This window comes from Dipteris shenzhenensis, chromosome 33 (genome assembly GCF_047967505.1).
Source record: "Dipteris shenzhenensis isolate YYH24624 ecotype China chromosome 33, Dip_SZ_1.0, whole genome shotgun sequence".
In the NCBI taxonomy this organism is placed as follows: domain Eukaryota; kingdom Viridiplantae; phylum Streptophyta; class Polypodiopsida; order Gleicheniales; family Dipteridaceae; genus Dipteris; species Dipteris shenzhenensis.
In genome coordinates, this window is record NC_141628.1 from 4626339 (window position 1) to 4688691 (window position 62353).

At 41.2% G+C, this 62353-nt stretch overlaps 1 protein-coding gene across 1 annotated transcript; it reads right to left on the reverse strand.

Moving 5' to 3' along the window:
* Positions 1–22560: 22560 nt before the first annotated feature.
* On the reverse strand, positions 22561–37662 carry LOC147879565 (uncharacterized). Its single transcript, XM_087371560.1, has 9 exons — positions 37388–37662; positions 33699–33770; positions 28551–28640; positions 28383–28425; positions 24478–24584; positions 24022–24117; positions 23725–23915; positions 23275–23344; positions 22561–23119 (listed from the first exon to the last, which is right to left on the reverse strand). Exons 1-9 carry the CDS (start codon positions 37496–37498, stop codon positions 22967–22969), a joined length of 933 nt encoding a protein of 310 aa, XP_087227686.1. The 5' UTR covers positions 37499–37662; the 3' UTR covers positions 22561–22966.
* Between the last annotated feature and the right edge of the window lie 24691 nt (positions 37663–62353).

A 62353-nucleotide genomic window follows, 5' to 3' on the forward strand; every position in this document is an offset into this window, starting at 1 on the left:
TTTCTAGGAGCTCTTTACCATATAGCTTGTTCTTATCCCTACAGATCATTTTGGGTGGTTTAAACACCTCATCATATGTAGGTGTAAAACTTACCCCTGAGATCGGAGGAACAGAAACTTGAGATTTATCTTGCAAAGAGAGACGCTCCTTGTTCTCTTTGAAGGACACATCCTTTGATTCATCTCCCATAGGCATTTTTCCTATATAAAAAACATACATGCCATATATTCAGCCCCCTCTCTCATATCTAAATGCAAAAACATACATGCCATAAATTCAGCCACCCCTTTTACATCCAAATGCAAAAACATAAATGCTAGAAATTCAGCCACCTTCTTTCTCTAAGTGGATAACATACGTGCCATAAAGTCAGCCACATGCATTCTCCAAATGGATCTACACACATGCCATAAATTAAACCCCCTTCTCCCATAAATTCAGCAACCTCCCTTACATCCAAATGCATAAAGATACATGCCATAAATTCAGCCTCTTGCTCCCATAAATTCAGCCCCCTCCCTTACATCCAAAGGCAAAAACATACATGATATAAATTCAGCCACCTAGATTCTCCAAGTGCATAACATACATGCTATAAATTCATCTGCCACCTTTTTTCTCCAAATGCATAACATACATGCTTACAAAATCAGCCCGTTCTTTCTCTAAATGTAGTGAATACATGCCATGCATTCATCAACCACGCAGCACCTTCTCTATATGTTCAACCCCTTCTTTCTCCAAATGCATAACATAAATCCAACAAAAAAATGACATACCTTTAATTGAACTAACCATGGAATCCAAGAGTCCAAGGAAACTTGCATCTTCACTCATCATTTTCTTTAGTAGCGCCGCCATGTCCATGTTGTTGCTAGCCATCTTGATCATGCACAACATAAGCATAAAAGAGTTTAGTTATTGTTAGTATGAAATAAAAACACACAAAATAGAAATAGATGTAAAAGGAAATCAAATACAAATACGTACCAAATTTGTTTTCTAATTCCTTGAATGATGTTAACTTCATGTATCCTAGCTACATGCCTAAGATTGCCACATGATAGGAACTATCTTGGCTTTGCCTTGAACTACCATGTTCTTTGTCTTGATAACTTTCCACGTCTCATTGACAGACACACAAAACCACCAATCCTTCCATTCGTTGTCTTCCATTGAGACCTTCCATCTCTTTTTCTCTGCGTGAACCAGCTTTAGCCATGCTACTTTAACTTGTTTTAGCGTGTGATCCACATCTCTGACAACGGCATACTTGAGATCATTTGGTGAACATATTGTATCTGCAAGACAAGACTTCAATAAAACAATATCATTCTCCTCTAGCCAAGGAGGAATACATCCAATGCAACCAGGCTGGATTAAACGTGTTCTCAATCCTAAATCTTTTGTCTCATATGCAATGATACCACCTCCATGCTATAGAGGAATAAACTTATGAAATAAAGAACTAATTGGCCTTATACAATTCCAGGTGTATGGCAAATATGCATTTTGTAGGACACTCATGCCAGTGGTGCCATCAACATCTAATCTTTCATACCCTCTTTCAACAACAATGCGTTGCCTATAGTAGTGTGCTCCAAAGAATAGTTGCATGTCACCATTATGCTGAAAGGAAAAAAACGATGCTATACACGCTTTTCAGTGTCCCACACTAGAGACTAATGTTGCATCCTCTTTAGACTTTACGATAACCTTATCTTCAATCTTATAAACCTCACCCTTAAACATAATTTTCTTATATTCTGTTACTCTCTCAATCCCGAATTGGAGATTTTGCTCTACATAGCTTCTTTTCTCACTTGTTGCGTATCTAACTTTTGGCTTCTTTCTTGCTATTACAATACCCTTTTGGCCAATGACTCTTTGGCAAGGGTAGCCTTTCACATGTAATGTAGCTAAACTCCATAAATGTTTCGCTTTTTCAATGGATGATACATGTATCAATCCTAATGAATGCCATTGAGGACAACCATAACATCCATGTTTGTCCACTAAATATCCATCTGGGACTGAAAGAACTCCATGAAACTCTTTCAACATCCTTTGATGAGGAAACAACCTATCAGCATCTTCTTGAATATGTAGAAAGACCCATGTGAAAAATCTCCTTCGATGATAGTTTGCATATGAGATCTCATTGTCCTTATTGTTTGTTTTGATGCTAGCATATGTTGAGACCATATGCTCATATATGTAGCACCAAAACCCATCGTGGCTGCCATGTCGCAAAATATCATCAAGAAATTCTCCGAAACCTGCAACATGCTCTAATGGAGCTGAGTTTCTTCCAATCCACTCTTCTGATCTTACTCTCCAAGAAGCAAGCAATACCCTCAGAGTGTTTATGTCTTCTTGAGACCAGCCATTACTTCTAGTATAGTTATAAAAGGCATGAGCAATATCTATGATCAAGAGACCCAAATCATAGAATTTCTTAGAAATACCTTGGACTTCACTCAGGACATAGGGAAGACACCATTGTATGAACTTTTGTGTTTCCTCTACCTTGTAACTCTCAAAATACTTGCTAGGAAACCTTGGCCATCGACCATATCGGATGGAATAAGGTGTGGCCAATGTCATTCTATGAGTTGCTTCATCGATTTCTTTCTTCACTCTATTATCGATATCTCTCATTAAAGAGCTCATGTACTTTGAGAACATATTCAATGCTAGTATGTGCATACAATCGTACACAAGATCAAGAGATAAGTCGAACCCATAAAGATCATATAATCTCCATAGACATGATCTACCTGAAAGACCAGCCTCTTTAAGAATGTCTTCACGTTGCATTTGAGTGCTTGCTTGCTCTGCAAGAAGCAAGTCTCTCAACATATCTTTTGTGGACCTCTTGGCTGGAGCATATCTAAATTGGAATCTATTTTGGTCATAAAGGTATCGACTCGATCCTTCACATTCTAAAGTAGCTATAGGTTTGTCTCTATGACAAAAAGCTTGGCCACCATCTTTAAAAGCTCCAATCTTACATTGAGCTGGATGGTCACCGGTCACCATCATAAGCATAGCACGTGCTTTGAAGGTTTGGGAAAAAGAGCTATCATGCCCAAAAATTAAAGGCATTGGATAATTGAAATCTATATCAATTGCATCTATGAACAAACTTTCTAATTCATCTATCAAAGGTTTCATAAAAACATGAAAGAGTTTGCTTGAGCTTTCTATAATTTTTTTGCAACTAAATGGAATGAACAAGACTGGTATTGCTCCAATTATGGACTTCTTTCCACAATTGAGAACCTTTATCTCGACAACGCCACAATTCTTTTGGGTTGTTCTTGATGTCTGGAACCCATCCCAGTGCAATAAGAGAGCAAAATTGCGTGGATCTCCCTGTATATGTAAACAGAGACACATTTAGAGTACAACATTACATGGAATTCTCAAACATAAATTAATTAGAGACCACACATAGTATATATGTAAAAAATTTACCTTACAGAGTCTTTGTGGACCTTGTATCAAAGCTCGACAACCCTTGCAAACAAATTTGTAAATTTTCTCACGTTCTTTCCAACCCTCCAAAAGTGCTTCTGATTTAAGTGAAGATGGCCATGCTGTATAAGCTTGTTTGCAATACCCCTTCTCACATAGCAATGGCAACTCAAACTCCGATTCTGGATCCCAAAAACTCTTTAACACTTGTACATTTACTGCCATCCCAGAACTCATCAATTCTAATATTTTCATTAGAATTGTTTCGATACCAACCATTTGTCTTTATTTCGCCACATTTCCAATAATTCATGGCATAAAGATCTACTTTTAGTAAGTAGTTTCAATTGTTCACCGATCGAAATGTAGTCAAAACATAACATTTCCTTTCTAGGCACTACACATTTCTCACACTTCTCACATGTTAAATAGTCACGCTTTAATTTTCTCTTTCCAGTGACATTTCTATTGCATTGGCATTCAACAGTGTTACCACTATAAGCGTCCTCTTTGCTTGGTAGATAGAGTATTGGAGCATGTATGGAATCCTCTTTTCCTTGACATATTCTATATCTCTTTGACATATTTCAACATAGTAGTTAATTGCTCCCAACATGTGGGAACAGTTATTCCATTTAGACTTCCATCCCATGTTTCTGGAAGTTGGACCAATAGTTTACTCAAACTCGATCTTTTTGCGCCTTCATGTGTTGTAGACCTAGGACCACTCATATCTCCAAATAGAATTTTAAGCATACTATCTTGAAATTCCATTGAAGCTTGATGTCCATCCCAAAGAGCTTGTAACTCAACCAATCTTTGTATGATTTTATCAGCGAGAGATAAATGGCTATCCTCTCCTAAAGCATCCATGTTATTCTCTCCATCATCCAACCTATCCTACTCATGCATATCAGTAAATTCATCGTTCCCTTCCATCTGATGCATAGGCTCATTGTTCTCCTCTTCTTCAGGTCCACAAGAGCTAAAGTGTGGAGCATGCAAACCAAGATTCTCTGCAATAGTTTCAAATCCCTCATCAACTTGCATATGCCTTGCATAAGTTGATGGAGCGACCAAGCGGCCACCATGGCAATAAGTTTCACATCTACACCATACCCGCCTCCGTCGATTAGATGATTCAATGAGTTCTTCATTCACTACAGTATCATTGTCAATAGAGTTCTCCTCATTCACATTCCTCAAAATTGATGCGTGTAAGTTTCCAATGGAGTCTTGTTGCAAATGCACATAATACATCCTTCGGCTCACATCTTGATAGCCAAGAGGTGAATGCCTACACCTATAATTGCATCTACATCTCCGTAGGCTACCATCTGTTGCCATCTGGAATAAGGCACATGAAATCATAAATAAAACACCCTAGAGAACAAACACTTACATAAGCTCAACAAAGTCCACCATCACAAGCATAGAGACATAGCATTTATAAACATGTATAAACACATTTAAAATAAACACACATAGTAGGGTCCTAAGTATGGGCAACTAGTGCCAGTCGTATAGACGACCTCCCAATAGATATCATCAAAGCAGCCTCACCCATGGTAAAACCGTAGGTAAGCCATTGTAGGCCATGCAAATGCACACCCTAGCAACGACTCCATGGATAAAGAAGGACTATACCCGTGAGATTTTGTCACTTCTGGTACTTAGCTCCCACACATAGGACCATAGATACGTGTCTAGCATAGCATAAGTGCATAGTATATCATAACATAAAAATGAAATTGCCATACCATAAGCAAATAAAAGAATTATTGCCATACCATATAGACAAGGCATAAACCCACTAAACTAAAGAAGCACAAACAATGGCATTCACATAGGCACAAACAATAACATAGACATATAGAAACACCAATACAAACATAGGCATAGACTATAGAAACACCAATAGAAACATAGGCATAGACTAAACAATAGATAGCATAGAAGCATGTAGAAACATAGGCTTGCATAAACATAGGCATTCATCAATGGCAAAGAAGGCATTCACATAAAGCATAGAAATAGGCATTAAGCATAAAGAAGGCATCCATAAACTTTCAAAGAGTACATCCATAAAGCATAAAGCATAAAACATGCATATAGAATTAGGCATATAGGCATTCACATAGGCATATAGACATATAGAAGCATAGACATAGGCATACATAAACATAGATGCATAGAGATAGACATTCACATAAAGCATTCATTAAATAGGCATAGAAGCATAGACTAAAGAAGCATAGGCAAATAGGCATTCACATAAAGCATAAACTTAATAGGCATAGAGGCATAGACTAAACAAGCATAGACTAATGGGCATATAGACATAGAAGCATAGACTAATAGGCATTCACATAGGCATATAGACATATAGAAGCATAGACTAAAGAAGCATAGGCAAATAGGCATTCACATAAAGCATAGAGATAGGCATTCACATAAAGCATAAACTTAATATCAATGATGTCTTTTTTGTAACAGAATTTCAAAAAAGAGGTAGCCAACATGACCACAGCTTGCTGTGGGTGAACAATGCTCCAATTTATGATTCATCATCGAACAAAGTTGCACAACTTATTGATGAATGCCTAGTTTGCCAAAAGATTAAGAATTACAAAGGAAAGTATCAAGGATTGTTAATGCCATTATCAATTCTAGATGGTCCTTGGGACAACTTCATATGGATTTTATCACTGGGTTTCCCAAGACTGCAGCAAGATATGACATGATTTGGACTATTGTTGATCGCTTTAGCAAGCAATCCTATTTCATTCCATGCAAGGAAACCTTGATTGCTTTGCAAGCTGCACAATTATTTCTCAAGGTTGTGTTTGTTAATCATGGTTTGTCCAAAGTGATAGTTTCTGATAGAGACTCTAAGTTCTATAGCAACTTTTGGACTGCATTGTTTGAGAACTTAGGTACTAAGCTAGACTTCACCACACCTTTTCACCCTGAGTCCAATGGCTTAGAATAAGTGACCAATAACACCATCAATGACATGTTGCATGCTTATGCTTTGACCGAACCAAGTAAATGGGACAAATTTATACATATCTTACAATTTGCTTACAATAACACAAAGCACAGTGCAATAGGTAAGTCACCTTTTCAGTTAGTTTATGGTAAGACCCTTCCAACTCCTTTGACCTGTTTGAAGCACAATGTGGAAGCACAACAGACCATTTCACAGGATTTCACGTCTATCCTAGAGACCATTAGAAAGAACATTGAACATGCATAGGCTGTTTACATTGCAAGGGCAAACAAGGGGCAAACAAGGGTAGGAAAAGGGTAGTCTTTAAGCCATGTGACATTATCATGCTTAGAATTGAGAAGCATAGACTCAAGAGTGTTGAGAGAAACCATATCATTAAACTAGTACCGAGATACTATGAACATTTTAGAATTCTTGAAAAGATCAATGACAATGCCTATCGACTTGAACTCCGAGGACATTGGAAAATTCAAAACTCTTTTCATGTGCATTTGCTTAAACCCTTTAAGGGATCTTTTCTGTCAAGACCTATCCTAGATGAAGCCCCTTTATTAGAGCGAGACATTTAAATCATGGAACCCAATCATATCATTGACTGTCACATGACCAAGACGACCCATAGAGGCAATGGATATCCTACTTACCTTGTGAATTTTGAGGATCACCCAATTGAAGATGCTAAATGGTTTCCCACAAGATTCTTCCATGAATATCCTAACATTTAGTCTACTTATCTCGCAAGCAATTGAGGTCAATTGCTAATCCAAGCAAGAGGGATGCAATGATAATTGAATTAATGACATTATTTTAGATTAAATTGAGCTCGTGCAAACTGAGTGCGTGCCAATTGAGGGGAGGGTTCAAACACATGTATGAAACACAAATTGACTACGAATTGTGATCTCTCGCAAATTGACTATGCACTAACTGAGGGCATGGTTCAAACCACACAAGCTAGCCACATGCTAGTGCAGACGCAAGCAATTGAGTGCTAAAATGTGTATCTTTAAATGTTGTCATTAATATTTTGATGTGTTTTTAATTTTTGAGCAAATGATGATTAAAAATGATTTTGAAAGATGGGATTTTGCGTGCGTGACTCAGCGCACTTTGAACGGCTCAGTTCTGAGTTATTTTGATAAAGATATTGCAAGACTAGCTTTTTGTGCGGGAACTATCTCTTACTGATAAACATTTACTATTAAATCTCAAATTTTGTAATACTAGATTTAAAAGCTATATTTTGATGTTTTTCTTTTGTGATGTCGAGATGCTTGGTCTATTTCTATGATACAAGCATTACTTGGAAGCATTCATTGTTTTTGCTCCTATTGTAAGGTGAAGAGAAGGTAATACATAAACACATGTGAGAGGAGGAGCACTCTCACATGGGGGGAGATTGCACCCAGTGGCGGGTTTGGTATTTTGTGTTTTCACAATATTTTATGCCATGAATCAAGTTGTGTTTTGTGCTCACTTGTTTCGTTTGTTTTGCAGGCCCTCCAATGTATTTCCCGTCATATATGCCTCCAAGGTGAGATCCAATTGGTGAAGCTAAATGAAATCATTCATCATGGGTGATTGGCAGAGATCTCTCCTTATCTATTTCTTTCACTTGGTCCAATGCGGTAACATAGAGTGGTTTTGAAAGGAAGTTCCAGGAATGGTGAAATAGTCATCCATAGCTTCAAGCCAAACCTTAGCATCTTTTCAACCTTAAGGCCTTCTTCATTGCAGGATGGAGGTTGCATTTGCTTGTCCAAGATATTACACTTCTGTGTAGCATCATGTAGAGGCATTGATAGGATTCTTCAACTGGCCTAAGAATCTGATTCTGAGACATAAGTTTGTCAAATGATTTTAGTAAAATGAGCAAAGCATAACTAAAATCAATCATCAAACGCTATGCCAATCCTTGAGTAAAACGACACATGAAAGTTGCAAAATGAACACTTCATGAGATTCAAATCATAGTCGACTCATATTAAAGGAAAAGGGACCTCAGATATATAGACATGAGATGAAATGGTACATCATCATAATAGTGAGTGGTAAAAATGTACAAGGAAAGTCGATTGAAGGATCATATGTTGTACTGATTAGTTGGGGAGTGGGTATGATCATCTGATGGAGAAACCAAACGTAGTGTAGATGTAGTGAAGTTGAGATATCAAATGGCTTTGGCATCTCGAAGATCAATGAAACTAGGATGGAATGGTCCTTAGTAGAGAACTCGATTAGGGGACAAGAGGTTTATCAGTAAGGTATACCCATATTGGCTCTGGTAGCAAACCTATCTTCGATATTGTGAAGTCTTGAGAGGCTTAAGAGTGCCAAAGAAAATAAAGATAGATACAACGAGGAGTGCCTTAGCAAGGAGAACTTCTCCGAGAGGTGATACACTATGTTGGAGTATATAAATTAATAGTGGATGCCTCCAGTGAATCCCCAAAGGTGATAAAAGAGATGATCACCATGCCATCCCCTACGTGGAAGTGTGCATTGTACAACTAGTACATATGAAGCCTAAAATAAATCATATGTACATATATAGCTCCAAAAACTCATAGAGTTGGGATCCACCAGTGATCTAAGAACGTTGTTGGGACCTCATCCAAAAGTAAAGCTCAAGAGTGAAAAACACTTGCAAATAATATTGGACATAACTTACCTAAAAAGAGTAAGTTCATTGTTCATGCATCCACGTAAACTATCTTCTCCATCTTAGTGTTCTTGAAGAATAAAGACTGAGGCTCAGCATTTATGTTAATATACCAGATATGGCTGATATGATGGATTCTCGGGAGCTTCTTTTCAAATCCCTCAATCAACACTCCATTACAGGGTGCTAGGGATACAGTCAGAGGGGTCCTTGTATAGGATGAGACCCCCTTGTTTTTCCCCAACGCAATAACGCACACACAATCCTTGCAAGAGAGGGAAACTCAGCTTTTCCTTTACAATAGAGAGTAGAGAGAGGAGAGCCAAAGCCAAGGATCAATCGCTAAACGTGAAGCCCAAAATTCTGGAGAAATACGCAGTAATTTTTATTGTTTGTTTTTATTCTGGGTCCGCGTGCATTGTTGGGACCCCCCCCCAAGCCAAGAAATCTTTTTTTTTTTTAATGCACTGTCGAGACCCCCCTTTACTTTTAAGAAGCATTCCTTTTTTTAAAAATGGGTATCCCCCTCTTGACCTTTTAAATGTTGTCTTCTTTTTAATCCAAGTTGAGGGAATTCCCGCAATGAAAGTCCTACGTCGGGCCCGCACTCGCACACGGGGTCCAATTTTGACGTGGAAAGCTTGATAAAAAATCGTGCGAAAAATCCAGGGTCCCGCACAGTGTGCCCACATGCCAAAAATAAATTTACACCTCAAATCTTAAAAATTATGAGCCCTGTAAAAACCCATAAAAGTGGTATTTGATCTTCGAATCGGATTTTGATCACAAAACACTTGCACATGCCTAATGTTTCACACATTGTCCACCTTCCCAAATCTTCTCTGACCCTGCTAGCCCTATCCAGGGGTTTGCAGGTTTGCACATTTTAAACATCTCGAACATTTCCCTTGCCAAAATGCGATACTAGAGAGTGTCACTTTGACAACCATCAGTGAGTAACTTGGCATATTTTGTGAACTGAAATGGCGAGAGGCCATGAAGGTGGAGCTTGATTCCATTGAGAAGAAGCGGACTTGGGAGTTGGTCCCTCAACCAAAGAACAGAAAGTTACAGCGATGCATGATCTCCCATACGTTCTTGTACTGCAATGTGTGGGCTGGGTATTACAAATTCTAGTGGAACCACAACTTTAAGGCCATACACCAATTGAAAAGGTGTATTTCCTGTACTGACCTTAAGTGTGGTTCGATATGCCCATAAGGCTGCATTTAGTTTCTCTACCCAATCAGAACGCTTCGATTCTACTACCTTGGTGAGGACAATGCATAATATTTTGTTGGTGGATTCAGCTTGTCCATTCCCTTGGGGGTAGTAAGGTGTGCTCCTTCTGTGGATCACCATAAAGCCAAACAAGAATTCTTGGATGAACTCATTGATAAAATGTGTGCCTCTATCTGACACAACTTCAATGGGACATCCAAATTGGGTAATCACATTATCGTACAAGAACCTTGTTGTGCTTCTAGCATCTGCCTTTCTAACTGCTTTAGCTTTAGCTCATTTGGTAAAGTAATCAGTGGCCACAATGATGTAGCATGCCTATGTTACCTTTGCTACTAGATGGATGGGACCCACAAAATCAATCCCCCATTTTTCAATGGTTTTCATGCAACAACTGTTGTTAGGGGATTGAAATCCTTGTGTTGTGGTTTAGTGATCCATTGGCATACATCACAGCTTTTGATATATTCATAGGCATTTGTAGTAGGCCCCATTCTTCATATAGCTCTCTTGCTAGAATGTTTACTCTAGCTCTGCTGTCCACTATTGCAGGGTATTGGCCAAAGGCTTTATGCTCCAACGGGATGGTTACATTTTTTATGTCATCCCTAGCACCAAATTTTACTAAAATAAAGTTTTCCTCTTCTTCAGGTGGGGGGAAGTATTGTGAAGATTTGATCCATCCCTTGAAACTCTCCCACATTGTAGGAAAATTTATTAGCAAGGTCCCAATTGGCATCATGATGGGGCAAGCTTATCATTACCCACTGGAAGTTGTTGGGATCAATCACTGTGTCATTGTTGGGTGATGATGGTGCTCTGACCTCTGCTGTTGCCATCCTGTCTATCTCAAATTTTTCTTGCTCCTGTTGTACCCATTTCTTCAAGGCTTGGTAACGAGCATTCTCAGTTTTGGCATTGGGGTATGCTTCCTTAGCTCCTTGGGTGGCACTTTTTGTGGATGTGCCAGGCATGGTCTCACGGAGTTGTGGGATTGGCATGGCTTATTTTGCCAGAGGGCTCTTTGCTTTTTGAGCAGAAAGGAGCTGCTTCTTTCTATTGTCTTGTTATGATCAAGACTGGCTATGATGCCACACTGGGATGTCCCACACTTATCATCCCTAGAGGCACATCAGGTTTTACTTCCATGGTTGGTTGAGGCTTTGTTCTTAGTGTGGGCAGTCCATGCAGACATGCCCAACTCCGCATTCCCTACACACAAGTTGGAATGTAATGGGGTTACCCTTGTCTGGGAATTCTGCTATGCAGTGGTTTTCTCCACAACCGAAACACTTGATGGGTGTTTGATATGTGGTGGGCCTTACTTGATTTGCATACACCGGGATGAGTCCCATAGGGTCTCCTGTTTCATACTCATAGTGAGGTTTCAACTCTTCAGGTTGGAGTTGTTGCACCTAAATTACTAGAGTAAGATTGGGAGCCCGAGGATATTGCGGAGGATTGGGATTCCTCATTAGTTGAGGCACTTGTGTTCTCACTAGGAGTGGGTTGAGACGTGGCACTTGTGTTCTCACCGGGAGTGGGTTGAGACATGGCACCTGTGCATTAGGTGCCAGTGTCAGTTGCCTGTACACTAGAATTGGTGGCTATTGGTATTGTTGGGGCTGGGGTTGTTCTACCTTCATATTATAGAAACAGGTATTTACATCATGCCTTGCAACATTGCAAATGGGACACCATAACCATGGGGGCTAAGCCACTTCGAGTGGGTTGAGTTTGTTCCTCAGGATTGGGCATTCATTAGCTGTATGATTGGCCATACAATGTGGGCACCAAATATTTTCTCTCCGTGGGTACTGTGGTGGCTAAGAGACGTGCAGCTTTTGCTTGACGGCTTGCATCATTTTATCTTTTACTCTTAGGGCCATGGCTTCCACTCTGTCCTCGGTGGTGCGATTTTTTTTGGAAGTGCTTCCCTTCTTCGAAGATTTCTTATCGCCATGACTTGATTTATAGCCATCACTGTTGCTGTGAGAATCTATCATGACGTCCTCAATGTCAATTGCAGCTTCATGAGCATTGCTGAAATGTGCATAGTTTGCTAACTTTTTTCATGTCCTTGTTTGCAAATGGATTTTTTCAGGCCAGAGATAAACCATGCTATGAGGTACTTGTCGTTCGGATGAGGATCACACTTTGCTATTAATCTTTTCATTCTTCCTGAGTATGTTCTGGCCTTTTCTTTCTTGCGTATTGCTATATTGCCTAGTTGTAATGTGGGGTCATCTTACAGCCTTTCTGTTTGGAATCTTCTTCTGAGCTGCTCCCATGTGGCTCTTTCCTCTACGAGAAGGTTGAGGTACCATTCCGAAGCCTCATCGATTAGGGCCATTTGGAACCAGGCGGCTTTGGTTTCATTTGGCTGATCGCCTCCAACACAACATGTGGCATCGAAGAGTTGAAGGAACTTGGCGGGATCCCATCATCCATTGTACTTTGGCATTTCCAATTTACCAAAGTGTCATCTGCCATTGTTGTTGTGGTTGTGGTTGCATTGTTCACCAAAGTAATCTGCAGGATGCATATCATCATTACATATTTCTTCTTCAACCTTTAGGTCCTCCATGTTGCTTATCGATGGTGAGAGGTTGAATTCTTGGAGAGCGTCGAGGGCCGAAGAGAACTCGCAAAAGTATGCACGTGCTAGTCTTCATCCAGATTTGAGGTGCATACACAATGCTTAATTGTATCTTTCAAGTGAGTGCATTTGACTTTGAAATCCGTAATTGATTTCGAGCTTCGTAGCCTGATAATGGTAAATAATATGCAATCAACGGGTCGAAATCAGTGCCTACATAATGGCGACTACCGAGATTGAAAATGATGGTAAAAAGACTTGAAAATTATTTTTTGAGATTGGACTTTGCGTGCGTGAATCTTGGCGTTAGACTGGGTGTGATTTGGTCTTCAAACGACCAAGATACGTGCCCCTGAAGAAGGGAAAAAAATGTGAGGGGGGTTAGAGATGCTTTAGTGTATTAGGGACCGTCATGTTAATAATGTGCCTAGAATTGTCCCATGTGAGTGGGGAAATGTGCCAATGCAAACGGATTGTCGATCAGAGGTCACGCTTGAAACTTATGAGCGAAATAGTGCGAAAAAAGGCCCACATGGGGGCGCAAATGGACGAGTTTTTTGGATATCTAAATGGTGTGTAATGGGCTGGAAAAATTCCCTGTAGCACGGTGTTTCCATGTGTGAAGCCGTGGCTCAATCGGGGTGCAATTTGGATCCTAGATGAGCAAGTTATGAACCTTTAAATTTGAGTCAATTTTAGGCCTTTTTCGAGGGTCTTGAGTCCTAACTGGGTGTGAATGTACTTAAAGTCATAACTAAGGAAGACTAACTGAGCTAACCCAGTTGACTTGACTAAACTAGTCCAGTTAGTGTAGCTATTAGTTAGACACGAATCTAACTAGTTAGTTTAGTTAACCTAATTGATTTTTTATTACTCTAACCTAACCGTGGGCCTAACTAACTGTAGTTAGTTGGACTAGCTATAGTGACCTAACCTAAAAGTAACTTAACCTAACCTAACTAATATAACTAGGGTTAGTGAATGATATGGTTAGGGTAAGGCTTAGGTTAGAGTTTTTTTTTTTTTTTTTGGGGGGGGAGAGGGGGGGGAACTGGGGGGGTGGCGGCCCAAGGCCTAGCACAAGGTAGCACGGTAGAGGCAACGGTGCGGCATGATGCCTGATGGCATTCGCGCATGCGGTGTGGTGCTTGGTGGTGGCCACATGGTGCAATGCCTAGAGCAACAGTGTGCCCTAAGGGTCAGCGCCCGAGGTGCATAGCACCCTAATAGCGTGTGGTGCGTAGCACTCTAGGCACACAGCGTGAGACACTAGTGTGACGCTCGAGGCCAAGGCACACTGCTCAAAGCACTGGCACGACCGACGACGACGAGGCGCTCAGAGGAGCGTGCAATTGTGGCATGACTCTCAAAGTGTTGACCGGTCGATGGCATAGTGTCCGGAGAGTGTGCAGTCAAGGCCCGTGGCTCGAGGCAGGCGAAGCAAGAACTGGCATTTGAGGCTCGAGGCGTGCGAGCCGAGGGGAGGTGGTGGTGGGGGGGTGGGTGGAGGTGGTGGCGGGGGGTGGAGGGTGGTGGAGGTGTGGGGGGGGGGGGGAAGGGTGGGGTGGTGGGGGGGGCCGGGTGGTGGAGGGGGAGGAGGTGGAGGTGGAAGGGGGGGGGGAGGTGGGGGGTTTTGGAGGTGGTGGCGGGGTGGTGGAGGTGGAGGGGGGGGGGGGTGGTGGAGCAGGAGGAGGTGGAGGGGGGAAGGGTGGGAGGTGGTAGTGGGGGGGGGGGGGAGGTGGGTTGGAGAGGGGGGGTGGGAGGTGCTGGTGGAGGGAAGGAAGGGGGTGGAGGGGTTGGTGGAGGTGGAGGGGGGTAAGGGGAGGTGGAGGAGGAAAAGGGGAGTGTAAGGAGATGTGGGGTGTAGAGAGAGGTAGCGAGATGGTGGAGTGGAGGGTGATGGGGGTGTAGAGAGTGATAGAGGGATGGTGGAGTGGAGGTGGAGGGGGAAAGGATGATTATCTTGAGTGGCAGAGATGGGGGATGGATGGAAAAAGTGGAGGTGGTGGGGAGGAAGATGATGGGAGGTGGAGATGGGGGGTGACGGAAAAAGTGGTGGTGGTGGTGGTGGAAATGGTGTACGGAAGTTGGAGGATGGAATATAGAGATAGACAGAAAATATGGAGGCTTAACGGAATTTGGAGAAGGAAGTGTCTTGCAAAAGTGTGGGGAAAGAAGTGAGGGGCGTGCTTTTATAGGATGTGGGGGGGGGGAGGTGCAAAAGGATAATGTTGACTTACAAAATCATAGTAATACACTAAACACCCAAAATTAACCCTTAATACCCCAAAGAGTGGGAGCTTCATTCCATTGAGAGATATTTATACATGTTGGTCTTTACACAATCCGTAGGTACCTCCGTGGTGGGACCTCTTTTGTAGGAGACCTTTTGGAAAAGAGTCCCTCACTTTTGGGGGGAACCTTTTGGGTCTCTACACAAAGTGGGGGGACCTCAAAAAGTGTAGGCTTTTAGTCTTTCTCTCTCTAGATTTATTATTTCTCTCTCTAGATCCTAATTTTGCAAGTATGATTGGACCTTTTCTAAAGAGAATTTTGGCTATCCTCATTTTTTAAGACTCATCATACAATCTTTCACGCTCAAGATATTGCGAGCAAATCTTTGCTGCTACTCTACACACATAATGCTCTCATCGTTGTTGTCCTATACTTCACTCTGGCCCTTGTTGCCACAGGGTTAACATGAGCCTAAAGGACTAGAGACGCTTGACAATGTTAGCCACTTCCTACAAAATTCTAGCCGAGGTTGTGGCTTTGAGACTCAAATGGGTAGTACCCATACTAGTAGAACAAGAACAACACGGGTTCATTCAAGACAGGGATGCATTTGAAAATGTCCTCAATCTTGCATTATCTTCAAACTATGCTCTCAACAAACTGGGCAGGGCAGTGGCTGTTGCTGAACATAGGCCTTCAGAATGCCTAGACAAGGTAAGATGGGATTTCATAGACATTCCTTGCCACTATTAGAGCTCTTTTTTCCAATGCTACAGCAGCTGCTCCTATCATGGAGAATGGCATGCAGTAGGTCATTTTGACTTGAAGAGATATATCAAACAAGGGTTCCCTTTACCACTTCTTTTTGCAATCAGAACAAAGTCCCTCCTATGTGTTGTAAGGCATAGGGTTGCTTCTTCTTCAATAGAGGGTGCTAGGTTACCATCTGGTCAACAATGGGTTATGCAAATGTTTGCTGACAATGCAAACTCACTGGTCATAGTAGAAGAGTCGGTCATGGATGATGTTATGATAGTGATAAACTTAATTTGCATGGCTTAGAGTTTGGCGTGCAATGTATCCAAACGCAATGCAATATGGCTGAGAAGAAGTGACAGACAAGAATAGGTCAACAATACGAGTTCACATGGATTCAGCCAAGTCGAGTGTTTAGGCACCTAGGAGCTACCTTAGGACTAATCCATTTCTCAAAGATTTAAAATGCAAAAGCTAAGTAAATGGAGCTTGGAATGGAATGCGCAACTCATTATCCTGCAACATGGGCTAGCTGCCTCCTTGGTTTATGTAGGTAGCCTTTGGTGCCTCAACAAGTCTAATTGTTCTAAGATGGAAAGAGAACTCGGCATATTTTTATGGATGGAAGAACAAGAGGAGCAAGGAGAATGCATTATGTGCCCTGGGAAGGTTTAGTTGCCAAAAAATAGAATAGAGGACTGGGTATTCCCTCTCTCAGCACTAAATCGGCTTCACTGGTAAGTAAATGGATGTTTAAGCGTCCTTTCTCTAAAGCGTCATGGGCATAACATGCCCGATGGTTTTTAGAGCACAGGCTGGGGAAAGGGGTTGAAAAATGGGCTAGAACAAGAAATCGTTTCCATTGAAGATAAAAGAACTCTGATCTCTTGGCATGTCTCATCTCAAGCTTGGAAAAGAATTGTTTTCAAAATGCAGTGGAAAGGAAGGTCTGGATTGAGGAGAGATGCAAGCCTTTGGTGGAACTCAACCATGGCAGCAGAGGGAGAACCCCTTGCTATGCGGAATCTAACTCTAATGAGGAAAATGAACAATTGCAAATGGTCAAACCTATGGGATGACAACAAGGCAACATGGTCTACGAGGGAGCAAAATCAAGAGGAAATTCAGTTAACAACTCAACTGAGATTGTTGATAGAAATATGGCAAGAAATAGAGAGAATTAGCCTTCCAATACTGCTAACAACCCTAGAGAATGCTAGGCTAGATGGACTATAAAAGTAAGAAATTCTCAAAAAGTCTGGGCCACTCACTGCTACCATATACTTATAATGGATTCCAAGCCTTTTTTGAGATGCCCTCAGATTTGGGGATGTATGAAAGCACCTAGGCTATAGAGGAAGAGATGTTGCAGGATATGGAACGAATGGTGCTTCCCCAAGTGTAGATTTTTCAATGTGGAAAATTCTCATGCAATGGCTACCAGTTAGGGCCAAAATAGGAAGATTCTTGGATATTTGCACAGTTTTCTCGTTGTGCAGAGGCTCAATATTAATAGTAGCTACAAACCAAGGCCTCTAAAATAGTCCTTTGAGTCAAATTTGGTTTAGGTTGTTTTCTATTTCCTGCTTGAGTTATCTTGTCGTCATGTTGGCCTATCATGCGCTCTTGAATGAGCCTTGCTTGCTTTTGCTTGGTCATGACATATTTGCTAAAGGATCAAAGACAAACCTTTGATAGTGATTCTCATGTACCACGATAAATGTGACTTTTTCTTTTGTTCATACAAGTGGCATGACATGCAGCATATACAAAAATCATTAATTGTTCGAACGTGTTCAACATTGAGACATGCCTTTGTTAGCTCCATTTATCAACAAAATCTCGAGCTAGAATTATTTCACTTGATTTTGCATATGCTTTTTTGTTTTAGAGGACATGAGCTAACAAGAAAATCTCGGGCTAGAACTATTTCACTTGATTTTGCAGGTGCTTTTCGTTTTTGAGGACATATTTGGCTTTTAAAGCCATTTCTCCGATATGAATGAGGTTTCAGAAGGGTTTTTTTCTTCCAAGTTCCACTCATCCCTCTCTCTCTCTCTTTAACACCCCCTTTCGAAGGCCTTCCACAGCCCCATTTGGGCTCATTCGAGCACTGATTCAGGCATTGTTTCAAAGCCTCTTCGATGACCTTCCTCCCAAGCTTCTCCATCGACATTTTCAATGATTCTGAGGTGATTCTCAGCTGCTCATTACAACAAGATAACCAGAGTTAGTTTTCAAAATGGGAAAAGGGGAGAAAGACAAAGACAAAATCAAGGAAGAAGACAGAAACCAATAGATACAATTAAAGCTCGAGGATTTGAATAAGCACTTCAACCGGAGTGGACTCGGAGTGGATAGCAAAGCAATTTATAAGACTGGATCTACCTCTACCTCAGCTTCAGTTTCAGCTCCAACCACCACAGCCATAGCCACATCTACAATCACACCCACTCCAACTACTTCTTGATCTACAGCGTACCCTTGACAGTAAGCGCGACATTGACTTTCTCCTCTTCTCCCACGACAGAGGGGTCGACACCGATCTCCTCCATCTCTCCTCTTGCTACAGTTATAGTCTCCCCATCCACTTCATTACCTATGTCACCTACATCGAAGGAGTCATACATTGTCCCACACAACTCCTCCACCTTTCTTTCTCCTCTCCCTCTCAGCCAACCACCTCTCCCACACCCATAGCCCAGTCATACTCCACCTTTTTGCCACACTCTCCTAGCTTTGTACCACAGCCCTTTTAGTTTCAACTTGGGCGAGGACTAGCTGACCCCCGACACCTAGGAGTCTCTGCTCATGGAGGTACACGGCATTCATGTACGTGAGATGGAGTTGCAAATGAGCAAGCCCGCTTCACCCAGGAGCAGACCCAAGTCATCCAGGAGCAGGCGGGCCTGGCTCAAACATGACCTCTTGCAGCTTCGACAGGAGGTAGCAGCCATCCATGCAGTCCCAGGGAGTACCCCAATGGTCGAGGCACAGATTGCGAGCATGCAATCTGTAATCGAGGAGACATCGAGATGGGTAGATGTGACCAAATGGGAACTTGCAAAGGCAACCGTTTCGGCAACTCTCATGGAGCAGCAACAGAGAGCCAGTAAGGCTCTCAACATCAGAGAGTGTGGTATTCCATGCAAGGAGGCTACACCGATGAGCGATGCGACTGTATTTGTGGCCACTACACTTGGGGTAGCTGAGCATAGGTGAGAGGGCATGGCGGGTGGGGAGAGATCCCAATCGAGAGCAGTCCCTATCATACGATTCCATGATACTCATGCACAACTCTCAGCTCTACTGCGTAGATCAGTCTTACGGGACCAGCCAACAATATCCATGGATGAGGATCTCACCCCTTTTTAGGTTGAGGAGAGGCGCACTCTAATACAGCAACAGCGAGACCAGGCCTGCAAGCATGGAAAGTGGGCAGTAGTTCAAGATGGGCGACTCCTTACTGGCCCCTGTCGGGCATCTGCCCCTCCTCCCACATAGGGAGGCAGGGTCCATGAGACTCAGCATACCAAAGTCTCTTATATAGAGACACATCAAAGTCCGGAGCACCCACTATCAATAGTTAGCGAGTATATATGGGAGTCTGCTTACAGAGATGAGGCGAGGGACACAGGGGGAGTACGAGGATTGGGAGGAGTAGCAGTTCTTTACAGGTCCACTCTTCGGGGGACCATCTCAATAGAGGGAAGAGATACACTCCAAATTTCTCTAGATTCGGATCCACCGACACATAGACAGCCGGGATTTTGTTCGTTGTAGTATGTTATTTCCCTCCCGAGACCTCACACTTTGCTCGAGATGTCCGAGAGGAGACGGAGACATCACCATACGCAGCTCTATACCAAGACATTGTCGACCTCTCGAGCCTCAAGGAAGTCCTCCTAGTTGGGGACTTCAACGCGAGGACACAGGCTCGTTAGGTGCCACTTCTCGACTTCAGAGATGATTCCATTTTACTACTAGACATTGATCTTGAGGATGCAAGTATGATGCGAGTTTCAACTGATAGACGAGCTCCAATGACATCTTACGAGCAGGCCGTGCTAGATCTAGGCAGGATGCATGATCTTATTATTTATAATCGTCTTGATAGATGGCCCTCCTTAAGTGGTTTTACATGCTTCCCACATGGAGGGGCTCTGGCGTCGTTGACTACATCATGGGATCCCTTGCCTTTACCTCTCATATCACTGATTTTACTATCGCACCCTATCCTCTCGAGACTGATCACACATACCTCTTCTTTAGTATCTCTACACCCCATCTCACGATACCTCCCACACCACAGTTTACTCACACCACTTATCATGACATACATTTCGACCACAGCCTCTCGTCTATATATTCAACTTGCCTTTACTAGAAGACCGTGCTGCTCTGGTCACCCGCTCATAGCACAAGGCTGCCCTTCACACTTTCCCCCACACTACTCGTTCCACTCGTCCACCACCACATGGGACTGTCCCTTGTAATAGTTGGTACGATGATGAGTGCAAGGCTTTACACTTACTTAGATTCGAAACCAAAAACAACCTCCCGAATGAACCAGAGATGCTATGTGAGTATCGTCGATTGGTATGTAGGAAGAAGCTGGATTTCGTCCGCCGAAACGAGGAAGAAATACTAAATATTCTGTTTAGTAACAACTCTAAGGACTTTTGGCGGAGATTTCTACAGGGCGGTCACCTTCACCACTCACTGACACTGAGTCTGGGATAAGTATGCACGTACACTATGAGATCCCAAATCAACCAGCTCCTGATCTCTGACACATACCTCGCCCCACATCCTCCACACTTTTCACTTAGGGGGGGTGTGAAGGATGCTATGATGAAACTCCATAATGGCTGAGCGAAAGATCCTATGCACTGAATTCATTGCATATGGGATTAATCTCCTAGCCCCAATCTTAACAAAGCTCTTTAATGAAGCTGTTTGTTTGGAGTTTCCACGCACCTGGACTATCAACACTATCTCACCCATTCACAAGGCAGGGATCCCATGAGCCCAAAGAACTACATGACCATTATGATCAAACATGTCATGTCCAAGATTTATGCATTAGTACTTGATTCTGAGGTCAATCGATTCACAGAGTGCAAGGGACTTAGAGCAGAAGTCGAACAGGTTGGATTCTCACGTGATCATGGGACCATGGATCACATTCTCACACTCAAGTGTATCATCGAAAAGACGAGTGCACGGAAGTAGAGGGTATATTGTTGATTTGTGGATTTCCGCAAAGCCTTTGCACAGGTCCGAGAGCCCACCTCCTCCGACGCCTATAAGCTTTGGGGTATGACCAAGAGATCATCTAGGCTCTTCACATAGACTATGCATTGAGAGTCGTAGGGCAAAGGGTCTACCCCGATCCGAGGACGCTTCTACTGTCTCTTCAGAGACAATTGCAGGGGTGTTGTCCCAATTTCTCTCTTATCCAAAACAAAGATGCTTGGCAACTTCCATCCATCAGGGAATCAGGCATCGCGAGCGTCTACTTCGATCATGGAGATAGGAGCAGACCTCCTCCGTGGTAGACCCTTCTCAAAGCTCCATCACGGAATTCTTCCAACCAAAGCAAGCAAACCCCCATACTACGAGGCCCTGACATGATCGAGATCTGAAGCCAACGACACAACAGCTCAGACAGAGGATTGACGCACAAATTACACTTGGGAATATCCCCCCTCTGTCCAGAGTTGGGGCTCCACTAACAAGGGCCACTGTAGCCCTTGTTAGGCACAATGCTATGACCAAGAGACGACACAAGACCATGCCCTTGAGCAACCGACAACACTCCATCGACGTCTACATGCTCTCACCGTCTCATCCACCTGGATGAACTACTAATGATGATGATGATGATGATACTAATGTTGTGTAGTTGATCACTCTAACATGACTATGTAGTACATAGCACTAGCTTTTTGACTTCTAAATTGGTGTGGATGCTTGTTTAGTAGCTCCACCCTCAGTTTGTTTATATCAGGATTCTCATAGTCTCATAGACCCATCGGTCTTCTGAAGACTTTAATAAACTCTCTCTCTCTCTTCTGAAGACTTTAATAAACTCTCTCTCTCTCTCTCTCTCTCTCTCTCTCTCTCTCGCTCATTCATATGCGCAATTACACAAACGAAACTCAGCCACATGCACATGCCCCCCCTACACCCACTCAAACCACCCCCATGCCCAAGAAAATTCTTCTTGCTTTTGTCAACTCTTGCTCCAATCACCTATTTGCTCCTATATTCGCTATCAATAAACAACATGGTAGAGCTCCAAGCATTCTTGCTGTCTGTTTGAGTTGCAACCACCTAGAGACTTATTGCTTCACACTCTTTTACACAAAATAAATCGAGGGAAACACCAAACGAAAACTCCACTTTGTTTCCTCTTAATCATAGCATAAACTTGGGGGAAAAAGGCCCTTTTCTAAAAGACACAGAACCAAAAAAAGAGGGGCAGAGAGTTTTGGCAGCCAAGGGCAGAGGGGTGTATGAGACAATCTAATGTACAATTGATCAAAATGTAATCATCCATACAGTAATCAGTCTCTAAATTATTCAGTAGTGCCCACCTTAACGGCACCATAGCTCACAGTATGTAAATCTTCCAAGACATTCTTTCACATTTAGACTGCCTAATCCTTGAAAGGACAGTTTTCCTGCCCTTTGGGGGGAGAGTGATGCAGCCCCCTCATGTATCATAATAAATATTTTTAGCTGGTAACAAATGGCTACCAGCTAATAAACCGTTAATTCTTATTCAGGATTACAGAAATGAACCCCCAAGCGAGCATATCCTGAGTTTGTCGAACAAATCTCAGATAAATTACAGACGTCTATGAAATCACCAAGACAAAATGGGGTTACCTCCACCGGATTTACAAACCCGTTTCTGATTGTATTTCCTGTCGAATACTTTTTTACTGACCTTCACAATAAAAACCACCCTTACATGTTTTGCTGGCCAGGCAGAATCTGCTCAATTGAAGACAATGGAGCACCAGGAAGGCCTGTGGGTACCCTTTGGGAGGGATGCATTTGCCCCCCTCCATTTACATTGACAAGTAATTGAGCAAGCCATCGTCTGGTTGTCAGATCCTCCTGTGTCATCAAATTGCTAGTCAGTTTCTATCATTCCCAGGCAGAGAAACCATCTCTGACAGTTTGGCTTCATAAAGATCTGTACAATAACGTTCAATTTCCCTTGTTCCTATACGGTTATTCGAGGGTAAAGCAGTTCAGAAGTGCACACATACCCTCAAGCAGTTGCTGAAAGTATTATCCCTTAGTAGCTCTGGAAGACAGTTCTTCAATGCTTCACAGGCCCTACATAAAGCAAGCAAAACACGAGTTAATCGTTTAAAGAAGTTGAAGAAGAGATAGATAGCTGTCACAGTACACGTATCATCCTATCTATATCAAATGGTGTTTTGTTGCAACATCAGTGCCTTGTGTCTGTTTTCAGGCCATTTATCCTACAGCATTTGATGTTCTCTTATTGCTTTCTATAAAGCTCATTCATACATGTCCAAGGAGCACATCCCGTGGATTCCATCAAAATAGACAGAAAACCCCCAAGTGATCAAAAGCAAAAAAGTCCGTGATGTAGTTTGGCCTTGCCAAGACTGAACAGAAAGTTTAAACGTAGACATCCATGTGTACAGGCTTTAAAGAGATACAAATGAAGATAAATACAATTCACAAACCTTGGATTATCTGAGAGGCGAAGATAACAGCGAATAATATGTTTCAAGAGGCGCACAGAAGGCTGCTCTGCAAGCATGGAAACCATGTTACCTAAAACTGCACCCACTGCGAAGAATCTTTCAGCTGTTGCACATATGTATGCAAGCCCAACATCATCGAGAAGAATCTTCTGTACAATAAATGTTGCTACCTGCCAGGTGTTAGCCAAACTCCTTAGTAAAGGTGCATGCTCTTAGAGTAAAATCAACACTGTACCAGACAAAACGATATAAGAAAAATAGAGAGATAAAACTCACAGTCTTGGAAAGCTCACTTCCCATCTCCATGGTGCGAAGACAGAGTGGGATTATCTCAGTGGATAAAAGAAAGTTTATCACATCAGTGTCGTCTACCTGCACAGAAACTATCAATACTTTTTCAGATCGTCAAACAAAGATGTTGCCTAGATCAGGCACACTCAATTGAGAGACTTCAACCTTCACTTAAACTCCTAAAGATGGATAGAGATATCAATAACTGGAAATTTCAAGCCACTACTTTCCCCACTATTTGAAGCAGGACACCTCAAAATGCAGGTAATTTAAGAGAGCAATAGAAGTTTTCCCATGTTACATCCTCCAAGATCAACTAAGAAAAGCATCAGGAAATGAATAGACATGCCCCTGCCCATCTCTGTAGACTTAGCACCATCTAAATTGAACAAGAAATTGTCATCTTTCTAGCAACAGAGGTAAAAAAGACTAGAAGATTACCTTCACAAGTGCCCCAATGACTCCAAGACTAGTGAGACGTAGATACTCAAAAGGCCTTGTTTTGCTCACTGTATTCAGGAATGGATAGAGGTATAGTGGTATGTGAGCTGTTACATCAAAAGCAGAAAACAAACTCTCATCAGGTTTGATTTAGCCACGAAACTCTAAAAATTATCAATTGAAGCAAAGTCTTACAAGCAAATCAGATTCTCACATCAACAAACTCTTATTCATCAGCAAAGCATGGGATGAAATACAGTGCTTAGTTTGTGGTAAGATTTTCAAAGGAAAAGTATAGAATCTAGGGTATGGGTAGATAACTAATGTGCGAAGTTTGGGTGGTTTGACAATCCCATCCAGATTCTCTGATACTAGCTTTCTAAACACATCATGAGGTGACACAGCTTTGTGTCCGCGTATCGTGCTCTCTCTTCATAGTACAAGAGTGTACAGCTATCTGTTATCCTGAAGGCTGAACTGTAAATTTCTGTTCATCCATTGTTATAACAAACAGTTCTGTGCCCACTGCACACAGCTACTCTGAGCTTATGTTTTCAACCACTCACTTTCTCCATGCTAGTTGGGTCTTTCTGGTTGCTTCTCTGTGGCTCGACCAACTCAGGTTTCAGGATTCCTGTATGTGGAGCCTTTGATACTTGCTATCACTCACACTGGAAGAGGAAGCACCGTTGAAGCAAAGACACTTATGGTTGTCTGTTCTAGAAAGAAAACAACCTGCCTCCCATGAAACAAATTTCTTTTGGTTACCTCATCTGAGATCAGCAGAGGCCAACATGATGACCAATGCAACCTTGAAACAAATGTGGCAGGTGCCAACCAGGGCCAAAGGTGCCCATTCAATCCATGCAGTTCTCTGGTATTAAACGTATAACACCATCACATGAATGGCCGAAGACCTTAGCACTCGCTACTATCCTCAATATGTTACCTGTTTTATTTATGTATTATTCCCATAAATCTAGAAAGTACTAGTTGGATCCTATAAGACATTTAAGTCCCCACTGTGCAAGTCCAGCTTGATTCAATATTTGCAATGTCAATGGCCCACTCTTTTTTTTGCTAATCGTGCATTGTGTATCACAATAATTCATTGTGACATCATGGCAGCCTCTCCACATCGCTATTACACACCCAAACCCTGCAAATCGCACTGTCCAGTCCAATCTTTCTACGCCATCATCCAGTCTTTGCATAATTGAATCCCTACAAGTTAAAATTATGAAGTCTCTGTAAATGCCACATCCACTGCATCATAGATAGTAAGTTAGATAATATAAGAGTCATGCAGGAGAAGTCTCCAAAATGAGAGACGCTTCAATCTAAAATGATCAGGAAAAATACCCATTGGTCTGCAATTCAGCAATTTAGACTTCTTTCCATGAGATTGTATCAATAGCCCATGTGTCATACTTGACTATAGGCATCCATGATTGAGACGTGAAGGGGATTCATTCATAAATGAATCAAGTAAATACCTGATGCTGATTCATAAATAGATCAGGTAAATAGCTGATGTTGATTTTTCGGTTCTGCAACATATATGCTTTCCTGGATATCTGATGATATACCCTTGCATGTGACAGCTCTAACAGGCTCTTTTATTCTTCAACAAGTTGAACGAACAAGGTGTACAAGGATTGTCCTGAATGTCGATTTTGGTTGGCGGAGGCAGATTGTCAATCTACTTGGAATAGGGGTGGTCACCTCCCCCAAACGAGGAGTGCATCGGAGGGTTGAACCATAGGGCGGGCTGCCACATGGGCAGCAAACAGGCTGCCATGTGGGCAGCACAAAGGAGTCAAGTACCTGACAATTGGAGCCACCATGGTGGGCAGAGGATGTGCCACGTGGCTGCCTGCGACTGGAGGCAGCAAGATTGCGCAGGGTATCCAGCAAAGAAAGAGCGATTACATCAGCGATGATGTCAGCACTGGTAAGGATGGATGGTCCAGCAGTACAGACAGGTATGTGCAGAGGGTTTGTGGGCTGGAAGTAGCCTGAGAGGAGGCGGAACAGCAGGGACAGCAGAAGCAGCTGTTTGGGGGCAGTTTTGGGCCAGCAAATAGGCCAGAAATAGGTCAGGTATGGGCAGGGTCGGGTATGGGCGGGCCTGCCTAGGGCCAGTCGCAGCCTTACATGTGGCCAGGCAGGGCCAGCCAGTGTCCCCACCAGGGTGGTATTTGCAGACCAAGAAGTCAGGTGGTAGGGATTTGTTTGGGTCGGCCCAAATCCCCCTACTCAGTCAGCTATATTGAGGGGGTTCCTTAGGGCCTACTCCAGGAACTCTAAAGCAGGCTGAAGAGCTGCAGACAAAGGGCTTGGTAGCACACCTAGGCTGACATCCAGGGCAGCAAGGTGTGGATTGGCACACGGTGACTAAGTGTACAGAAGGTCAGTGAGGACCACACGGGCTCAAGGATCTAGGTCTTAAGTCTTCCCCTGCGGTAAACCCTTTGTATAGGTTTATTTCTAACATCTGGTATGTTCTTTCTTCCTTTTCTGTGTACTCAGCCTGCACACAACTCTTCATCCTTATAATACTCCTAGTGCTCTACATATAGACAGGATGTACTGTACCAGCCTAGCACTCTCCCTAACTTTCCTTTAACAATTTTTGGCGGATTGTATTTTAACTTCTGCTTTCTAAACATCATAGATCTCAATGGCATGGCAACAGTGCCTTGTTTGCTGTAAACTGTGCGCCAAGGAAGATAACCTTTGAGAATTGCAGTTGCTCCTTGAAATTACCAACATCTTTGTCTCTTGATGATGCCATTGAACGAACAACTCTGAAGTGCAATTGTGCTGAGCAGGGAGCTCAAGGCAGTGAAGCAACGCCCATCTTTCAAGTTAGGCTATGGCCTTCCTACAAATGTCTCAGCATGAACCCAAGCCACCTTGGAAGTATTATGGTCTTCACAAAAGACCCCTACTTTATGTGCTACTGAGTTCGAACCATTCACTTGATGTACCACCAAATGAGAAGTCATCCATGACACATGGAGATAACAAGAAAACCAACAAGAAGCTAAAAGCGAGTGCTATTCCAACACAAGACACACCAAGCCATCAAGTCAGGCAACCTAACATGCCCTATGTTTGTGCATTGCCCTTGCTCGGTCACTTCAATGGGAGGCTAGTGCAGTATATTCCTTTAGAAGAGGCTTGTGTTAGAAGTCAATGCTCCCCCCTCTGTTATCCTTCACCATAGGTTAGTTGCTCACTTGTAGGACCCCCATCTGCAGATAGCATAGGTGAAGAAGGTATCCATTGGAAAGTGCACCTACATTGCGGATCAGCCATGGCCCATGTAGAACAGGCAACAGATGACATGCCATCAGCCACGTGCCAGTTGGAAGCAAGTCAGTTGTTCCAGATGGCTCCAGGTCAGGGAATATCTGGGTAGCATGCTGCAATTTAGTGGGCAGCAGACTTAGCCTGCAGCCACCCTCGTTAACATTTGGCACAATATCATCTATACCCTGTGAACCAACTGGGAACAAGGTACGGGGGGTCTAGGAGGACCATCAAAAGGTGGCAGCATTTGTGCGAGGCATGGCCTGCAGCCACCCTTTATTTCTTCACGGATCCAGGAATCTGTGGCTGTCTACCCCTCAACCCTGGTAACAACCACCTGTTTCCAGGATACACTAGGCAGTGGAGCTAGGATCCTGAGAAGCAGGCTGCATAACAGCCAGCTGTTTTTCTCATTGGTCAAGTGCCCAAGGATTGCTGGTCTGTATCGTTTTTCAAAGTCTTCTGATAGACAGTTCTTTTCTTCCGGGGGGGGGGGGGAGGGGGCGGGGAGGGGGCGCCGCAGAGCTACAATACTTTGAAGTTCAACAATTCAAATGCGAGTTTAATGAAACATGGTGTCCACTTACCATTAAGGAAAAAAGCTCTTGTTTCAGAATGAGAAGCTACACACTGCACATTGTCAAAAGAATATTTTTCAAGCATAAGTTTTCCCCCAAAAGGATATTGTTGCTATTAAGATATGTCAAGAGATACCAAAGAGCAACCTGGATGTTGTAGTAAACCTGACAACTTACTTGCAAAAGTGCTAAGGCGTTGCAAACACGATTGGATGCACCTGCAGTAAGCGTCGGTGGTGACAACATTGGATAAATTGATACGATTTCCTGCATCACATGAGTAAAGAGAATTGTATATTTACAACTCACATTGCAAAAAACTCACAAATGAAAACCATGCTCCACGAGGTTCGACAAATTGTGAATTTTTGCAAATGTACAAACAGCTGCCTTTGGATTGCCCTTGACCTATCCCCCACCCATAAAAGCACTCTTTTCTACATATGCTAATGCTGAATCCGCATGCTCAGCCTCTAACTACGAAATCTGTTAGCCTTTAAGAAACCATGCATAAAATTGCACTCAAGACCCTGACTTCAAAATCAAAGCAGAATTATGCCAATCACTTGCTAGTACAACCCAACAAAATAGCTTACCTTGTATATTTACAACTCACATTGCTAAAAAACTCACAAATGAAAACCATGCTCCACGAGGTTCAACAAATTGTGAATTTTTGCAAATGTACAAACAGCTGCCTTTGGATTGCCCTTGACCTATCCCCACCCACAAAAGCACTCTTTTCTACATATGCTAATGCTGAATCCGCATGCTCAGCCTCTAACTACGAAATCTGTTAGCCTTTAAGAAACCATGCATAAAATTGCACTCAAGACCCTGGCTTCAAAATCGAAGCAGAATTATGCCAATCACTTGCTGGTACAACCCAACAAAATAGCTTACCTTGGCAAGAGAAAAAAGAATCTGTAATCAATATTGACAGAGCGAGAGAATTCACATTAGAGGCTTTTGATGCTAGGAAAGGGATCAAAACATGACTCAGCAATACTAACTCCAAGATTGAAGTAACATATAAAATAGAACCGGTGCATAGCATATTATTGACCAAGAATTAAGGACCACTCCTGTAACCTGTTTGGGGCCTATCCATGTGGGCAAATTGGGGCCTGGTTGCTTGATCTGACCAGAAATTTCCTATCAACTTGTCAACCAAAGGCAATCCTGGATTCAAATAAGTCAATACCTATCCATGCATAGGGACTCGAGACCCTCACGATCAGAATATGGGATGTGGATGGCTGGTCTTTAGAGAAGGCCCTAGCAATAGAAGAAGAGATTGCAAAAACCGATCTGTTCATAGTGTTGGAAGCATGTGATTATGAACGCAATGAGATCCCTGAAATGCAGGGCTTCTCAAAACAATCAATGTGGAACACAAAAAAATGCATAGTAGGAAGAGGGTTCAGGGGGAACTCAGTTAAGGTAATAAAAACAGACCCAATTAAACAATATATGTGGCTAGAAATTGCAGCACAAAAGGAAAATACAGGCATGGAAGTTTTGCTATTTTGCGCCTCTGTAATCTCCAATATACAAAAACAATGGCACATATCACGAGATGACCCCTTCATACACTTGGGAGAGGATTTGGCCAGGTACTGAAAAGACAGCACAATCATTCTAGCTGGAGATTTCAATGCATCAACAGGATCAAGGCATGCTATCAAACGGTAGAAGGAAAAGACCACTATGGATGGAAGAGATAGAGAAGGACAGTGAAGAAAGGAAGAGGGGACATCAAAGATGCAGGAAGATGCAGGAGAGACACCCTTGTGGGAAAACAGTTAGTCACCCTATGTGGCTGTTTTGGACTTCAAACATGCAATGGCAGCAATGACAGAGGAGGATACAAGGCAAGACACCACACCGATCAAGTGTGATTGACTACACGATAATAAGCCCCTTCGCAAGACATATTATAAAGTACCTCAGGATGATGAAGAAACGTGGGGGGCCATGTCTCTCGGGATCCAGGGAACACGACTAGCTCTAAATGAACAGAAATCCACATCACCCCCACATTTAAGGATGGACTACAAAAAGACTCACTTATACAAGTAGGAAATAGAAAAAATAACATCCCAGCACAGGATTGCAAGGGGATGAACAAATGCATGCAGAAAATAGCCACAAATGCTTTCCAAAGAGCAAAGGAAGAAACAATGGCATGACTTTGCAACAATTGGTACGATGAAGAATGCAAAACAGCAAACAAAGCATCGAAAACAGCCAACACAGCAGGAAAAGAGGAAAGGGAAAGGGCATACAAAGCAGCTAGTAAGAAGAAAGAAGAGAAAGTACTTAAGAGAGAAACAGCTCAAGCATTTTGAAAAGCTTAAAAGAAATCCCAGGATTTTTTTTTCCAAAAGCTACATGGAAACAAATCACAGGGGGCAACGCCCTCTATGAGAGAGAAGGAGAAGAACAAGCCAAGCAACATTCTCCATCAAAGCCACAGCTGGATTTATCACAGAAAAAGATGTGGAGAGGGGGCTGAAGAAATTAGAAAATGAGAATGCCCCAGATTCCAAAGGGCAAGTAACAAAGATGCTGAAATGGGGAGGAGACAAGACAAACATGATGCTAACCATGCTAATAAATAGGGCTTTAGAAGAGGGATTCCCCATGGATTGGCAACTGAATAGAATCGTACCGAATCACAAAAAGAAGAGACAATAGGACAGCAAGAAATCATTGAACAATCATGGTAAGCAGTTCAATGGCAAAACTCTACAGTGCTATACTCAAGCAGAAATCCGGAGCACCATCTCCAGCAGGTTTCGGGCCCCAGTACTCAACAATAAACCACCTAGTCACACTACAAGCTGCAATAGAGGGGGTTAAGAACCAGAGGAAAGCAATTTACTGCTGTTTCATAGACTTCAAGAAAGCCTTTGACACGGTACCCTGCAAAAAACTAAGCGAACAGCTGCAGATACCTGAAGAATTCACAGAATCCATGTTCAGATTGTATGAGAAGGTCCTCGCGGAATTGGCCAAGCCCCTCGTTGATGGATCAAACTCTAAGTAAAAGATAATCATAAGTTGTGACATGGGGTCCACCCCTTATCATCAATGCCCTCAGCTTGTTCATAGAAGATTGGATCAGAGCATACAATGGAGAGGGAGTAAAGCTAGCCGGATATGCCCTACTCCTACTCATTTATGCAAAATGTTTGATGATGTAATACTCTTTGCAAAGGAGCAAAGGACAAAAAGGGCATGCAAACACACCTAGATGCATTAAGCAAATTTTGCCAACAATCTAGCATGAGAGTCTATATTGCAAAGCCAAGGGTCATGGACATGCAAACACACCTCGATACATTAGGAAAAATTGGCCAACAATCAGGGATGAGAGTCAATATTGCAAAGCCAAAGGTCATGTAATCGGAACACAGAACTAGAACTAGCAAACGTTCTTACACTTGAAGGGGAAACCCTTGAAGCAGTCACAACCAATAAATATTTGGGGCTTGATCTCGAGAACAATTACAAGTGAAATGCATGTGTGGAGAGAAGAGTTAGGGAAGGTCTGAATTTTGAAAGCCTATATAGTTTCCAAAACAAATGCAAAAAAGCACATCTATGGCATGGATTTTGAAGGATATGGATGTTCTTCAGGAGGGTGCAATGGAGATCTTGTGCGAAAACAAGAGCTGCATGGCTATTGCGAAGAACCAAAAAAGAGTCATGAGATACTGTTTTTTGCGAATACTTCCTTTTGTTTCAATCATTACAGTTGGTGGTGGACTAGAGGGGGTGAATTCGGTCAAAGTACAGACGTCAAGGAGAGATTGCCTGCTAGAGAGATCAGCATGATCTATGTGCCTACAAATGATAATCTGGCAGATATATTCACCAAGGTGAAAAGTTTAAAGGCTTTTTCAAGCTTTTAAACTTACTTCCTTTTGATAATTGATGTCACGTTCTTACCTTGTACTTGATCCCCACATCACTCCAGGGGGGTTGTAGGCATCTATGTTACGGGAGTATCGGGTGATCATGCACGAACATAGCCGGGGACTCTTTACTCCAATTAGTGGAGGTTTTTTCCCCAGAGCAATTTTGTGGGTGTATTATGTATCTTGTGGATATGACACATTATAATCACTTTACTCAATCCAAGCTTATCCACTATGAGTCTCCAGCTTTAAGACACTGTGTACTTGCTTCCACACCTTCCAACAAATACCCAATCTGGCAATTTGCCTATTAGGTGAGCTATTTTGTTAGGGGCTCTAGCCCCTCCTCCTCCAATATATAAAGAGAGGGTCCTGGCACACTCCTGCAGCAACAGTGAAGCCTTTCAGCAGGCATCATGCACTGAGGAGTGTGTAGAGCATTTTGATATCTCTAAGATCTCAACAATGCAATCATTTGTCATTGCTGTTTTCACCCAGCACCTTTGCTGGAAGTCTTCAGCTATCTTGTGAGCAGATTTCCCCACGTTTGTGGATAAATAAAGCATATGAACTCTCCACTGTATTTCTCTGAGTGAGGTCTCAGGTTGTGTGTGCATCTATAAGTGCTTTGAAAGAGTTTCCTAGATCTATCCACTGCGTTAGAGGTTCAAGCAATTAGGCCTCTATTTCTAACAAGCATATCCCCACTAGATGCACAATAGCCTTCCAATGAGAGTAGCACAAAAAAAGGCTTGAAGAAGCCTTGAGGTGATCGTAGATCTGCTTTAAAAAACAGCCTATCCCTTCCAATAAAACCTATGTCTTGGACAGAATTGAGATAAGAGGGCTTGCCATTTTAGCACCATTATTACCAAGATATATCACATATAAAGACATCAGTGAGTAGCAAGCACATAAAGATAAGGACTGTTTTGCTCCTCGCGAAATCTCTACATTAGTTCTGCAAAACCACTCTAACACCAAGCATAATGTAAGTAGAAATCACATTGCAAACACAATATGCACAAGAGAGCGGTTACTGCCTTCAATAAAAATGCAATACATGTGTTACAATGCACAGTCGCCAGCCATGATACCTACTTACAACACCAAAAAGGGGGTGGATCACAGCTTAAGGCAACTGATAATCTTTGTTCTCAGGAAGCCCACTTTAAATAGTGCAAGAAGTTTCCCCGGGGCAGACTAACCTACAAATGGGCTGAGCACCTGGCTGGTCAAACTGCTATAATCCTCCATTCCGTTATGAACTGAATATAGAGAAATACTATAAACATGTTATCAACCTCCTGCTTCTAGCTTCCAAAGTCCTTACTACAATGAGTTTTTCTCATTTCGTAGACGAGAGAAAGAACATATGACATGTTCTGCAGATTATCACCTGTAATAGTGCTGCAATTGTTCCACAAGAGTGCCACAACATTGGAGCAAGATCCTGAAACAATTCCCGTTTCTGCCAAAAAAGACCAATTACTGAGTTCACAACAATATGTACCTTGAAAATCCTAGAACATGCCCATCTCAAACTGATGATAAGGCAAAAGAAGACGAAAGGGGGAAGGGGGTGGGGTGAGAGAGAGAGAGAGAGAGAGAGATTTTATTAACATTAACATGCCAAAGCGACGAGCAAAAAATACAGAGAAAGAAGTCTATTAATGTCCACGGGAGACTAACAGGCCTATGGGACAGCAAAAAAACCAGCTAATACATCCGCTTAGAGAGGGCACAAGGAAGCAACTCCGAGTCATTATAAGGTACCTGCACTGTAGTTTGAAACGGCCATACATCAGTTTAAGACTGAAGTCTTTTGGTTTTAACCTAAACTCCTTGATGAGGGCCACACCCTCACGATACACAGCCCATTTGCCAGCCTGTTTGGCTGCACAGACCTTAGCGAATTTACTTGCCTTTTGACTCATAGTTTTGTCCCTTTCAGTTTATTGGATTATGTTAAGTCTAGCAGCCCATGTGCTAAAAGTGTAAGTACCACGTGGGTCCAAACTTGATGCATGCGCTTCACATCATCTACTTGTGGGAACATGGGTCAGCAGGATTGCTTTTTTGCTTTTCTTGGCACGTGTGTGCTTCTCTTGGCTTTTCTTGATTATTTTATGATCCTAGGGACCAGCCCAAAGCTTATCATGTGGCTCACAAATGCAGTTCCCAAAGCCTTATTTCAGCCATACAGCTGAAGTGGGAGGGAGTAAGTGGTTTTGCTCCGTGTCAATGATATTGCAATAAATCAGGCATTCCTGCAAAATACAAAGAGTTGTTCCTAACGCAGAGTTTGCCTTATTCTTACCACCCTCCAACTACATGCTAGAACTTCTTCATAGATCTTTGCCGCCTAGTGAGCATCCATATTGGCTCAGCAATTCAAACGACATTTGGAGGAGTTTCTTAGAGCAACTTTATCAAACCCAAGAATTCTCCAAACACAGCACCAATCCTCTTATAAAGAAGAACGCCTCCAAGATGTGAGTGGACTACCATGTGCTCAACACGTTGATAGGGCAAAGTTGGTTCAAAATGCCTTGAGCTGACTACATCTTGGAATGGCTCAATGGATCCCATACGCATTGAGCCCATACGCTTTCCAAGGTAGATCTAAAAGAATATTTCATCAAATCAAGCAATCTTCCAAACACAGCACCAATCCTTGGAAGGAGTTTCAAATATAGATCTAAACGAGTCCCTCAAAGCCGGATTATCAGATTGAACATTTCTCTAGGTGTAGCATCGATCCTCTTCATCAAGAAGTCTAGATTACCTCCATCAAGAAGTCTAGATTACCTCCGATAGCACAATGTCGGTTCCCCAACCTTAAACGTGGGATGGCTCAATGGAGCGCACATGTTTCAAGGATCTCACTCAAGAGTCAACATGGGCATAATCTCAAACAAGTCCTAAAGCTTCCCAACCACAACCAAATGTATCTCAACGCAAACTATAGCCTAAATATATACCTAGATGAATCCAGGAACATTCCCAAACTCATCCTCTAAAAACACAACATAGTGCAGTTTCAATCTCATGATAGTCACTCACAAGGTTGACAACCATAAACTCCATCATGCATAGCAGGGACTAGCTACTATGACATCCCCACTGACGTCATCAGCGCCCAACAGTGGGTGTAGACCATAGTATAAAAATATGCTCTCACACATACAAATCCACACACCCACACATACTTGAGCATCCATTTATACAAAGTCTTCGTACTGAGTTTCTGTCGGCACTCCGGAGGTGAAGGGCAGACTCAGCCATGATGAAGGCTAGCACTAAAGGAGAAGGCTAATCAAAAGGTAGTCCAAAATCTCTTCATTCAAGCTACAACTGCTTGTGAAGTCTAAACATTTTCATTTTAGTCTCTCCCCAACGAGCATCTAAATCTAAATCTAGCTGATAGGGCAACGCACCATTTAAGATAGCCTAAATATACTACTGATCGTCTGATATCAAATTGGACCCTGCAAAGGTCAAAAACATCATCAAGTGGGATGTGCCTACAAAGGCAAATGCTCATATAAATCTTTCAGGCCTACAACAAGATTATCAACGACTTGGCTAAGATAACCATTCCATCGTAAAGATCTTACAAGGCGTGAGGAAAAAGAGATTGCCCATCAATTTCACTCCCAAATTTCTTAAACCCCTTGATCAATCAACACACGCGGTTACAACCTCATGCTTGGCCCTATATGGTGGGATCACCCTTTGATGTGAGGACAGGCACCAATGAGTGGTCCATCAATGCAATACTAGAGTACAAATGCCATCCAATCGTATTCAAGGACACAAGTTAATTCCAGCCAAGACCATACCTTCAATATGCAATAAAGAACTAAGACTTGTAAGTATTTCTTTTTTGAACAAGATTCCTTGTAGGACTGATCATTAGGAATGCTACTCTGTTAGTAGTCATACCAATGTGTAAGATGGAGTCATATGTTCCAATAGTTCCGATTGATGATTGAGTACATCCTAGGAGTGGATAATTAGGTTGCCAATGCTTTTAGCAAAAAGAACATGGTGCCTATGGTTTCAATTGTTCGAGGTCCACTCTCCCAAACATGGAAGCAAGCACCACAACTTTGCAAAGTTCAAGCAATTTTGGTGTGGAATGATGCTAGATGACCAGCCCAATAATTATACTTTGCAAAGTTCAAGCAATTTTGGTGTGGAATGATGCTAGATGACCAGCCCAATAATTATACCATACGTAACAGGTGGTTGTTCTACAAAGGCAAACTTAGTGTCATTTATCATCTGAGTTACACGCAGCCTATTTGGCATACATTAAGAAGGTCAAAGAGTCCCAAAAAAAGAGTTTTTGGTCGCATCTTCGGATCCATGTGCATTTGTATGTACATAATTGCCAACTGTTCCAAAAAGTAAAGGTTCCTCATAGAGTGTTGCCTGGTTTGCTTGAGCCTAACCAGCACTTGAAGCAAATTAATACTGAATTAATCACAAGTTGCCGCCAGCCCTCAAGAGCGGGAATCGACCATCACTACAGGTTTAGCCAAGTTTTTCACGTTGAGAACACTATCAAGCCAAGGACACAACAGGCTAATCAAAAAGCGGGCATCATTCTCTTCATTCAAGCTATAACTGCTTGTGAAGACTAGTATTTCATTTGTCTTTGACAAACGAGCATTCCATCACACATAGCCGAAACTAGCTACTGTTATATCCCACCAACATGATCAGCACCCAACAATGGCCTAGTCTGTTGCAGCTTCAGCATCGTCAGCCAACGCTCCCCTTTCAAACTACCTCCCTCTATTGTTTCCACTTTTTTACCGATATCCTATGACACACCAAGGGCATCCGAAAATGGGCACCTTGGGACAGCCTCCCTTCCTTAAGTCGTGGTACGAGATGTACGAAACAATGCCAAGAGAGAACTTAGGAACGATTCTTTGCAGCTACAAACAAGAATTGTTACAGCAAAGACCCAAATCAAGTACTTATGATGCAGTGAAAGCACGCAGCGTCAAAGTTGTGGGCACGGATAAATCAGAAAATCCAAACCATACTGCCATGATGCAACAGAGAGCGAACCTTAGAAAGGTCGAGGAGAGCATTCTCGCGTTGTTCGGGGATGATGAGTTCAAGCACAAGCTGCTCGGCGCTGGCCATTCTGCGATCTTTACTGTGGACAAGGCTTATCATGCGGTCATGGGCAGTGAAGGCAGATCCATTAAGAAATAGCAAGAGGGGAATTTGAAGTGCCCTCACAACTGCAGTTTCCAACGCTTTTATAGCACTTGCGGGGGCATTCTAGCACGCGGGCGGTCACCCGACAGCCAGCTCTTCCACGTCACCTATGAGGGTCATTACAACTCTAGCTTTTGCGAACGACAAGCGGCACACATCTCCCCGTGGCCTACGCTGCCAAGCTGCAGCGAGTCATCCGTCCGGATTTGCATGCGAGGAGCCGCTCCGGCGCACAAACACCCACAACCTAAGCTGCCATTGTTCCTCAGCTATGGAGGGTTTTGATAAGAGACGCTTCTCGTCCGAGTACATTGCCAACATCAACAATTTTAGCCATCATTATAGGGCCTCCTACTTTGTAATAGACCTTTTACAAATGATCTCTCCAACCTCACACCCTTCCACAAAAATCGTGACATGCGCTCTAAGGTACAACTAGGATGATGATCACTTCCCATAATAGTGACTGCTGGAGCTTCGTACTACATAGCTTTGCTAGCAATCATTAAAACGGAGTTTGTCCATAAAGCAGTTAATGTGGATCATGATAGTAGGCTTGATACAACTAGCTCTATAATGACTAGCAAATTATTGATAGTTTTGCATCTATTTCATGTTCAAATTCATGTCAATTGTCAAAGGAACAAAAGCAACAATATCAATGAATAAAATCATGGACATGACACATGACACAAGGTTCATCATGACTCAATTCTCTTTATAAATATCAAAAGTAGTGCTTTTATTACAGAGTTAACAATGGCCCAATACTAGCATTTTTTTAGAATTGAAATACAACAAATACATGAATAAGGCATCGCACTCGTATGAGCCTATAAATTCTCTCTAAAAAACCTTCGATAACATGGAAGTCATCATTGACACAACTATGATCTAAACTATGGTAATCATTATGGTCATCTTCTTTTATTCCCCATTACTCCCTTATACTTAAGAACATCCATCAAAAGAAAGTCCCAAAAATATATTACACACACACATGTGCGCGCACGTACACAATATATGTATACACACACATATGTGTGTGTGAATGTGTACAAATACATACTTGTGTGAGTACGCACATGTGCAAGCTCACACATACATGCATACATATAAACATGTGTATGCACACGTACATGTATATACACACACACTTATGTGTGCGTGTGTCATTTCATTGATTTTGGACTTTTTCTTCATTTTTTACAAAGCCCAAAAATCCTTCTCTAATGAAAAGTTAGTTTCGAGACACTATGATTTTGAAGTATAAGGAAAAAACTAGGCTATGAAGGAAACACATTTGTACCTAATGAAGACTTTAAGAAAAGGTCCAACAGCTAAGTGCAAAGAATAGTGGTTTTATGTCCTTAATTAGGATCACAAAAAATACAAAACTAGCATGACCATGCCTATTTAATGATACTTGACATATAAAATTCCCATAGATCTTGTAGTGGGCTTGCTTTAAAGGATCCTCCTATATTTTACAATAATTAGGATGTCTGCAGTCGCAACAAAACTTTTTTTCTTAATTAAAAACAATGCCATCTATTATAATGGAAGTCCTCCTTATGAGCCCGCATGGCTGGGTAACTTGAAAATATGTTTACAAGTAATATTAAGCTTCTTTGATGCAAATTACATATAACTTCTCAAGATCTAGAAAGAAACTTGGTAGTGTTTCTTAAGAGGCTACGACTAAAAAGAAAATAATACATTACCTATCCTTGCATCAATGTATTGTCACACAATGGACTTAAACACAAAGCTATTATGGTAATTCTTCATCCACATTATCTCCTTCTACTTCCTCCTTGGTGAGCACCGTTAAAAACTCTTGTATATGTACGACACAGTATTATAGATTCTTAGTTTTTATTTGATCACATACTGCTTTATGTGCTTCTTGGTTTTCTTATTCTTTACTTTCCAAGACACTATGATTGTTTCTATTGGTTTCTCAGATACTAGTTTATTGTTTGAAACCCTTTTTTTTTGTACAATTAGTACACAATATGTTGTCATCCATATTCTTCATTTTACCTCTTAGCTCATACTGTAGTGCTTTAAATGGCATGGCTCTCTCATGATTGTCCCTACTTACATCTGCCACTTTTACAACCCAAAACCTCATATTCTCGCATGCAACACACTCGTTGACTTGTATATCCACTTCTGCATGAGCTCTGTATTTTCTCTACATGGGTAATAAAATGGATGTGGAAGCAGCAATTTGAAGTCCATTCCGAAGTTCGAAGTTGGTGGACAAGTCGTTAGCAACATTAGGCCATTAAAAGATTGCAAACCATCTACTTGACCCTAAGATTTATCAATGGATTCCTGTATAGGATCCCACTTTGGATGCATTGCCTTGCTTTGAATTGAAGGTAAAAAACAATAAGGATCTTTAGGTTCCCATTTTGTATCAAAAGAATAGTGTTGTCACTGCATTACTAGTTTTTCATCTTTTAAAAGTGAAAGCAATGTGGATATCTACAACCTTTCAGAGCCCCCCACCCTTTTGTAGACAAGATTGAATAAAGCTCCTATAGTCATACATTCTTTTGAGCTTAGAGCATTCCATACTTTTCTCATGGCCACCAGTTTTCCTCCACATCCCCTATTCAAATTATCTATTGCCTCCACATCCTTGCATCTTATCTCTCTTGAGACTATGCTTAAAAACTAAATGACATAAAGTTTATTTTTAGCACTACCACAATTCGAAACAATATGTCATTGTGTTAAATGAATCCTGATCGGATGAGCTCATAAAGCACAACTTTTACGTGCTCGGATGATGCACAAGTTTTGCATCTAATCTCACTTGGAATTTTGTGCTAGCACAACTTGGGTGAAACTCGCCAAATCTTTGTAACTCCATGCAAACACATCTTTATATTGTTGAAAAGAGATCTTTAATACCTTGAAGGTAATCATCCAATAGGTAGGCACTTATCGCTACTATCAATGGTTCTTCTATTATGCCTAAAGTTAGCTCTGGCTCAGTATCTATTTGTTGTATTTTGAGTCAAGTGAATGTGAGCTTTGGTTTAACTTTCTCACATTTCCAAATTACATATTTTGTGAAATGCTCAAGCAACAAGTGCTAATATTTTGCCAACTTCTCTTCTTTTAACTCTTGCTTGAGATTAGCTACTGCCTGGAATATATGTCAATCTCTCATATATGTAAGATTGCATTTCCATAAGCTAATTGTCAACATCATGTGGAAACTAATCCTTTGCTTGAGATTAGCTACTTCTTGGAATATATGTCAATCTCTCATATATATAAGATTTGCATTTCCATAAGCTAGTTTTCAACATCATGTGGAAACTAATCCTTTGCTTCTAGATCTTTGAGGCATTAGCTACTTGGTACCTTACTCAGATTGGTAGGTATTAACATCTCCATTTCTCTAGTTTTGATGATCATTACATTGGTACCCCAATCATGTAGAACTTTAGTACTTTCAACCAAGGTCTACCCAAAAATAGTGGACAAGCATTTCTTCCATTGGAATAACAAACAATTTGATGGTATAGTGAATTCCACCAATAGTAATCATAACATTTAGGAGCATGCCTTGTTGCTCTATTGGTCTTTGATCAACCATACAAAGTTAGAATGGAGAGGGCTTTAGATTCTTAAGTTTAAAATTCTTCACAATAGCATCTGAGATGATATTGACTTTGGAGTAGCCATTCATGATCAAACATTTTGCATCTTGCTTCCTCATTTTGACAGTGATAATGGGGATTGCTTCATCCACCATGGGCATGTTAATAAAGGGTATGGTCACCAAGGAGTCTAATCCTTCAATAGGCTTTTCTTGAACTCATGGATGCTATAACAAAAACTCTTTGCTGTACGACACAATTTGAAGCAATTCTACGATTGTGAGACTAACCTTTATTCTCTCAGTCCATAACAAATAGGTTTAGTATGTCCACTTGGTGTCTAAATTTGTGCCTTAGTCCTTTGTATTCTTAGAGATAAATTCCTTGTCTTTAATCTCCTTTTAGTTGGTGAGGGACTTTGATCCTTCTTGTTGTTGTGGTATAGGACTCCTTGATTCGGTCATTCTTGCACCACCTGAGCTTATTATTTTGACTCTATGTACTACATCTAGGCTTTTCTAGCATGGTTAAATTTCTTATAGATTTGCTAGAAACAATCATTGGAATGGCCAAAGTTGATCGAGAGCATTTTATTGACTCATAGTTTACATTGAAATGCCCCATGTAAAAGTTAAAATAGTAGATGCAATAGCAGTAGCACTTAATTGCATAGCATATGATGATAATAGAAAAATAGCTATAAAATTTGCCATGTGACTCCAATTTAAGAGGTGTTTACTCCAAATACCCCATGCAAGTGTAGACATCAACCACATCAACCATAAATTTGAACTAGCATGGTGGCCCATTTCCTCCACTGTGGTTCGTAGAATAATGTATAAAGCACTTTTTAATATAGTATTTTGGCACATTTGACACCAAATGAATGTTTTGATGGAAAAAAGAGGAAGGTGCCCCATGTGGAGCACACCTTATATGGGCACATAAGCCTTGACCCTTATGTGGGCAAGGCTCAAGTCCCATGTGCCCACATAAGGCGTGCACCTTATATGGGCACATAGGGCTTTATGTGGGCACATAAAACTTGAGACTTCTATTACTAACTAATGATTAATTAATTCTTTAGTTAATAATTAGTTCCTTAATTTTATTAAAACTGTCTATTAATTTATTAAATATTATTTAATTTCTATAATAATCTCTTTTTTGAATAATTATTAATTATTTATTTATTTAATAATTGATCAGTAAATAAAATTACTTGTTATATTGGAAACAAAGATTAGCAATGGAAATGAAAATTAGAATTTAAGTGCTTCTAAAAAAATTTACTTAGTTAAGATCTAAGCCCTAACCCTAAATCCTAAAGGCTAAAATAATATACTTTGCTAAGATCTAAAGCGTATACCCTATGTCCTAAACCATAATTTTATGCCATAAAATTTAAAAAAAAATCATAATCTACATGAATTTTTGGAAAAACCTTCATTTGTTGGTATTAAATTGATAAACAAATGAAATGTGAAGACATGTTTGGAAAAACTCCTATTTTTTATATAAATTTGAAAAAACATTCAAAATCTAGAAAGAGTTTTTGAAAACCCCTTATTTAAATCAGGATTTACACATATTTATTTAGTATTAAATCGAAATATATTAGGACACACACATGCATGCACGCAAACATATCTATCTCTCTCTCTCTCTATATATATATATATAGGTAGATTTAATTTAAATTATATTTAAATTTTCTAGTATTGTTATTAAAATATAAGTATTCAAATTAGGATTATAATATATCAGTTAGAATTAGACTAGGATTAGGTTACATTATAAATGTATTTAATTCAAACATAATTTAAATATATCACAATCATATACTTAAATTACTTAGTACTACGATTTAGAATATATATTGAGATGAATCACAAGATGAAGCACATGATATATATCAACCAAATGAAGCACAAGTCATAAGGACCAAGAAAGAGCTTGCGAGAAAGAATCATTATGGTCATATTGACAATGAAGAGATGCAAGAAGCAAAGGACTCCATTGCTTTTTAGATAGAGAGTACTAATAGGCATGTCTTTTGGATTTGTAACAGTTATTGGAAGTCTTCTTGTCTGCTTTTCAAAATAGTGAAGAAGAAGAAAATGTAAAAAAGAGAGGCTTTAATATATGTGGATCCTATTTTGAAATAAAGATATCATTTTGATTTTCATAATTATGTGTATGAATTTTGTTAAATAGTTTGCTGTAATATTGTAATGGTAAGTATTAACACCATGATGGTGTCTATGTTAAATAATATGGTGTGATTATGTTAAATAGTTTGTTTTAATATTTGAAGGGTGAATAATAATTTGCCAGACTCAAATAATTCACTTGGTTAAACCATAACCTGAGCCCTAAACCTTAAACCCTAATTTTATGGTATAAATTAGGAAAAAGACCAAAATATGCAAGCAATCTTAAAAAAAACCTCATTTGTTGGTATTAATTTGACAAAAAAATAAAAATAGGAAGATATGTTTTGAAAACCCCCCATTTTTTGGTATAAAATTGAAAAAAATATCCAAATGTAATTTTTTTTCTTAGGGAATTTGAAAAAACATTTGAAATCTAGGAACGTTTTTTTAAAACCCTCGCTTTTTGGCTCTCCTACTGGCTCCTTCGACTTCAAAAATAAAAAACTCACAAACTACTCAGAATGTTCAACTCCAATTGATTTGAGCGTATTCCTAATTTCTTGAAGAAAATTTTGATTTGGATTGGAGGCTGCATGAGAGGTTTTGGCGAGAGGCTGCATGAGAGGAGGGTGGATATGTTCAAGCATGTAGATGAGCAACAGTAGCACCACTTCAAGAAATCTTTCAATCGTCTCTCCCTGCACTCTTCCTCTCCCTCCACTCTCCCCTCTCCCTCTATAATATTGGCAGTAGGGACCGATGGAGGGCCCAAGGAGAAGTGTCCTCCTGATGTACGAATGGTGAAGTAGTAACTACTCTAAGTACCAGTGACCACAAGGTGACCGAAGGGGGGCAAGTAGTTGAAGCAGCATGTGGAGGATGCACAATAGGCACCTGATGCACAGATGATGCCAAAGGTTCTCTCTTTTGTATAGCTACACCAAAAGGTTCCTTAGTCATTTTTTCCTTCTTTGGAAAATCTCTAGTGAAGTGCCCAAAGGTCTTGCAAATATGACACTAATCTTGTCTGTCTATAATATGTGTTCACTACTACTGACAAAGAGAGAGCCATTTGTGGATCCTCAAGCATAATATGATCATTTAATATTTTATTATCTAAAACAATAACCCTAACTCGAAGAACCCCATCTGATATGATTGTCTTTGCTACAAAAGAAGGAAAACTAAGGAAGGAGGGAATCTCTCTTACTTGCACAAAGATTGTTCGAATGAAAGAAAGAACCCAGTAGTGGACCTATAGAAGAATACTCAAAATCTGATGAAGAGAGAAGTGTGACCCGCTTGTCCTCCTCTACTAGAGCAAACCCCTAGGTGGAGGGAGTAAGAAAGATCCTCTTTGAATCGAGTGCTAAAAGATTAGCTTTTAGCAAAGTGCTCACAGCTTCTAGAGAATCAAAAGCCACCTAGGAAAAAATCATACCAAAAGATCCATATATGAAAGGCATGGAACAAGATTTGGATGAAGAGCAGCAAGCATTTAGTCCCTAGCCTAGAATGTAGAGGGGTGGAACCCATGGATACATGTAAAGGGAAGGAGAGGTAAGGAACCTAAAGGAAGGCTAAAGGGAGGAGGCTAAGGGGAGGGGACTAAGGGAAGGCGAAGGGGAAGGAAGGGCTAAGAGAAAGGAGGAATGGTTGAGAAAGGGAGAGGTTGAGTGAGGCGGCTAGTCTTAGACTAGCTCTTTGTTTCAAAGGTAAAGATTGGAGCTGTTGGGACAATCAAAGAAGAATAGGATGGATCTGGTTATGTTGCAAAACTTTAGCTTCTAAATTTGAGTTTGAAGCAACAACTAGTTCTAAGAATGAGTCCCACTTTGGAGTAGTAGAATGTGGATGAAATGGAGCTGCTTGAATAGTAGCTTGCAGGTGAAAACAAAACTAAAGATTGCTGCAATATCTATAGTAGTTCAAAAAAGGAATTGGCAAATGGTGAAAAGTTGCAACAGGCATTGAAGCTTTCTAAGTGGCTTTCATGGCCCAAAATGATAGTGATTTGGGCTAATTTAGGGCAAAACGGAGTAGCAAATATTTGGCAAAATCGAGGCATGGAGAAGCTTGACAAGAATAGAAAACTACTATGACTTTAGAGTAGCAAATTGCGGTAACTTTTGGCTTTGGGAAAGAAGATAATCAACAGATCTTTTAGTCACGTTTTGGACACGTTTTGGAGTAGCCTAAGGAAGGAGGGAGGGGGAAGTAAGGTGGCTACGATATGGCTAAGAGGAGAGATCTAGGGGAGTAGGAGAGAGGGGGTGAAAGAGAGGGAGCATTATGGGGAGCTGTTGACCTCTATGAGAACTCCAACTTAGATCTACTAAAAGCACTTGAATTCACTAGGAGAAAGAGGATGATATGCACGCATCATAGTTAAATAGTCCCATAATGATCTCAAGCAAACTTATATAATTTTGTACCGCATCAAGAAGACTTTATGTACAAAGCTCTGTGTACATCTAGTCAATTGCATGAGGTCCTACATAAACTTATCCACTCTAATCAAGTATTTTTTTAGAAAGTAAATGATTTCTCATATGAGCTTATGAGTTTTTGTGAGGTTAGTGTGGCTTGATAAGCTTACACAAGTTGTGCATGATTCTTAATCTTGTGAAGACAATGTAGAATCCGAGAATAATGAGATCCTATGACCTCATATTAGTTATTATGTCACCTACTATTTGGTCTTGTGGATCTCTTTTGGACCTCATATGTGAATCAAAGTTATGGTCTTTAGGAATAGTATTGCTTGAATATAATGAGAGTTTCAATGCTATATGATCTTAGAGATGCTAGCACCTAGGACCTTAACATTTAATTCAAAGGAAGACAATTAGAGTTGTTAATTAATTTCAAGATATGTGCCCACACATGTTATATAATTGGGATAATAATCTAAAGCATTTATAATACTCATCATGTTTCTTATTTTGACCATGTTAACCCTTGATTCCAATTCCATCTAAGAAATGGCAATCAAGAAATGATTGTCATTTATTGTCACCATTCCTATCATGGCAACCATTTCTTGATAGGTAAGTTTCTTAGGAAGAAATGGTAGTCAAGAATTTTGTGGTATCATTTATTTCTAAGAGCAATAAAATATTTCCATTTCTTCCCAAGAGAGGGTAGTTTTAAGAACTAGTTCATCATTTCTACCAAATAAGTGGCACATTAAGAAATTTAGAAATGGTTTCCATTTCATACATAAGAAATCGCAAAAATGAAAACTGGGTGCTATTTCTACCTACTCGAATTTAAGTTTTGAGATCTACTATCACTAGCTTGGGAGTATGCGACTCATGATGCACATACATCATGGTATATTTTTTGCCAAAATAACAAGAAAGGGGGCCTCCTTCAATAAGACAAAGTTAGACTCAAATGGTTGAAATGCTCATATGTATCCCTACAGAATGGATAGATTTCAAGTGGGAAAGTCCATGCTACCAAAGGCACCATGGATACTCACAAATACTAAGGAACAAGTGAAGAGCATGATCATAGCGATGAGCCACATGTATTTATTGAAGGGCACGTGACTTTACAAGTGATGTGAACTGAGTGGACTCAAATCTCATCCCTTAAAGAAAGGGTAGTACAAAATGAATATATCTGATCTATAAAATTGATGTCTTGAAACTCTCAGATCATGTATTACAAAGGCTCCCTTCCAAACAGGTGAGTGCAAAAATGAACGAGAGCTATAAAATGGAAAAATTCCCAAAAGGTTGTTAAATCTACTCATCCTCCTCATCCTTTTGATCATGTCAATCTCTAGTCTAGCCTCCTCCCTCACCTCCTACACCTTGATCTCATCTCCTCCCTTGCACTCACTTATGTCCTTGTCAATTGTTGCAAGAATGAAAAGGTCAAATATGATTGAGAACAAGGAGAATTGAAGACTTACATGACAACTCTCCACTGCCATCCAATCGACATTTTCCCTCGTGATCCAATCTCTCAAAGAGAGACTACATGTCCATTGCATATCGATAGGCCTATTCCTCATCTATAGGGTTTCATCCAATTGTATAATGCTTGTAAACCCAAATTAAAAACATCAAAATGAAGTGCTATGAGCAAAACAATGTATTCAAACCAAACTAAAACTTACAAAATAAGTATGTAGCACATGTATACTTACCACCCACACATCAAATCCTTTTCTATCACCACTCTAAGAAGTGTCAATCCTCTCTCATCTGCATACATGCTCATGTTCCCTTCTGCTACTTTCCCAATTCTGTGGCTCATCATGAAGCTCCTAATTGGCCCTCTTCTAATCTAACTTATTCACATGAGGAGGCCTTAGCCTACCCTCCTTCACCACATCTCAGATCTCTTATCATCAAAATTTTGAGCATGTGACCCATGAATTTTAGCATGTACTTATTATCAAACACATGACCAAGTCGTATAGGGTACTCCTTCATGACATGGTCAATGACATAGTCTTTTATCCATTAGTATTGGTGTGGCCATAATATACTTGTGTCAAACATCATTTGCATGAGCTACCTCATGCAAGCTATGAGGCAGAGCCCCTTTGTCATCCTTGATGAACTCCTATAAGTGATCAACATAATATGCTAGCTCTACATCTAGGGTAATCAAAAAGAGTTTGGATGGGTCCTCTGTGTTGGTAGATGTAGGAATAGTTGTGCTAGTGGGAGGATGTAGAAAAGAGAGGGAAGGGATGATTGGTATGGAAAGAGGGCAAGAGAAAAGGGAATGTAGAAAAGAGATGGATGGAGCCCTCTGGAGGAAAAGAGAGATGTAATGTGGGAAACATAAGAGGGAATATGGGAAGAGAATAAAAAGTAGAAAAAGAGAAGAGAAGAGAAGAGAAGAGAAGAGAAGATGGATGGATGGGAAAGACAAGAGAACATAAAAGAAGAAAAGACGGATGGATGTAGAAAAGACAAGACAAAACATAGAAAAGGGAAGATAAGAAAAGAGGATGGAATGCGAAAAAAGAAGGGGGATGGAATGCAAAAAAGAGAAGAGGGATGGAACATAGATAATGTCAAAAGATATGAAAAGAGGATGGATGTAGAAAGGAGGGATGGATGTGGGAAAGAAACGAGAAGAGGGATAGATGTACAAAAAGGAGATGGATGTAGAGATGAGAAGTGAAGAGGGATGGATGTGAGAAAGAGAAGAGAATGTGGAAAGAGAAGAGGGATGGAGAAGGGATGGTGAGGGGAAACAAGGAAAGATAAACGTTCTAATCCATGTTATTTTCTAATTCTTAAGGCATTGTTAATAGAATATATAATACATAAACATGAACTAAAAAAAGAGGAAGGGTAGAGTTTCCTACCTAGAGCTTAGATTCCTAGATACTGGGTGGATTAGGATTGCATGTGGATGCTTACAAAAGAAAAGAACACACCATTTTTCATAAGGACCGGTGAGAAGCAATGAAAGGATAGCAAAGCACCAAAAAAGAAGGGAAAGAAACATTAAAAAAATAAATGGAGACAGAAGCAAGGCAAATGCAAAACAAGAAAGCAAGAGGTATTCTTCTTGTTGTAAGAGGGGGGAGCATGTTTTTAAGAAATCTTCTTTTTTCCTTTGAATGCATGCCAAAAACTTGAGGGAAACATGTTTAGATTCTTAGCAAAGGAACAAAAAAAAATTCAAACACTTAGAAAAAAAAATAGATGAAAGAACCATTAAGTACCTTAAAGGAGCTTGAAGAGGAAGCTTGGTGTAGAGGGAGCAAGGTTAAGGGAGGGTGCATCAAGATTGTAGGAAAGAGAAGAAAAAGGAGATTAAAAATGATACAGAATAGAATAAGGTGAAAAATCATTGTGGGTATTTTTTGGAGTCCATAAATCATTTGACATAGAATTAAGTGCATGTGCATTGTGGTGTGATATTGAACTATTTATGCATGTCGGTCTTTGAACAAGTGAGTACCATGCTTTCCCTATTTGGGGTGATCATTTGGAGGCATGACACTCCAAACTTCTGAAGAAAATCATTTATGAATTTTACACTTAATGCCTACAATGTGACCATCCTACATGTGAAAGGATTATTGGTTCTAGATTACCCTATTTGAAGGCAAGTGATTGGCACAAGGCTTGTATAGTGAACGGAGAGTGTCCTCCACCAGGTATGAAGAGGCATTTGATCTTTCAAGAGCCTCCTTAGTGGGGTCAATTACAAACCAATCATCTCTTGGATCCAATGCATATCTTCAAGAATGTGGGGGCTTCTATTTTGTCACATTTGGTTGGTAACAAAGACATAGGATGAGCACAATAAAACTTAAGGAGAATGGATAGGATGTCTAATTTGTGGCCCCCAAAACGTGTTCATAGAGTTGTTCTCCTAAAAGTACCATGGATCTTTTCCAAGAGAGAGGAGACAACGGTCAAGAAGGACATTCCATCTTTTCAAACAAAATGAGACACTTGCTGAAAGAAGCATTTAGAAAGGACAATAAGCTTAGTGGCCTCAAGTCCCATAATTGGCACAAGTTCTTACATGTATTCTAAATGTTATAAATCGATATTAATACTTGAACGCTCTTAGGAATGTGGTACATCACTATAACTACAATTACAAAGCATTGCTATGACTTTCTTTATTTCTTGGATCCTTTATCCTCCTAGTTACAATGAAAGGATTCTTATCAAAAGATGTTAGAAAAGCTATCTACAAGATCAATGCCATGGTTACTATCACATTGTGAGGTATACTTACTATCTATCACGTTACTTTATATTCTATTTAATTTTGAATGAGTAAAAAATTTTGAATCCCATATGGGCATTTGAACTCCATGTGAAATAGAGGGATATCTCAAAAAGAGATCTCCTTATCAAGCATCGAGAAGGCTAGGGTGGACTCCATCGAAGCTGTGTGCTTGCTTGAGAAGAACTTACCCTCAAGCATTATGACAACTCAACTACACTTGCTTGTACACATAGTAGAGGAGGTCACCATTGTAGGAACCGTTTATAGTTGTTTGATGTTTTTCCTTGAATGGCTTATGAAAAGTTTGAAGGGATTTGTAATGCAAAAGCCAAGACTCAAGGGAAGCAAAATAGAGGATTGGCTTCTATAAAAGTCATTAGTATATATAATTGAGTTACTTGCATTTATTGATCGTGATCTGCCACTCCATTGGCATAATGAGGGTAATGATCATATCATTGCCATGGTTGCTCAACGATAAGGGATACAAAGAAAAATGGGCAAAGAGATGAGAGAGAAAATCAACAAGTTTTATATCCTCAATAGCAACGAGATGCAAAAGTGGATTCAAAGATGTGAAGAGGCCAAAAGAAAAAGAGCAAGTGCGAGGAGGAAATTTAGGGCAAGACTTAAGACAATGCAACCATATCTAGAGAACCTTTCTCTTCTCCCCAAAGACATGTCACATACTTGGCTATAACAGGCTCTTCATTGAGCCGCAAATGATGAAGAGCATGTAACTAAGCAACAACGAGAGTTTGCATGAGGATATGATCTACATGAAAGTTTCTTACTTTTTGATTGCTTAACTTAACCATGGTCATGATCGCTATAAAATGCATCCTCATTGTATTGATAAATTTTCTTTGTACACTACAAGGCACAGGCCCTTTTCTTATAGAAATATCGACCTTTTTTACACTAAAAAGGTTTTTTTTGACGGGCGCAAAGGTCGGTATTTACGTCGCTATTAGCATCGAAAAAGAACGATCGTTATATAAGTGTCACTATATAGCGACACTAGTAAACATCGCTATATAGCGACATTGGTACATGTCACTATATAGCGATGATTAACAGAAGCTTTAAAAAAACATTAGTGGGACTAAATAGGGCCACAATAGGCCCTGTTTTGCCCCACTAATGTTTTTCTTTAAGTAATTACAAAAGAATGTTGTTTGTTACAAAATTTCCCTTGTGAAAGAGGTGATACAAAATCGCTCAAACGAGTCGAGCGATAAAAGCATATACATGCCGAAGATATGCAACATTGTTTGTTACAAAATTACCCTTTTGAAAAGGGTGATACAAAATCGCTCAAACGAGCCGACATACAAAAGCATATACATGCCAAAGTATATGCAAACTACTACTAATACTACTACTACTCATCCGAATCGTCGTCCTCATCCTTGTCCTCATCGCGCTGGCCTGATCCCTAGCCCTCGTGAGCTGTGCATGATCCCTGGCCCTCGTGAGCTATAACTGATCCTTGGTCCTCGTCGAAGCCGTGTAAGCCTAATCCCTCATCATCACCACTCACCTCCACTGATGGGACGTTCAAGCTTTGATTTTAAGAGTGAAACCATATTAATTGGACATTAGATTGGAACTTAAAGGATAAAACAGTTTAAAAAGTGAGATTACAAGTAGGAGTAGACTTATACCGTGCAAGCAACCACCTCAGCCCAATCAACCATCACTCCCAATGCCTCTTGCTCAATAAACCATGGCTTTGTTCCTATGTGGAACCCGCATCTCATCTCTATGTCTGTGGGAAGGTGACCCATCGCAGCTTGTTGTGGGCCCAATTTACGAGAGTTAGATAAAGTGCATGCAATATGTAGTAAAACAAAATAGAGCAATACATTAAATGAGAAGAAGTAGACTTACCACGGTTGCCTCGAACACCAACCGTCCGCCTGCACCAAAGTGCAAAGTACCTATGGAGTCCAACTATCTCCTCTAGCCCTCCTTTGACCCTTGAACAATTCGCGATGGTCCCTGTACTACTTCTTGAAAAACTTCCATTCAGCTTTGTCTACCTAGCTGGGTTTAGCCTTCCCCTTTGCGATGGAAGTACGCAAGGTTGACCTATGATGCTTCAAACCCCCACCCATGTGCTCTTTCATGTAATCTGAATTGAACTCCCAATTTGGGGGGTTAGGGTATTGTCTTTTCAATTCATCGATGACTGCCTGCTTCTTTTGGTCATCCTGGTACTGCTAGTCACTAGCTATGCCGCTCTTGAAGTAGTGGCTCATCAACTACCTCATGGTGGCCATCACTGCTAAGCCCTTTTAATTTTCTATTATCTCTTGAGCAACTGTGATTTCATAGGATAGGTCCTCGATCGGGTAAGGAGACTCATGCTAGTAGTAGAGTCAGAGCAAGTGGTGTTACTACGAGCACTTACGGAGCAAGGAGTAGCAATGGGAGTAGGAGAGGGCAAGGGACCTGACTGGTACTGGGTCTCGGGACCAAGTGGAGACCTATAGAGATGTGAGTGTGCTGACTCGTCTACATCTCCCAAGTCAGCACAACATAAGCGACGCTTCCTACTCTTCCTTCCCTTACGATGGTCATGCCTAGGTGATGACCCCTCAGTCGAAGGGGCTAGAGGGGACGGCTGGATAGTAGGTCCAGCCGTCGGTGTAGGAGAGGGATTTGCTGAGGTCCTCTTGGATAGTAGAGAGAAGAATATCGCTACCTCCGCATCGGTCATTTGTGCAACAAACTCGTCGATACTCTCGACAAAGCCATGGGCTGCTAGCAAAGGAGCTCCTCGAGGGGTAGTCACAGTGCTAGGTCCAAGAGGAGTCAGTAGTCGTAGGGGTAGGCCCCTGAGGTGTCGCCTAAGTGGAATCAAAGTCATATGGAGAGTAGAGATCATGATGTCTCCTCCTATGAGGGTTTTCGTACTCATCGGATGTGCGACGTGATCCCATGTCTACTTTGGGAGGATTGGACAAACATAGATACAAACACGAAGACAAAAACAAAAAACAAAAAACAAGAGCGGGTAAGAAGCGGATAGACAATTAATTACTTAAGACAATTATAAAATTCGAACTTAAAAAATTATGAAAAAGCAAAAAAAATAGAGACCAAAAGTATGTATATAAAAAATATATGTCTCCAAAAGTATGCTTAAGAAAAATTTATCTCCAAAAGAGACATTCTCTAAAAATGCCAAAATGGTGGAGGAGGTCTACTGCTTTGCGTTACTATCTGAGGTACTTTTCTCCTCTGCGCCACTAGGTGGGTCACTAGGGACCTCATCCTCCACTTCTTCTAATATGCGGTCATGCTCTTCAGCAATTATGTACTCATAATCCATGAATGCCTCCACGCAATCCACGAAGGAAGAGGGGAAAAGAAGAGAAGGAAGAGGGGAAAAGAGATTGAAAGAGGAGAAAAAGAAGAGGGGAAAAGAGCATAAGCATAAGAGAAGGAAAAACATATTCATAAGCATAAGCATAGGCATAGGCATATGCTTATGAAAAGAAGAGAAAAAGAGAGGAAAAAAGAGAGGGGAAAAGAAGAGGAAAAGACATTGAAAGAGGGGAAAAAGAAGAGGGGAAAAGAGCATAAGCATAAGAGAAGGAAAAACATATGCATAACAGAAAAAGAGAGAAAGCATATGCTTAGCATGAGCATATGAGCATATGCTCATGCATAAGCATAAGCATAAGCATATACCCATGCATAAGCATAGGCATAGGCATAGGCAAATACATATGCTTATGAAAAGAGGAGAAAAAGAGAGGAAAAAAGAGAGTGGAAAAGAAGGGAAGGAAGAGGGGAAAAGAGATTAAAAGAGGGGAAAAAGAAGAGGGGAAAAGAGCATAAGCATAAGAGAAGGAAAAGCATATGCATAAGAGAAAAAAAAAGAAAGCATATGCTTATGCTTATGCATGAGCATATGAGGGAAAGAGGGGGGAAAGAGGGAGGAAAAGAGGAAAAGAGGGGAAGAAGAGGGAATAAGAGAAGAGAGGCACTACAAGGCATAGGCTCTTTTTCGATGAAAATACCGACGTTTTTTACACTAATTTTTTTTAAAACAGGCACAAAGGTCGTTATTAACGTCGTTTTAAGCGTCGAAAAAGAACAGTTGCTATATAAGCATCACTATATAGCGACACTGGCAAACGTCGCTATATAGCAACACTGGTAAACGTCGCTATAGAGCAACGATTAACAAAACTTAAAAAAAAGCATTAGTGGGGCTAAACAGGGCCATATCAAGCCCTGTTTTACCCCACTAATGTTTGGTTTTTTAATATAATTATTAAAAAAAGTTTTTTATTATAAAATTTCCCTTGTGAAAAGGGTGATACAAAATCGCTCAAATGAAATGATCGAGCAACAAAAGCATATACATGTCGAAGATATACAACATTGTTTGTTACAAAATTACCCTTTCGAAAAGGGTGATACAAAATCGCTCAAACGAGCTGATATACAAAATGATATACATGGCGAAGTATATGCAAACTACTACTACTACTACTACTCATTCGAATCGTCATCGTCCTCCTCGTCCTCGTCTTACTGGCCTGATCCTTGGTCCTCCTGAGCTGCACCCTCCTTGACCCTCGTGAGCTGCGCCTGATCCTTGGCCCTTGTGATTGCTCGCCTCCGGTGATGGGACGCTCGAGCTTTGACCCTAAGAGTGAAACCATATTAATTGAAAATTAGATCGGAACTTAAAGAATAAAACAATTTAAAAAGTAAGATTACAAGTAGGAGTAGACTTATATCATGTGAGCAACCACCTTAGCCCAATCGACCGTTGCTCCCATCGCCTCCTGCTCAATAAACAACGGCTTTGTTTCTATGCAAAATGCACGTCGCGTCTCTGCATCTGTAAGAAGATGACCCATCGCAGCTTGCTGTGGACCCAATTTACAAGAGTTATATAAAGTGTATGTAATATATGTAGTAAAACAAATAGAACAATACATTAAATGAGAAGAAGTAGACTTACCATGGTTGCCTCGAATGCCAACCATCCGCCTGCACCAAAGTGCGAAGTACCTATGGCATCCAGCCATCTCCTTGCAGCCCTTCTCTGACCCTCGAACATTTTGGGATGGTCCCTATTCTGCTTCTTGAAGAACTTCCAATCAGCTTTGTCTACCCAGCTGGGTTTAGCCATCCCCTTTGCGATAGAAGTATGCAAGGTTGATCTACGATGCTTCAAGACCAAACCCATGCGCTCTCGCATGTAATTCTCATTGAACTCCCAATTTGGCGGGTTAGGGTATTTTTCTTTTAATTCATCAATGACCGTGTGCTTCTTTTGGTCATCTTGATACTGCCAATCAGTAGCAATGCTACTCTTGAAGTGGTGGCTCATCAACCGCCTCATGGTGGCCATCACTGCTTTGCCCTTTCTATCTTCTATTATCTCTTCGACAGTCGTGATTTGATAGGAGAGGTCCTCGACTGGGTAAGGAGGACTCATGGTAGTGGCAGAGTCAAAGCGAGTGAAAGCTGTGCGAGCACTTTCGAAGCGAGGAGTAGTAGTGGGAGTAGGAGAGGGAAAGGGATGTGACTGATACTGTCTGGGGACCTAGTGGAGACCTGTAGGGATGTGAGTGTGCTGACTCATCTACATCTCTCGAGTCAGCACAACATAAGTGGCCCCTCCTACTCTTCCTTCCCTTATGATAGGCACGCGCAAGTGGTGACCCCTCGATCGAAGGGGCACGAGGGGATGGCTAGGCAGTAGGTCCAGCCGTCGGTGTAGGAGAAGGAATTGCTGAGGTCCTCTGAGATAGTAGAGAGAAAAATCTCGCTGCCTCCTCATCAGTCATCTGTGCTACAAACTCGTCAGGACTCCCGATAAAGTCATGGGCTACTAGCAAAGGAGTTCCCCGAGGGGTAGTCACAGTGCTACGACCGAGAGGAGTCAGTCAGGGGTAGTCGTAGGGGTAGGCCCCTGAGGTGTCGCCTGAGAGGAATCAAAGTCCTTTGGAGAATAGAGATCGTGATGTCTCCTCCTGCGAGGCTGTCCGTACTCGTCGGACGTGTGATGTGATCCCATGTCTAACGTAGACACAAACATGAAAACAAAAAACAAACATAAGCATAGACAAATACATATGCTTATAAAAAGAGATCGAAAGAGGGGGAAGAGGGGGAGAAAGAGAGAGAAAAAGAGAAAAATGAGACATGCTCATGAGAGAAGGAAAGGAGGAAGAGGGAAAAAAGAGATTAAAAGAAGGAAAGGAGAAGGAGAAGGAGAAGGAGAAGGAGAGGGAGAGAGGAGAAGAGGAGAAGGAGACATATGCTCATGCATAAACATAAGCATAAGAGAAGGAAAAGAGAAGGAGACATATGCTCATGCATAAGCATAAGCATAAGCATAAGAGAAGGAAGTGAAAGTGCTCTCAATGGAAGCAAGAACGGAAGAGGGAGAGAGAGAAATAGAGAGTCACACAAGTTTTGGTGGGTGCAGAACCACCCTAATCTTCTTTTTCATACATTTATATATGTGTTTGAGTATTGTACATAACCGGGGTAAAGGCACAGTGACCTTTAACCCTCACAACCTTCCACTTAAAGGACAATGTGCCTTTAAGGGAGAACAACCAGTGGGCATACTATTCAATGCCCATCAATACACGACAACACTCAAATTGCTGGCTAGGTAGACTCTTCGTCAGCATATCTGCAGGGTTATCATCTGTATGAACCTTGACAAGCTCTATGCGCTTGTCCTCAAGTACCTCCCTAATGAAATGGTACCTGACCTCAATGTGTTTGGTCTTTGCATGAAAGACCGGATTCCGTGCTAGCTGAATAGCACTCATGGAATCACTATGCAATGTCGGTACACCTGTATGAATCCCCAAATCTCCCACTAGCCGATCAAGCCATATAGCCTCCTTGCAACCCTCTGTGGCTGCAACATACTCAGCCTCTGTGGTAGACAAAGCAACGCACTTCTGTGCGCGAGACATCCACGACACTGCACCACCTACAAAGGTGAACACATAACTAGAAGTGGATCTCCTACTATCCACATGCCCTGCATAGTCTGAATCTATGTACCCAAGTACACGCATGTCTCCTTTACCAAAGCAGATGCACATCTCCTTGGTACCCTTCATGTACCTCATGATGCACTTAACTGCCTCCCAATGCCTCTTTCCTGGATTAGCCATATATCGGCTAACAACTCCCACTGCAAATGTAATGTTATGTCTAGTAGCTATCATAGCATACATAAGACTCCCAACTGCTGATGCATAAGGAACCTTGGCCATCATGGCCCTTTCCTCATCTGATTTGGGACTATCTGTATGACTCAGTTTCACATATGGAGGCAATGGAGTACTCACTGCCTTCCCCCCCTCCATATTGAAACGTTGCAATACTTTTGTAACATACTCTTTTTGTGAAAGCCAAAGGAGTTTCATACTCCGATCATGCGTGATGCACATACCAAGAATATGACTTGCAAGTCCCAAATCCTTCATATCAAAGGCGTCATGCAACTTGGCCTTTAATGCATCTAGCTCATAAGTATTCTTGCTAGCCAATAGCATATCATCCACATATAGTGCCAGGATTATCAGGCTATTATCCTTAGCCCTTTTGTGTAGACGCAGTGATCAATTTCACTCCTTCTAAAACCCTGGGACCGAATGAAAGCATCAAACTTCTGATACCATTCTTTAGGCACTTGCTTAAGACCATAGAGACTCTTCTTCAGCTTGCAAACTAAATGCTCTTTGCCCTTTTCTTCAAAACCTTCCGGCTGCACCATGTAAATTTCCTCATGCAAATCCCCATGCAAGAAAGCTGTCTTGACATCCATCTGCATAAGCTATATATCCTCTGATGCCACTAGTCCAAGAATGCATCTAAGTGTGGTCATCTTCACAACCGGAGAGAATATCTCATCAAAGTCCACACCCTTCTCTTGCTTGAAGCCTTTAGCGACCAAATGGGCCTTGTACCTAGGCACATCATCACCTGTGACCTTCATCTTGTAGACCCATTTACATGGCAATGCTTTCTTTCCATGTGGCAAAGAAACCAAGTCCCAAGTCTTATTCTTCATAAGTGAACTCATCTCTGATTGCATAGCATACTCCCACTTGCATTGATCCTCACGCATCATAGCCTCTCTGTAGCAAGAAGGCTCCCCGCAATCAGTAAGCATCACATAGTCTACCCCTAGAACAAACCTATCAGGCGGTCTAGACACTCTAGATGATCTTCTCAAGGGCATTTCAGCTTGCTGTCCCATTTGCATATCAGCCACATTTGGCTCATCATTTCCACCAATAGATGATCCATCATCTACCCTTGATTGTATACCTGTGGGAGTACTTGGTGGTACCATTTCTTGCACATTTGGTGCATGGACAGCTTGATGTCTATCAACATATGCAGGTGGATTCACATCCTGGAAAGTGATTCTCCTCATTTCCACATCCCTCATGGGTGCCTTATGCATCTTCTTCTCATTGAAGACTACATCATGGCTGCATATGATCTTCTTTGCTTTTGGATCCCAGAGACAATAGCCCATCTCTCCACTTTCACCATAATCCAGAAAGATGCATTTCCTAGACTTAGGATCTAGCTTCTTTCGAAGCTCTTTTGGCACATGTGCATATGCCTCACACCCAAATATATGCAAGTGAGAGTAAGAGGGCTTCTTGCCACTCCATGCCTCTTCAGGAATACCACCATCCAAACTCTTGCTAGGTGATCTATTGATCACATGCACTGCAGTCTTCATTGCCTCAGGCCAAAAACCACCAGAAAGACTTGCATTGGAAAGCATGCATTGCAACCTTTCTTGAATGGTACGGTTCATCTTTTCTGCAACTGGATTTTGCTCTGGAGTACGAGGGGATGTGAGCTCCCTCTTAATCCCACGTGTATCACATAAATGCTGAAAGTCATGAGAGAGATACTCTCCACCATTGCCAATCTGTAGGCATTTAAGCATTCTACCTGACTGATTCTCAACCAAGGCTAGCCATTTCTGAAGTACCTGGAACACATCACTCTTCCGAGCTATAGCATAAGCCCACAGAAACAAGATGTTACAAGTAAAAACTATCTCTAATTTTATTTACATATTGTATGTGGCATTTATAGCTTGTGCAAGAATGTTTATGCATGAGTAAGTGGTATGTGGCACATTGTGGCAATGTTAAAACAAGACATTAGGGGCCATTAACATGTGATAGGTCCCACAGTATGTGCTATTGATTGCATTGTAACAATGCTTTAAAAGATTAGGGGGCCATTAAGAAGCTATGATTTTTGGTACCATACCGGTGAATTTGAAACTTGGCTTGTGTTTTCAAAAGTTTGCTCTCCACTTAGTGAATTAGGTGGAGTGAGCAAAGATAGAGCAAAGACTATACCGAGTCCCTACCTAGTCAAGATATGTTCTTCTTAAAATATATCATGAAGGGACTAACACTACAAGGTATTGGCTAGTTTTTGACATGCATTCCAACAAAAAATACGTTTGAATTCTTTTTCTTGGAAAAACATAGGTATGGCCGTTGTAAAAAAATCAGTCGGTATAGAAGTCAGTAACCAATAACATCCAATAGTATCTGACAACATCAGCATAGGCATTAGGCCTTGACATTGTATGTTCTTTTTTAGTGTAGCAAAGTGGAGAGAGAGTGGGTCTTATTCTAGCCCCATTCTACCCCACCATTTTAGTTGCATCATCAATGAATGTCACATAGTATTCAGCCCCGCCTAATGACCGTGTAGGCATGGGACCACATACGTCTGAATGCACCAAATGAAGCATTTCAAACTCTTTCTTTCCCCTTCTTTTATGGGCTTATTTAGTCTGTTCCCATAGAGACAGTGCTCACAAAATTCAAAATCAGAGAAACTCAAATGCGGTACATAACCCAAATGGCATAAGAGTTTCATTCCATTTTGGCTCATGTGCCCCAACCTGCAATGCCACAAAGAAGTGCTTGGCTGCTCGGTTATTGCAACAACATGATCAAATACCCCTGATACATGTAAGGGATACAAAGTCCCACACTTGGCACCCCTAGCCAAAAGCATAGAGCCCTTCTGAATTTTCCAACTCTGAAAGTCAAAAGTGGTGTGAAAACCAGCATCATCTAGCTGACCCACTGAAATAAGACTCTTGGTTAGCTTAGGCACATGTCTCACACGTCTCACATGTTTCAAAACAAATGCAGACCCATTTGCAAAAGAAAACTTTATGTCACCTGCTCCCACTATGTCACATGCATAGTCATTTCCAAGATGCACACAACCTGTCTTTCCACTGTCATAAGTGGAGAACCATTCCCTATGGGGAGTAACATGGAATGAAGCACCAGAATCCAAAATCCAATCCTGGGAATATGCATCATCTGAAGTGGTAAGCAACTCTGCAGATAAACTAGACATGAAGAGAACATCATTTTCACTATCATGTGTGACTACATTGATCTCCTCGATCTTTACTTTTCCTTTGTCCTCCCTTGGAATCTCTTCCTTTTGACTTGCACCCCAATTTGCATTCTTTTTCTTATCCTTTTGCTCTCTTTTCAGCTTGTAGCAATCCTTTTTCATATGGCCCTTCTTGCCACAGTGGTAACACTCAATGTTCCGTGCCCTGGATTTGCTACGAGACTTCCCTCTTTCTTGGGAATTCCCCCTGAACTGTGATCTGCCCCTTTGCACATTTAAGGCTGCATCCTGCTTGTTGCCATCCATAGACTTCCGTCTAATCTCCTCGGCCAACAAGCTACCCACATTAAATTTCAGTACTCCACCAGGTGCGGAGTTACTGACAGCTGTACGGAAGGTATCCCATGAGGATGGCAATGAACATAAGAGAAATATTGCCTTAGTCTCCGCATCAAAATTCATTTTCTGAGCTTGAAGCTGGCTGAAAATAATATTGAATTCATTCAAGTGAGAAGCAATGGAGACCCCTTCCTTCATCTGCAACTCAAACAACCTCTTCATGAGGTAAACTTTATTAGAGGCAGTTTCCTTTTCATAAGTAGCACACAGTTTCTTCCACAAATCTTCCATAGTCTGCTCATTTACTACTGTGAAATAAACTGACTTTGCAAGATGAAGTCTAATAGTAGATTTTACTAATGCATCCAACTCATTCCAATCATCCTCAGACATATTTGCAATCCGTGCCAAGGGTTTAATCTGCTTCTTTTGAATAAGCACATCCCTTATTTGTTCTTTCCACAAAGAAAAGTTTGTCCCATCAAACTTTTTAATGCTGAAAAACTCCTTTTCAGACATGGAAGAGGATGCCATGATGCAAATGAAACAAAATCCCAAATGCTAGTGCCTGCAAGAGAGAATCACACCAAATACCAGGTGCACCCAAAAGTGTATGCCACAATAGAGTGAAATATCACCAAAACTCAAAGCTCAAAGCATCAAAAGATGCATCTGACTTATGTCCATATACTATGCATCCATATGAGCAAATCTAGCCCAAAAGAAAATGCCAACTGCAATGGAAATCCAAAATGCCAATAAGTGCCAAATGACTCAAGCATAAACACCGTCTGCTGGCATATGCATTAATAATATCTCATCCAAGAGAGCATAGCACTATCAGTGCATCACTTGCAATGTGTCAAAGCTGTCCCTCAGCATAAAGTAGCATCCATGTGCAAAGCGTCCATAAAAATAGCATCCCACAAGGCAATTTGGGCCTATCAGCGCATCCAATAAGAACCGCAATGTATCCAAATGGCCTATAAATCATCCACTGCAACCCAATGCATACCACGAATGAGCACACACTACTCAAACTGCAACCAGAGTGATCTGCATAAGGTATGCTCAAGAAATCATAGTCCCACAGTAATGATCGCTACGAAAATAGAACCTGAGATGCCTCAAAACATGGGCGCCATTGCATAATCGGACTCAGCAAGACAATATACAAATATCTCTCTTCTACCAGAACTCCAAAATCCCAACCGATGAGTGAGAAATGGGAGTCAACACTTATCCACTGCTATGTGGCATAAATCTAAGGTTTCAAAACCTTAGAATGAAAAATGCATAACAGAGAGATGAAATCGAATACATAGATATCTATAACTCTGAAAATCCTCCACCGAATTGCACAAGAACTGACAGGTAGGGGTTTTTGGGCGTCCGAAACGCAATGGGACAGACGGTTTTGGAAACCGTGGTCTTAATCACTGGGTCCAACACATGGACTGAAAAACGTTTTTGGAAACAGAGTTGTTTGTAAACTCCACCAGAGTGCGAATGATGAGCAACATACAAGT

What these genes read in the sequence shown, in the direction of transcription:
- LOC147879565 (XM_087371560.1), bottom strand. Translation starts at nt 37,498, where the DNA reads ATGATAAGCCTTGTCCACAGTAAAGATCGCAGAATGGCCAGCGCCGAG. An exon ending in CAATTGCAGCACTATTACAG is followed by an intron (nt 28,641 to 33,698) that starts GTGATAATCTGC and finishes CATGTGATGCAG; the next exon opens with GAAATCGTATCAATTTATCC. An exon ending in CGCCTCTCAGATAATCCAAG is followed by an intron (nt 23,345 to 23,724) that starts GTTTGTGAATTG and finishes TGCTTTATGTAG; the next exon opens with GGCCTGTGAAGCATTGAAGA.